This window comes from Rana temporaria, chromosome 1, assembly GCF_905171775.1.
Source record: "Rana temporaria chromosome 1, aRanTem1.1, whole genome shotgun sequence".
NCBI classification, from domain to species: Eukaryota; Metazoa; Chordata; class Amphibia; order Anura; family Ranidae; genus Rana; species Rana temporaria.
Genome location: NC_053489.1, coordinates 300,177,107 through 300,249,195, shown reverse-complemented (window position 1 = coordinate 300,249,195; position 72,089 = coordinate 300,177,107).

The following is a 72,089-nucleotide window of genomic DNA, read 5'->3' as shown; positions in this document are numbered from 1 at the left end:
CTATTGAGAACAAGAATATAAAACTGATTTTACCCACATAAACAAAAGTATTTTAGCAAATCAAAGTTAGCTTTATAATTAAATGTTTACTAACATAAAAATGCTAAACTGTAGCATTCATGTACAGTGATCTTCATATTAGCATATACAGATGCACCAGACTCATTAAACATTGCATTATTCTCTTGTTGAGCTGTATTCGGTCTTTACCTTATACCTGTATATACTTACAAACATATACACTATAGCACCATAGTTAAAAATAGTTAGGACTTATTTTATATGATTTGTTTAATCATTGCTATGTATTGTAACATTACACAAGCTCACTTTTCCTGTATGGACTAATATTGTCAAAATCTCTAAACTGTTATATTGCTTTAAATAAACTCGGTCTTTCACACACAGAATAGCAAAGTGGTAAGGGTTATTGTAGAGAACTGAAGCTGAAAAACAAAATGTTTACAATAGATTCTGTATTGTTTGAGTTCCTTGCTGGGACCTGGCATCTCTGTAACAATGTAGAGATTATAAATAAAGGATTCCATGGTGGAGCTTTGAAGCTTTTGCCTTCCAACATACAGAAAATCTATTTTTAACAATTTCTAGATCTCAGTTATTTTTATTAAGAGACACAAATGCTGTAACACAATAATTGACAGAATAGTTATCAATACAAAATGTATAGAACGTGCTTGTTTACATAAAATGTTGTATTTACTATAGTGCACAAGTATAAATAACTATATCTAATTTAGAAAAATATGAATGATGAGTTATATTATAAATAAAAATGGTAATCCCACTTTGGGCTCGGTTCACACTGCAGCAATGCGGGAACCCTGTGAATCCAGTGTGGGTTCCCACATCGCATACAACTTGCAGGCAGTTCACACTGCCCTATGCGAACTTCTGGGAGTGTCAATTGAAAGTTAACGACACCCCATTTCACTTTGCATATCAACTGTTAATTTGGGTAGGAATCAGATTGCACGAGTGTGAACACCCATGCAGTGGGGGGAAGTTGGCTTCAGACTGTTTTTCAGAGTTGGAAGATTTGATGGATAACCACTCTGAGTGGTCACCAATCAATTTCCGGGTTTGGTTAATGCCACCACCACAATAGTAGTGCATTAAAAGGATGAAAACAGACCAGTGGTTGCAATAATGACAATAGGTTTAAAGGGGTTGTAAACCTTCATGTTTTTTCACCTTAATGCATCCTATGATGAAAACACCTTGCACTGTCCGGCCCCCCAGCCCCCCAGCCCCCCCTATTTTACTTACCTGACCCTCGAATTTCAGTGGGCACGATCCCGCGTCACTCTCTCCACTGCTTCCCGGGTTCTTCATTGGATAGATTGATAGCAGCGCAGTCATTGGCTTGCGGGCGGGCACCAGGAGGCAGGGCAGAGTCATAAACTCGGCGGCTATGGACGCCGAGTGTATGACACGGGAGCACGCCCGCAAGGTAACCCCCTCAGGAGAGAGCTTCTCAGAGGGGGTTATCTATTGCAAGGAAGAGCCGCAAAAGCCACCGTGGGACCCCAGAACAGGAGGATCAGGGCCACTCTGTGCAAAACAAACTGCACAGTGGAGGTAAGTATGACATGTTTGTTATTTAAAAAAAAAAAAAAAAGTGAACCTTATGCCGCGTACACACGATCGGATTTTCCGTCGGAAAAACCTTGGATGGTTTTTCCAAAAGAATTCCGCTCAAGCTTGACTTGCATACACACGGTCACACAAAAGTTTTTCGAACTTTCGACCGTCAAGAGCGCAATGACGTACAACACTACGACGAGCCGAGAAAATTAAGTTCAATGCTTCCAAGCATGCGTCAAATTGTTTCCAAGCATGTTTCGGAATTTTGCGTGTCGGAATTGCTACAGACGGTCGGAAAATTTCAGAACCAGCACTCAATCTTTTGTTTCGGCGGAAATTCCAACAGCAAAAGTCAGATGAAGCAAACACACGGTCGGAATTTCCATTCAAAAGCTCACATCGGACTTTTGCTGTCGGAATTTCCAATGGTGTATACGGGGCATAAGTGTCACTTTAATTTGTTTTGTTTTGCCACCTTGAAAATGTACTATAGAACTAAAATCCCTTTTATCTTTACGCAGACAGGCAATGTGTAAATACTAGGGATGAGCTTCGAGTTCGAGTCGAACTCATGTTCGACTCGAACATTGCCTGTTTGCCTGTTTGGCTAACAACGAACAAGTTGGGGTGTTCGCGGCAAATTCAAAAAGCCGCGGAACACCCTGTTAAAGTCTATGGGAGAAATCTAAAGTGCTAATTTTAAAAGCTAATATGCAAGTTATTGTCCTAAAAAGTGTTTAGGGACCTGGGTATCAATGCAAAAAAAGTTTTAAAAACTGTTTTTTCAGGAGCAGTGAATTTAATAATGCTAAAAGTGAAACAATAAAAGTGAAATATTCCTTTAAATTTCGTACCTAGGGTATGACATCCTCCCCATGTTGAGGGCATGTGGCCTGGTACGGTGTAGGAGAGGGGGGGCGCACTCTGTCCCCCCCCCTCTTTTCTGCGGCCGGCCAGGTTAACGTGCTCGGATACGGGGTCTGGTGTGGATTTTTGGGGGAACTCCACGCCATTTTTTTTTTAAATTTGGGGTGGAGTTCCCCTTAAAATCCACACCAGACCTGAAGGGTCTGGAATGGATATTTGGGGGGAACCCCGCGTAATTTTTTGTTTTAATTGACGGCGGGGTTCCCCTTAATATCCATACCAGACCTGAAGGGCCTGGTAATTGAATTTGGGGGGACCCCCACGCTTTTTTTTTTTATGAATGAATCCTCTCTGAATTGCCAGAGCCGACAATTCATTATAGCCGCAAGTCCGGTTTTAAATGTCTTTTTTTCTTTCAGAAATGACACTTTGTGCAGGGACAGTTCTAAGTACGGGAAAAATTCGATATTTCACATGCTAACTTTACACCCCCCCAGGTACGAAATTTAAAGTAATATTTCACTTTTATTGTTTCACTTTTAGCATTATTAATATTCACTGCTCCCGAAAAAACAGCCTTTTTAAAACTTTTTTTGCATTGATACATGTCCCCTGGGACAGGACCCAGGTCCCCAAACACTTTTTAGGACAATTACTTGCATATTAGCCTTTAAAATTAGCACTTTAGATTTCAAATGTTCAAGTCCCATAGACTTTAATAGGGTTCTAAAGTTCACATGAACGTTTGGTGTGTTCGCAAGTTCTGCATGAAGAGTCAAATTCTTTTTTTCTTTTTTTAAAGATTCTGCCGAATTTTTTTTTTTTTCTTCTTCTTCTTCTTCTTCTTCTTAGAACATTCAACAGACACCATAAGCCTTCAATGACAGATTCAACCTTAATTTGGAATTTCAGACGAATGCATTTTTTTTACGAAAAACAAAATAAATAAAAACTAATTTCGGGAGTAACTAAATAAATTTATTTTTCGGACGAAAACAAAATTACGAAACAAAATATTTCAGTGTGCACATGTCTAGTGATTAGCTCTCATCACTTTCACATTCAGAGCTGTCAAACACCAGAGATGCTCAGTGCAGCTATGGATTGGGGCTCTCTGCCGACTAACGACTCATAATGTATTCATAAGGAGACATCAGCCTCCTTGTAAAAGTAGAAAATATTAGACATGTGTATTCGTTATCGTCCAAATGCATTTTCGCCCAAATTTCTGGGATTTTTGTGTTTGTTTTAACAAAACGATAACGAACGCGCCGAGTCCGAAATCTGAAAGATCCAAAATAAAAAATGCTTTATTTTAAAATATGTTATATTTTCGTATCGTTGCAACAACAGTTTGATATAGATAGATAGAAGATTTACCACATCCGCCTTTATTTGCGACACCAGATCTGTTTGAAGAAGTAAAAAATTATTGGCCGGTAAAATATTGACAGATTCTAAAGATACTACAGGGCCATTGAACATGCGTGACAGCGCATCTGGTTTACTGTTCTTCAACCCAGGGTGATAGGTAATATCAAGGCCTTAGTTGTCTAGCTGTCCTCAAGTATTCTAGATTCTTGTGGTCAGTGAAGATGAGGATCGGGTGAGAAGCTTCCTCCAACAAATAACGCCATTCTTCAAGCGCAGCCTTGATGGCCAACAGCTCTCGGTTCCCAACATCATAGTTCCTCTCGGGAGGATTCTGTTTTTTGAAGAAAAGGGCCACAGGATGAAATAACGGTTTAGGACCTTGGCATTAAGACAATATAGCTTCTACTGCATTTTCAGAAGCATCTACCTCCAATACATTGGCCAAAGACAGATCGGAATGCTTCAAGATGGGAGCGGAAGTGAATAAGGCTTTTAGCTGTTAAAAGGCTATTTGGCCTTCTGGGGTCCATTGGAAGGGAACATGCTGCTTAGTTAACTGCGTAATGGGAGTAATAATGCCGGAAAAGTTCTTGATAAATTTCCTATAATGATTAGCAAACCCCACAAACCTCTGAACAGCATTTCTGTCTGTAGGGGCAGGCCATTTCAGGACAACTGTGACATTCTGTGGGTCCATGGAGATACCATCAGCAGAGATGACAAGTCCCAGAAAATGGTATGGTTTGTCTTTTAAAGTCATACTTTTCAGCCTTTGCATAAAGAAGGTGAACAGAGCAGGCCCAATACTTTTTTTTACATGAGTTTGATGTAGTTCTATAGATTCAGAGAATATAAGGATGTCATCTAAATAAACAATGATGAATAAATCAAGATAGTCCCGAAAAATATCATTTAACAGGTGCTGGAATGTAGCTGGATCGTTACAGAGTCCAAACAGCATGACCAAATGCAATCTCTGTCAGGAATCAGAGGAAGGGGAACCGATTCTTGACAGTGATCATATCAAGGTCTCAATAGTCCACACAAGGTTTAAAGGAATGGTCTGTCTTCCCAACAAAAGAAAATACCGGATCCTGCTGGTGAAGAGCAAGGACTGATGAAATGTTTTTCTAGGCTTTCATTGATATATGTACGCAGGGCTTCCAGTTCAGGCTAAGAGAGAAGATAGATTTGACCGAATGGGATCTCGGCCACTAGTAAAAGTTTGATGGGACAATCAAAAGTCCTATAGAGAGGAATAGTGTCTGCACCCTTCTTGTTAAACACATCCAAGTATTCATGATAGGCAACAGGAATCAACTTCAAAGTTTCGTGGTCAGGGTGGATACTGAGGAGAGGAGCAGTGTTAACAGTCTTTTCTGGAAAACAATGCATCTTGCAGTAGTTGGATGAAAAAGAGATATCTCCTGTAAGCCAGTTAATGTGGGGGTTGTGTGCCTTCAACCAAGGTATGCCAAGCATAACAGGGAACATGGGAGAAGGTATGACATTCAGACCTAGGAGTTTGTGGCAACCTGATGAAATCTGGCAGAGAATAGGTGCAGTCTCTTGCGTAACTGGGCCTGATTTAATGCCGGAGCCTTCAGCCAGGTAGGCATGAAATCCCTGCCTTTTGGCACACACAGGGAGCTGGTGTTGGGTGACAAATTCAGAGTCACCAAAACAGCTACAGGCCACGAGTCTATAATTTCAGGTACTAAAACAGTCTTTTTGGAAAATTTGTAGCATGATAGAGAGAGAGACATGTGACTGATCTCTCCCAGGGAGGTGCATCATATGGGACTGAAGAGAAAAGGATCTGCAGGATTTTGCCGGACAAGTCTGTATGAAGTGACCAGCCTTTCCACAGATTGGAACATTGTCGTCAAAGACACTTAGCAAGGGAAAGAGGTGGTATTTGAAAACTCTTATGGGGTGGTTTATGCTGTTCCTTCTTTCTGTGGGGTGCAACAGATGAAGAAGCAAGAGAGTCAGTCCTTGAAGACACAGAGAGGGTTCTATTCGACTTTTCAGATTGTCTACCCTGTAACCGTCAATTGATCTAAATGGTTAGGCTAATCATATCTTCAAAGTATGCTGGTACTCCCACTCTGACAAGTTTATTTTTTAAAGTTTCAGAAAGTCCTAGAAGAAACTGGTGATGAAGTGCAGAGTTATTCCATTGAGTGTCTGAACTCTATACACAAATGTCAGTTACATAATCCTCAACAGGCCTTAGGCCTTGTTGCAGTTTACCAAGCATGGATTCAGCAGTCTGATGGTAGAAGGGGTCAGCGTATAGCTGAGAAGAACGAATCGGTAGCTGCCAGAACAGGATCATGTTGTTCCCGGAAGTGATGAGGTCAGGAAAGGGGTTCGTTCAACAGCAGCGTGATAATAAACCCCACCTTGATGTCCTCTGATGCAAAGGTTCAGGGTAACAGGCAAAAGTATAGTTCACAGGAATTCCAGAAAGTACGGAACTTCTTATGATCTCCAGAAAATTGTTCGGGTAAGGGCACCCTGGGTTCTGGAGGGGGAGTAGCCTCACGGAACATGCTGGACTCGGTTTGAGCAGATGAATTTATCACTGTGGGAGAAGCATGGACAGATACGACATTCATCTTGTCCGTTTGCCAATCTTCCATGCGGCTGATGTTTTCTTGTAAACTCTGCACAATGTAAGATAAAGCAGAGGTTGATCTGCAAATATCCTCTAATGGAGAGGCATCCTTTTCAGACTCCATCCGTAGCTGACTGGTACTGTCATGTACCTGGTACGAGACTGAAATTATGAGGTTGGCCTCTCTTGTATCTCAGGCCCCACTGAGAGTGGAACAGATAGTGGCTAGGGTCAGGAGGAACACGAGTGCCTGTAAGTGTTGATTGCAGAGCTTGTGGCAGGAGTTGTAGACTCAGTGATTCAGGCAAAACATCAGGTCAGGAACTCGAATGATGTTGGATAGATAAGCCGAGGTTAAAGGAGAACTTCAACAGGCTTGCAGGTTCTGTATACGTGGCTTGCCAGGAATTCCTGTAGTCTGGAGACAGAAGTACACCGGACTCAATGGAGCTGAGATGAAGGGCAGCCAGCACAGGCACTCGGAGAAAGTGTTGAGCCAGGCAGACAACAGGAGTGCGGTCACTAGGATAGCCAGTTTCAGCATCAGGCGGACAGCAAAGTACCAAGACATTAGACAGCAGCAAGGTCAGGAGGAAGCCAGGATCAATAACCAGTAATCAGGAATGTAAACAGAGTCCAAAGTCAGGTCAAAGGAAAGCCAAGTCAGCAACAGGTATCAAGCAGGATTCAAGGGTATCAGAAAACAGCTGAAGACCAGTTAGCATTTATCAGGAGTCAGGGCACTCTCTAAATAGGCCGTCTGGCGCCAATTGAGGCTAGGGACAAACTGACGTGCTCCCACGTGTGCGTGCAGTCTGATGTGCACGCGCATTGGTGCATATAGAAATGCACAGATGTGTGTGCCGGACATTTTACTACAGTTCCCTTACACTTTCGGTTTCAGTGCCTCAAGTAAAAGGAGCATGAGGCAGCGGCTCCAGAGAGGACTGCTTACAAAGCCGGCTATGTCCACACAAGATCACTGCGGATCGCCGCCTCTCCCACCTCACATGCATCCCGAGTGCGGATGGATCGCTTGCTCATACACAGTGGTCCCGCTCCAGGTAGTCCCCCCGTCATGCTGGCAGCAGAGACACAGCCGCCTAAGATGGCCGACGGCGCAGTCTCACCCAACACAGGCTTCCCAGTCTGCCTGTCAGCTCAGCTCCAGTGTTATCAGATGAGGAATACAGAAGGATAGCTCAGGCTGCAGCAGCCCTCCTTTCACAGCAGCGGTGGATAGAGCAGTGATAGTGAGCATTGATCAGCTCCGCAAGGAGCTGAGGGATTATGCAGATAGAATATATGAGGCTGAGCATCTCAAAGTTGAAAGATGAAATCCAAAGCTCTCAAACTGCAGCACACCAAGCCTCTCAAACCCAGCAGTACTTCCTAGATAAATTGGATGACTTAGAAAATCGTTGCTGCAGAAACAACATGCAAATTATCGGCATCCCTGAAACCTACAACTCTGGCTTTATGATGGATCTGTGCACCTCATGTATCCTGGAAGCTCTGGGGTTTACATCACCCAGCACAGTAGAAACAGCCCACCACATGGGGGCCCCCTCAAACAGGACTGGTGCAAGGATTTTTGACACCATAGACAAAACCTTATTTTTCCGCTCCCCCATTGGCCCCTCCCCTGACTACACCCCCTTTTCCTTTGCAGTAGAGAGTAGAGCTGATGCTTATTGTATCGCTCCTGTCACAGGTGGAGTACATTTGGTATCACTCTGTGTCAGTGTTTGGCTATGGGGAGCCCAATAGCAGAGGTACACGCCTTGGATAAGGATACTCAGGAGGCGAATCCAGCACAGTTTCCAAAAATGTGGTACAAAAGGGAAAGTCCAATCATCAAAGTCAAACATATGTTGCCTTATAAAAATGTTATGTCTAATCGCCATTAGCAACTAGGAATAATTGTACATAGATATAATATACGATAATGATAAAATGTATAGTGTGTAAGGGAAGCATTCCAGGAACGGTTTGAACTAGACTCAGAGTCTAGTGTGTAAAAATCTATTCAACACCCTCCGTTTGATATGCATGAAGGCAAATGGATAATGTCGCAAGAGACGGCCCATCCACCTCACCTTTGTGATATACAAACAACCCAGGAAGAGAGATAACAGCAGGAGGCTAGATGACACCTAGACACCGTAAATGACTCTTCCTGTACATGAATGGCCATTGAAGGGATGTTAATGAAACATGAGTTAATTAACTTGTCTTCAAATCTATTTCATTCCTCAATTTAAGGTGGAAGGAAGCTGTGACCATATTAGGAAAGGATAGTAATGTCCAATCAGAGTGGGCCTCAGGGACCTAAAGTTAAGGTGGAAGGAAGCTGTGACCATATTAGGAAAGGAGAGTATTGTCCAATCAGAATGGGCCCCAGGAATATAAATTAAGACCTGGCAGTCTAGTTAGTTAGAAAGAAGAAATTAGAACAGATCCTGGGCCCAAGGGAAAACCGTTCTGAAGGTAATATCAAGGAATCTTCTCCTCACGCACTTATCATAGCTTAATCATAATTTGTTTTCTTAATACTTTTAGTGTGATGTGCTTATCTTGTATTTGAAACTAACTTTTATTTCCCTTACTTTAAAACGGTATATGTATGCCGTATGTTAGATAGCTAATATCTTTTCTCTAAATAAATGTGTTATGTTGAAACTTTCACTCTGAAAAATTGAACTCTCTTATTTTTAACCACATATCATATATGTGAGTTATTAATTCTTAAATATAAAGTTATTATGGTAACACATAGCAGAAGGTCAGGGCACACAGCAAAGTATCAGAGTCAATAAACGTAGCAAAAGTAAGGTAGCAATATCACACGACAAGAAACAAGTACACACTATGGGTAGCTATAAAACTCAAATGGGCCTCAAATTAACGATGAACCCCACACCCCATCATTGCCTGTTATCTAAATTATTCAGACAGAGTGGCAATATTAAAATTCACACTTTCCATTCACACCTGAGCATAGAGTTTTCAGGCAGAAAGTCGCGCAATTTTACCGCAATTTTGCAGCTTTTTTGCAGCATTTTTTACCGCGATTGTGGCGCGTTCTTGCCGTGATTTTGTACAGGTCAAAAGGTCAACAATATAAAAAGCAGAAAAAGGCCCAAATCTGCCTAAAAATAGTCCCAGAACTTGTTTGAGCTTCAGGCATTTTGGAGCTCCTGGCTTCAGGCGTTTTGGGGTGCAGATGTGAACCATCTCCATAGAGAATAATAGTTTTTTTCCCCTCCAGCGTTTTGTAGCTTCAGGCTTCAAGCTACAAAACGCCCAGGTGTGAATGGGGTCTTAAGGGTGTGAAATTCACTCTGGCATACCACGCTACTCTGAGGCTCAATGACCAGTCAGGGGAGACAAAATCATTCTCACGCTCTGAGGAAGCAACTTCCTATGTTGAAACCTATCTACACATCATGCAGGAAAATTCTACTTGAGGCCAGCCCTCCCCCTGCCACCCTCAAGGATCAACGTAGCCCTTGTAAAGATTATTTTACTGATTTGCAATTTCCACCTTACCGGAGAAGTGGATAGGTTTTTTCATGCAGCGGAAGTGAGGGACCCCCTCACTTCCTAATTCACACGATTTCCTGTATAATGCCAGCTGCGACCCTTGGTCAACTAAATTCTACTCCCCTCTCCAGTTTTGCTGCCATACGAATGGTGGACTACGTGTGAAAGAAAGTAAAGTCCAGGCTTCTACCACTGTAAGTTGAATTGATTTTCCTTTATCTCATGTTTCTCAAGTCTCAGAGAGGTGTAATATTCCTCTTCACCCACCTTTTTCCCTTACTCCTCGCTCACCACCTGCCCTAGATGGCCTTTGCCTCACCCTATTTTCCGCTTTCCCCTGCCCCCCCACTAGGTGCCTCAATAACACTTTAAACATGTCCCATAAAAACTAGTCGTCTACGTTAAACACCAGATCACGCACATCCTCTCTAGCTACCTTCCAAATCATCACACACCATGATGATCACCTTTTGGAATGTCAAAGGTCTATGCTCCCCACAAAATAGATGGCAATCTATCTATAATCCTCTGCCACCTTAAACGATTTAAAATGCACATTGCCCTCCTCCAGGAGACACACCTCCATATGGAGGACTTTTACTATATGTGCAAACTTTGGGTGGGCCAAGTGTTTGGCTCTGCGTCGGTAAAAAGAAAGGCAGGCGTACCGATTCTCATTGGAAAAATCTCTTATGTCTCTGTGAATTAAGACGACGCTGGCCACCTTCTTACCTTGTCCATGCGTATATCCAACAGGGACTGTTACGTACCTGCTGGACGAGCTTGACATGCAGTGGGAAGGCTTTCTCGCACAACCCCGGCTCAAGGGCCACCGGTGTTGCAAAAGTGGCCGCAAGATGTGTGCCTGGTTTGTCCTTGGCTTTGTAAGTTAAGCTGGTGCAGCAGGAAACAGGAAGCAGGCTGGTAGGTGCAGGGCTGAGGAGACACTGAATACGTAGTCAGACAAGCCGGGTTTGGTAACATGCGATCAGATGAAGGTATAGACGACAGGCAGAGAATGGTCAGGATACGGGCAAAGTTTGGAAACAGGATATCAAGCAGTGTAGAGATAAGCATGATTACAAGGCAGGCCGGGGTCAGGATAACAGAGATCAATCATAGTCAAACAAGCCGGGTCAAACACAGGAAATGTGTTATAAGGGAAAAACTTGCGCGCTACTATGTTCTAATTTTTAAGTAAATATAAACCATCAACCTCCAGTGAATATAGTGAAAATAAACGCAGAAAAAAAATGATATATAGTACATGTATAGTGACTGTGAATTATCTGCAACCAAGCAGGCAGGGGTCAGGATAACTGAGATATATTGTAGTCAAACAAGCCGGGTCAAACACAGGAACCACATAAGATCACAGGAACAGGTACAGGAAGACGCGGGAACGGGTATGAGCTGTACATCAGACAGCAAAGACACAGTGCTGCTGAGGTGTTTAAATAATGCAGCCTGTTGCCAATCACTAAAATCACCCTTAGGTGGCAGATCCATGACAGGGACATAGTCATCACCAATGTGTATGCCCTCAAATCCCCCAATAAAACTTTCTTTCAAACAGTATCCTCTCACCTGTCCCCCTACTTACATCTCCCTCTCATGGTATGGGGAGATTTTGACTCAGTCATGCATGCTATGGAAGACAAGTCACTGGGTCAAGTCAAAAACCCCACTCATTCCACCTCCCTGGGCTCCCCCATAGCAACCTTTGCAGAAGCCCTCCAACTAACTGAGCAAGAGATATCCAAAGCTATTTCCACTCTAGTCAATGGCAAAGCACCAGGCCCAGAAGGATATACCCCAGAATTTTACAAAATGTCTGTGAGCATAGCTGTCCCACTCTTAGTCAAGGTTTATCAGAAAATTCTATCAGGAGGTGAATACTTACTTTCCAGATATCAGGCGCATATCAAGCTAATTGCGAAAAAAGGCAAAGACCCCACGGAACCAAGCTCTTATAGGCCTATATGCCTCCTTAATCAAGACTCCAAAATACTTTCAAAAGTCATAGCCAGCAGACTAGCTAAAATAATTCCCTCTTTCATTAACCCTTCACAGGCAGGATTCACACAAGGTCATTCAGCCTCATCCAACATTTGTAAGGTCCTCACAGCCCTTGAACTTGCTAAAGCCAACCCCAACAGCGATAATGCCATTATCTCACTCAACGTAGAGAAGGCTTTCAATAACATCAATTTTGCCTGGATGTCCCTAGGCCTTTGTTGTTTTGGCTTCTCTGGTTTCTTTTTTAAATTTGGTCTCAACTATGTATTCGACCTCTACAGAAAATATTGTTGTAGCGGGACACATATCAGGCAGCATCAAGCTCTGTAAGGGGCCCAGACAAGACTGTCCCCTTTTGCCACTTCTATGCAATCTAGCCTTAGAACCATTATCCCAATACTTGCTCTTTCAATCCAATCTAAATGGCATTTTCATAGGACACCAAGAACTCCATCTATCTTTATTTGCGGACGATATCCTTATCATCACCTCCAACCCTAAAGATGACATGCCCCACATCCAAGACATTTTTACCTCCTTTCCTTTCAAACTTGCTCAAGCCTACACATTAACTTTTCCAAAAGTGAGATTCATATTCAATATTTATTTGGTATGCTTTTATTTCCAGGTTTCCACACAAACCAAGCTGTTAAGCAAATGTGAGGATGACACGGCAAGGGGGCTAACAGTCATCATGTTTGATCAAACAGCCAGTTTTTATTTTTATTTATTTTTTAACTTGAAGTGTGTTAAAGTTTTACAATATTACATCAAAATGCAAAGGCAATGCAGTAAGAGAGAGTACAATTAGGGTTGCACCTATAACATTTTTTAAGACCGAGTACAAGTACCGATACTTTTTTCAAGTACTCACTGATAATGATTACCAATACTTTTTTTTAATGTCATGTGACAGTTTTCAAAGCACAATACAGACTAATGATATCTTTGCAGCACTGATAGGTGGCACTGATGGATGGGCACTGATATGCAGCACTGATGCCTGGCACTGATAGAAGCACTGATATGCAGCACTGATAGGTGGAACTGACTGATGGGCACTGATTTGCAGCACTGACTGATGGGCACTGATATGCTGGCTCTAATAGGTGGCATCAATAGGCATTAGAAAAGGTAGTAGTAATCTTGCGCTATCTGTACTGGACACCGGGGGGCACTGCTGCAATCACCTATTAGTCTGCCTTAAACAGAAAAAATACAAATATGGATGGGTGATGGTGAAGCGCTGTGACAACTAATAACAAAGGGGAATCTCGATACCCGTGTGGGTAAGTAGCCCTAATGTAAAGTAAATGAATAAATAAAAACTAAGTGACTACTACAAGGGGAAGGAGGTGAATACAACAACATATAATGTGAACACTAAGTGACACAATGTACCAGGCTGTATATACCAAATACACAGTAATAAAGGTTAATACACAAATGTGAACAAAACAGTAGCTCACACAAGCTAAAATATCAATGCTGTGCGTAGCAACACACAGAAACAATGCATAGCAAAAACACACGTGAAAAAGTCTATTAAAGTGGTGACATCAAAACCCAGAGAAAAGTCCAGTGTTTAAAATAGGCAGACTTCAGTGCGCACACCTCTTGTGGTACTAAATGCTCACCTCAGAGCCATAGCACGGATGGCTCATAGTACAAAAAGATGTCTCCCTAGAGGTGCAACCACACTGGTTAAGGCTGAGATGGAAAGGGCTCCTCATCAAGTGTTTATACAAAGATGGAAGCAAAAATAAATGGATAATAGCATAATCCTGTGGGAAAACTTGGAATTGATATATCACATATACACACACTCACATTGAGGCTGTGGATAGTGGACCTATCTCCACGAACACCGCGTTTGTATCCAGAACTGGTATGCTGGAGGGTCACTGGTAGACAATATACAAGGAGAAAATGCGCAAGATCTGAATACAACGATTCCTTAATATTATAAAAATATGCAATGATGAAAGTGATGGTGGTTATAAATAAATAAATATATATGAAAAATATAAATATATATAAATAAATAAATAATGTGCACAAGATTTGCACAATACAGAAAGAGTCCAATGCTCCAGGGGGGGAAAAAAGTCCAGGGATGGACGGATAAAAGTTTTTGCAGGGGTCACAACTATAACCTCAGGGCTGCCATCATTGAAGAACAGAAACCATGTTCCGAGACTGTAACAAAAAGCAAGGGGAGACGCGCCTCTAAGTGTAGATGTTTAAAGTAATTTAATATATAAAAGAGTACAGGCAACTCACATTTTTGTGAGTTGCCTTTTGTGCGGTGAAGGACAGCTTTCCTCAGCACAGTGCCCAGCAGAAGAAGGACCACAAGTGACAGAACTGACGACCACCTCTAAAGAAATATGTACAAATGCCTATTTTTAACTTCAAAAATGTGAGTTGCCTGTACTCTTTTATATATTAAATTACTTTAAACATCTACACTTAGAGGCGCCTCTCCCCTTGCTTTTTGTCACTGGTAGACAGGGCAACTCTCACTTTCACTTTCTCTGTGTCTTCCACCTCCTGTCCGTGGTATCAGCTAGTGCTCAGGGGGTATAAGATGGAAGAAAAGAGAGGAGGGCCCATGGTGCAGTATCTCATAAAATTTATTAAGGTGCAGGTAATAACAAGTAAAAAACTCACATTTAAAAATTCAGACAGCAGCAAAACACCTACCATGTCCGCTTTTAAGATGTGCCAATATTGGACTATAATATCCACCATAAGAAAATTGAGAAAATTATTAACCGCCATTGGCACATCTTAAAAGCGGACACCAAACTGAAAGAGGTTCTACCAGAGAGGCCAAAGTTCATATATAAAAGAGCCCCGACTCTTCGAGACAAACTGGTCAAAAGTGTCGTAGATCCACCGAAGAAACAATTTACCTTTTTTTCAGGCAAAGGGTTTTATCCGTGTAAAAGATGTTACGCCTGTACCCGCACTAAAAAACCTAACCAGAAGGTAGTGTCCTTTAAATCTAACAGTAACGGGACAGAATATGAAATCAATGAGTTCATTGATTGCAACACTGAGGGCGCTGTTTATGCACTCGAGTGTAGCTGCGGCCTACAATATATTGGCCGGACCAAAAGGCTGCTCAGGGTACGGATTAAAGGACATGTGGTCAATATCCAGAAAGGATTTGACAAGCATAGTGTATCTCGACATTTCGACACAGTCCATAACAGGGACCCCTCACATTTGAGATTCTGGGGCATTGCACCTTATGTCAGGCCATGGAGAGGTGGACATAAGGTGAGGTCTCTAAGCCAGCTAGAATGTACATTTATTTTCTGTATGGATACTTTTGCAACGAAAGGTCTAAACATAGACTTTGACCTGAATTGTTTCCTCAGTGATTTTCGTGAGTACAGTTGGCTGTGTGCGAGCCAACTGTCAGTGTCTTTACTGACCTACCCTTTCCCTTCCCCTTCCCCCCCCCCCCCCCCCGAATCAGAGGGTCCCCCCTCCTTTTTTCTAGCACCAACTTCAAGCATTCAATTTAGGCTATTACCCTGTTACCATATGGTTGTCTTACATATATGTATATGTCATATATTTGTCTGTATATATACATCTATTCGTCAGACATGTCCGCTCTGGAGCTCTCCCATTTATTTTATACCTATTTTATACTATACCAATTGTTTGTTTGAACATTGTCGTTTTTATATTTTTTATGTGCTTTTAATAATGCTTGCCCGACTACCTGCCTTCGGGTGTCCTGGCTTCTAAATCCGTTTTTCTTTTTGTGTCCTATCCATCCTTCATGCTCTATTATATGCAGTCTCCTAAGTTTCAGCGTTGTGGGAGATGTGTTAGTTTCAATTTGGCAGCCACCCAATTGTTTTACACACAGTCTTCTGTATCACTTACCCATGCTTTTGCACCTGTCTACTAATAGTATGTTTTTATTAGCTATGCATGTCCCTCATTTTATCGTTTTTTTTTTGTCTGCAATAAGGTGCAATGCATCTTTTTTTCAGTTTGTGTGCTGATGTTCCCTATGTGTACACTGCTGCCTGGTTTGTTTTTTGTAAAGACCCAGGTATCATGGCGTCCTGTGTAACGCCAGTAACATATAGGTATATTGCATGGGGCTACAACAAAATGGCCGACGGACGTCCAGCCTAATAGATATGTTTGCAGCCTATTTAAGCCTACTGCTTACACCCTGCATTATCCCCTGAAGAAGTCATGTGATGTGATGAATACGCGTCGGGAATAGGAGTTACAGAGCCGACACAGACCGACGGCGATGAGACAAGCTCGCTGCTCGTAGGTGTTTTGCTGCTGTCTGAATTTTTAAATGTGAGTTTTTTTACTTGTTATTACCTGCACCTTAATACATTTTATGAGATACTGCACCATGGGCCCTCCTCTCTTTTCTTCCATCTTATACCCCCTGAGCACTAGCTGATACCATGGACAGGAGGTGGAAGACACAGAGAAAGTGAAAGTGAGAGTTGCCTTGTCTACCAGTGACCCTCCAGCATACCAGTTCCGGATACGAACGCGGTGTTCGTGGATGTCCACTATCCACAGCCTCAATGTCAGTGCGTGTATATGTGATATATCAATTCCAAGTTTTCCCACAGGATTATGCTATAAAAAAGGTTTAATCCCAACAAACTGACATGAGCATTGCCACCATCCCGAGTATATAGAAAAATGAATACCTCAAAGAAATGGGATTTTAAGGGCAATGAAAATAATATACAAAAAAGTATAAGTAAATATAGAAAAATATAATATTTAATTTACTTTACAAAAGTTATGCAAATTTTTTTACAATTGTAACAATCGCTGTAACAAATTAGTTTGCATAATGTGTGGACCATGCAGATCCTGAATAAAAACATATACAAAAAATTACAGTACATAAATGCAGAAGATGAATGATGTATTGAACCTAGAAAACCCAATAGGGGTCAAGGGAAAATGCAGAAGACTGTTTTATTTTGATGCGTTTCGACTAGTGAGTTTACACTCGATGTCTTCATCAGGAAAAAGAAAACAGTGTTCCTGCAATTAAGAACAAACAGACAAATAATATATGTACTTGGTACAGATGATCAAAGCACGATACAAGGTCATACATTGAATAATCTGAAAAATTGTTTTTACAAAAATGCAAAAAACACACACAAAAAAAAAAAATAACCACCAAGAGAAGAACTTACAGGTGCATGCGTCTGTCATCTAAAAGAAAAGAGATCCATCCCCCTCCTCCAAAAGGACCCAGCTTGGTCTCCCTCCACACATGGGTGGACCTGATTATCCATTTATTTTTGCTTCCATGTTTGTATGAACAGTTGATGAGGAGCCCTTTCCATCTCAGCCTTAACCAGTGTGGTTGCACCTCTACCATATATATATATAAATATATATATATATATATATATATATATATATATATATATATATATATATATATATATATATATATATATATATGTAAATATATATATTTGAATAAATACTAACATTACATACAGTATATCAAACACAAATAGAGCACACTATCTTTGTGAAAGTGGTTCTTTAATTTAACCTATGTGTTACATTCTAACATAAAAAATGAATTAGAGGAACGAAAAAAATAACACTACAATCATCATTTATTTGAGCAAAATTAAGATAATAGGATGACACTTTGTTGTCAATCACATGTTATACTGAGATTGTGACATCTTCCTGGCAAGTTTGTAATGTACTGAATAGAAGGTCACTTAAGTCACAAAAAATAAGATGTTATTCCTGTCTGAGTTCAATATTGCTACATTTTAAGCTGCAGGACAGACCTTTTAAGCATGACCTCAAAGTAATTCAATATATGTTGGTATTCATGGCATCTTGTTCAAGATGTATTGGCATTAGCAGAGGTATAATCAATCATTAGCAATCTCAAATTAAGGAACAGTAAGCATGCTGTTTTCATAATGCCATTAACAGTTAGAGTTGATAGTAATTTTGTTCAGTACATTTGATGAAATATCCTTAAACATATGCTTTTCATCTGTAGATGTATCATTCCATAGAATTAAGCTTTTCTGATGGACATACTGTAGTTATTAAAAACTGGACTAAAGGGGAAAATTTGCATTTTTTAGGTAGGGTATTGTGTAGAACAAAATAAGTATGGGTAAAAATCAGTTTATCAAAAACCTTCCACAACAGTAAATTAAAAAGTAAAGCAATAATATAAGGTCTATTTATAAAGTGTATACTGTATGTCTCAGCCTCCACACAAAAGTCTCTAATAATACCCATAATATAATATGTGTGAAATTGCTTCTATTTATTGCCTTTCCCAGGGCCAATGTAACATTCCTTAACATCCAATCTTAAGAAAAAATAGCTTTAAGAACATTCAATCAGAATTAAAGAACATTCAATTAATAGAGAAAATAGTCTAACTTTATTGGCTAAGAGCATTCGACCCAAAGAAAAAATAACAAGGGACGCCTCTGCACTGTAAGCTAAGTGTATGGAGATTCCTGTGCTTACCACTGACAAGGCCACATAGCTGAGTTTTTGTCACAGGAATGACTAGGGTATGCAAATAGTAGCTGCTGCTCAGCCTATTTAAGCTGGCTGAGAGTAGCCTGCTCACATGTAGCTGCACACAGAGCAGTTATCTGTGGTAGGGATGGATGTCCGACCCTGGAAACACTCAACTGCCCCCAGGCTCGGACATCTGCTCTAATCGCAGGTAACCATTCTGTGTGACTACATGTGCCCATTGTCAGTCTGCTATTAGTTTAAAGGCTGAGCAGAATCTACCAATGTCTTGGTCATTCCAGCCACAAGAATCTACTAATTCTTGCCACTGCAATCCAGTGCCTGCATGTAACCGGCCATGTGAAAGAGGTCTAAATGAATTAGCTACTGCAGAGGGTGAACTACTAAACAGAATTGATATAATGTTGTGGAGGCAGAACTCCATTGTTTACCTTAGGTGATCTGTTGTTCATCTGTGAAGGGCTTCAGTCTGGTAAATCTGTCAAACAATGGAGTTCTGTTTCTGCAACATTGTATCAGTTCTGTATAGCAGTTCACCCTCTGCATTAGCTCATTAATTATACCGTAGATAATGAACAAAGGGATGTCCATACACTAATACTTACCTCTATCTCTTTTAAATGAAAATGTACATTCAAACAACATAATATAACCTATTCACAGTTATTCTTGCTCCATTTGAATATAACAAACGTATGTCATTATGGGCCTTTTTATTAAATTAAAAGATCAAAGTGTGTTTATTTACATATCCATTTTTTTTGGTGAATGAGTAGGAGTATTATGTACCCCTTATTATTTTACATAGGTAAGGGTGGCATTTGGGTGCCTTCTTATTACTAAATTGGGATTTCAGATTATGTTAAAGCGGAGGTTCACCCAAATAACATTTTTATCAGAGCAACTTCTTTAGACTTGTAACATGTACAGTCCGCATTTTTTTTTTAGTCTGTACATACCGTATAATGTATATTTCCAATCTGGCTTTCGGGTACTTCTCCCTGCGGGAGTTCTATTCTGAGGAGGCATGTCATCTAGATTATATATATATATACTCGCCAGCACACCAGGAATCATAACGTCCAAAGATTTAATGCATATCTATTATGTCAAAAAGAGCAACTTTTCGAGGCCACGCAGGACCTCTTCGTCAGGCACCTTTGCCTGACGAAGAGGTCCTGCGTGGCCTCGAAAAGTTGCTCTTTTTGACATAATAGATATGCATTAAATCTTTGGACGTTATGATTCCTGGTGTGCTGGCGAGTATATATATATATGATTTACTTTCCGGTTCCCAGCCGGTGATCGTTTCAGCACCCTTTTACTACTTGGCCATTTTGCCGGAAGGTGTGCAATCGGAATATTTTTGAGATGTCATCTAGATTGTCGCCCAGATGATTGACGTCTTTCAGGAAAAAGTTCTCCCTGGCAGTTAAGGCCCCGCCCCCCGTATTGCGTAGGCGCGTTCGAGTCACAACGTTTCCGAAAGAAGCTGAACATGCAGAGCTGCTAGTCGGCTCTAAATGGCGCTTTGCGGACTGTCCATGTAAAAGGTCTAAATAAGTTGCTCTGATAAAAATGTTATTTGGGTGAACCTCTGCTTTAAGCCCCCCTCCCCCCCAAGTCTGCAGACTCCCCCACAAACACTGGGCCAGGGTTGTAAGGAAGAGACTGTTATCCTCATCAACATGGTATACACATACATTTTACACAAACATACACTGTGTAAACATGTATATATAAATACACACAATTATTTATTTATCACCCCTTGGGTGACACAGTTGGATGTACCTTTAACTTCTTTTGCCAGTGGTAAAGCCTAGAGATGAGAGCTGAGATGAAGCAGCCTGACTAGCTGTGCCCTGTTCAATTATGCTGTCCTCATGCCTGTATAGAAAACGTGTGGCAGCCCAGAAGCAGCATGTTAGGCAGCAACAAGCAGCAGGGAAACATGGTTGGCATCTGAAATGGGACACAGAGTACTATGCAATAGATGCAGGGCCTGTACCCCAGGTGTCTGATCTGAATTCCATACCATCAACACTCTGGGAGACATTTGGACCCTCTTATCCCCCTTATTTATGCCCATGCAAGATACTAACTGACAAAACTGCAACACATTGAAACAATGTAAACTCTTTATCAGGTCTCCACTGCTGAAATATGTCATCTATATATTCTAAATAGAAAAAAAGGTCATATTGCTTGAACAAAATGTAATGGCACAGCAATAAACCACCATATTTCATTCCTGCGATATGTTAGGTTCATGTAATCTTACATTGTTTACAATTATTAACAAAACAACAGATATCAGGTCAATCAAAGTCTTAAAGGATAAATACTTTTCTTCAATATCGAGCTTTTATCTTACAATGTATCCCCTGTGCAAAACCTCATATTATATAGCAATGTGAAAGGGAATTATTTTTCGTCTCTTTGAAACATTAAAGACACACTTCAATATTTGTCTCACATTTTTTCTTTCACGTAACATAGCTGAACATTTGAAATGAGTGACAGTTCTGACATATGTGAAATTAAAAAGGAAAGGATTTAGCAAGAGCTGTTGTGAAAACCATTGTAACATTGGCATTTCTAGCATTCTGAAGCATCCCATCATGGCTTAAGCTTAGAAAAAAAAATCAACTCTCCATTTATATTTCAAATTAAAGGGGTAGTATCAATTAATGGAGTTGCTAGTTTAGTTAGGTAAATTAAGTTATTTTTACTCCTCTAATCAGTGAAGCAGTGTGTGCTTTCCCTGGTCTGCTCTGAGTTTTACTGGCTGTGGTTTTGACCGCTTCTCCTTGCCTTCTGGATAGTTCTGGAAAGTAGTGGGTTGTATATGAAGCAAATCAGCAGCTTAACATGTATGTTGTTTCAGCCAATCCCTGGGGGAGGGCTCCCAGATAGTGGCTGAAAGTAAAGTCTGAAGCCTGGAGCTTCCCTGTTCTTGTCCATTAAAAGTAAACAGCCTGAAAGGGGCTGTAAAGGCAGAAGTTTTTTTTATCTTTTTTTTTTTCTACAATAATTTTTATTGAGAGAAAAGTTTTTACCAGAGTACAAAGGTAGAAAACACTCACATAATTTCCCATGGAACAGTAGGGAAGATATAGACAACGTTGACAACATCAAACCAGGGCAGATTAAGCCAAGTAAGCATGGTTAGGCAGTCAAGTATCATAACATTGAAGCATGAAGAATAAGGCGTCCGCCATTACAGCCTTCCATACTCATACATTACATTAAGGAGTGTATTGGGGAAAGTGGAGTAGTGTGGATGTAGGTCAGGGAGGGGAGGGGTTTTGTGGGGAGGGGTTGGGTGGGGAGGGGGGGGGGCAGGAGGGGGGGGGAGGAAGGGAAGGAAGGGGGGGTAAGGAGGGGATGGAAAGGAGAGGGTAATGGAAGGGGGAAGGAGAGGGAGGATGGGATGGACACCTGTGGGACTTTTAACAGTATAATCTCATGTGGGTATTTGATTAGGCAATATCAAAAAAAAGAGGAACATAACAGAGGAAGACATTTCAAAAATGTTTAAGTTCACTGCACACGGAACCAGTCTGTCCAGGGTTTCCATTGGGAGTCAAATTTCGCTCTTCTACCCTCCCTGTTTGCCAAGAGAGACTCAAAAACGTAGTTGTTTCTGGTCATTTCTAGGACCTCAGTTACACTAGGCACTGTATGTGATTTCCAGTTTCTAGTCACCAACAGCCTAGCAGCTAGCAGGATGTGGGTGACTACCACCCGAAAGTCTAGGGGGAATCCCTCCATTCCCAGATTCAATAGCGCCAGTTCAGGGCTGGGGGGGGTTAGTATACCCGTCATACGTGAAATACACCTAAAGACACCCCTCCAATAACTTGTTAGATTCTTACACTGCCAAAATACATGGAAAATATTGCCCACTTCTCCACAGTTTCTCCAGCACAGCGGGGAGGCCGAGGGATAAAATTGAGCTATGCGATATGGGGTTAGGTACCAGCGGAGGGCTATTTTTTGGGATAGCTCCCAGTGGTTAATACACCTGGATGCTTTGTAAATAAGATTGAATGAGTATTTCCATTGACTCGGAGAAAATGTTTCACCCAAATCTGTTTCCCACTTGCAAAGTGGGGGGGACTTATTGAATAGTAGTTTATCCTGGAACAGATTATAAAAAAGGGAGATTCCTTTAGAGGGAGGGGTCGTTTTAGTGTAAAATTGCCATACAGCATCCTGAATCAGTACCCTACGGGATTGCAGAGAGTTAAGAAAATGGGAGGCCTGCGTATGTTTAAAGCTGTCATTTTGCTGCAGGTCGTGTGCCGCGGCAAGCGTTTCAAATGATTTGAGCGTATTGTGGCAATATAAGTCATCCACCCAAGTGATGCCTTTAACGGCCCAGTTGGAGAATGTGGTGTACGGTACCGCATCTGATAGGGTGTCAATAGGGATTGGCACAGAAATGGTGCTGGGGGATGTATGTGCCAAGGCACACAGTTCTCTCCAGGCTAATATGGAGGCCTGGAAAGTTAACGGGAGTTGCCGTAATGGGAGAGGTCTCCAGGTGTCAAGTATCAATGTACTGAGGAGATCCTTGGTTGGGCTAAGGGCTTTTTCTATGTCACACCAAAGGATGTCGGGGGTAGGGGATATCCAACGTCTAATCTGGGTAAGGATAGCTGCTCGGTGGTAGTCCTTAATGTCAATCAAGCCCATGCCCCCTACCGACCTGTGTCTAATCAGCAGGGCCCTTGCGCACCTAGGCCGCTTGGAACCCCATATGTAGCGGTTAAGAATGCCGTTCAAGGATCTAAGGTGGTTGCATTTCAGTGGGATAGGGAGTGTACGAAAGATGTATAAGATTTGGGGAAGAAGCAACATTTTAAAGGAGGCCAAGCGTCCCGACCACGTCAGTTCGACTTTGGCTAGGCGAGCTGCCTCCTTGGCAATTTTGTCTATCAGAGGGATGTAGTTAGTATCAGCCAGTTTCGCTGAGTCTGCTGTGATTTGGATCCCCAGGTATTGTATACTGGACGCAGCCCAGGAGTATGGGAAGGAGGCCTGTAGGCGGGATTGGAGGTGGGGAGAGAGATTGAGGCCCAGTATGAAAGATTTGGTGTAGTTAATTTTATAGTAGGATATATGGCTAAATTCTGTGAGAACACTGTGTGCTTGGGACAGAGAAGAGGTGGGTGAGGTTAAAAAGAGAATAATGTCGTCCGCAAACAGACTGATATTGTGGGACCTGCCAGCTAATACAAACCCCGGGATATCAGCGTGGGCTCTAATTTTTTCTGCTAGGGGTTCTACAAGTAGGTTGAATATGGAGGGGGACAGGGGACACCCTTGCCTAGTACCGTTGGAGATTTTGAAAGTGGAGGAAAGCATACCTGTGGTATACACCTGCGCGCAAGGAGAGGAGTACAGTGCCAGAATTGCTGTCAAGATAGGGCCGGAGAACCCAAATTTCTCCAGTACCTGGGACATATATCCCCAGTGAACCCTGTCGAACGCCTTCTCTGCATCCAAGGAGAGGAGCAGAGAAGGCGTCCGAGAGGTCCCCGCATGGTGAACCAGGTCTATCACTCTTCTGGTCGCATCTGATGATTGTCTGCCTGAGGTGAACCCTGTCTGGTCTGGTTTCACCAGAGATGGTAGGAGTGGGAGCAGTCTGGACGCTATTATTTTGGCATATAATTTCACATCCGTGTTTAATAGGGAGATAGGTCGAAAGTTCGCAGGTGTAGTAGGTGTTTTCCCCGGCTTTGGGATAGTTACAATAAAAGCTTTGAGCATTTCGCTCGGGAACGAAGCAGAGAGCATTGCTTCAGAAAATATCTTACCCAGTGCGGGAGCTAGGAGAGAGCCGAAGGTCTTATAGTAGGAATTGGGGAGTCCATCCGGCCCCGGGGATTTCCCTATGGGGGCGTTTTTGATTGCTCGTTTGATTTCGGGTTCCGTGATCGGAGCATTGAGAGAGTCCAGCTGGGTGCGGGACAAAGTGGGCAGTGCTAGGTCAGCCAGAAAGGAGCGAATTGCCTCCTCTACCGGTTGGGGCGTGGAGGGATCCTCTTGGAGATTATACAGGGTGGAGTAATACTCCGCGAAAGAGTTTGCTATGTCTTGAGGGTTGTATAATTTGCTGCCATCTATCTGTTTAACTAGGAAGGGGATGTTGGCTTTAATTCTGCGACTTTTTAGGCGTTGTGCCAGGAGTTTGCCTGCCCGGTTGCCGGACGCGTAGTGGGATAATTTGAGGGATTGGACGTGCTTGTCATAGCGTTCAAGTAGCAGTCTCCTGAGGTCAACGCGCAAATTGTATAGCTGAGTAGCTATCGAGACATCAGGAGTCTGCTTGTTTAGTGGTTCAAGTGAGGCAATTTTGGTAAGGATGGAGTCTAGTTGTTGTGCTCTCTGCTTCCTTGCCCGGGCGCTAAGTTGTATCATTATACCCCTAATGTAGGCCTTATGGGCACACCAAATGGAGAAAGGGTTAGAAACAGATCTCTCATTAACAGTGAAAAATTCTTTCAGATGAGAGGATAAGTGAGCTACTTGAGAAGGTTGCTGAAGCAAATAGGAATCTGCCCTCCAGATAAAGGGGGAGGATACTGGGGCCCCTCCGTCCACCACCACCGACACCGGAGCATGGTCTGACCACGTAATGTCGTGGATGGCGGACGAGGACACCCTCTGTAGTACAAACTTATCTACTAAAATCAAGTCTATGCGAGAGTAGGAATTATGCCTGGAGGAGTGGAAGGAGTAGTCTCTCTCACTTGCGTGTTGGCACCTCCAGACATCAAACACGTTCTCAGCGTGTAGTAGAGCGCGTAAGGCAGGTTGGTGGCGTTTAGATCGGGAGTTGGAGTCCATCTCGAAGTCAACCGTCAGATTGTAGTCTCCGCACATTATCAGAGCACCCTTCCTGATCTTGTTGATTTTGCAAAAGAGTTTCCTGAGGAAGCGGAGTTGATGAGTGTTGGGTGCGTACAAGTTGACTAGTGTGTACAGTTTATTGTTAAGGGTTCCAACTAGTACCAGGAATCTGCCATCAGGGTCTGTCAGGGAGTCCTGCAGGGAAAAGTTCACAGAGTCCCTGATGGCAATGGCAACCCCTTTCTGTTTTTTAGGGGCGGATGCCAAAAAGACGTGTGGGAATTTGGCATGGTGGAAGGGAGGTGCACCAGCCGCCTTCAGGTGAGTTTCCTGGAGGCAGAGGACATCTGAGTGGAGTTTCAGGGCCTCCTTCCATACTGAAGCCCTTTTGACAGGGTGGTTCAGACCACGTACATTAAAGGAGGTTATTGTCAGGGCCATACTTGAGCATAGAAAATAAGTGATAACAGTACCTCTTGGTGGTGTGTCTGGGGATCCAAATCAGCTGATTCCAGGCGGCGAAAGTGCACGGTGAGCAGGATGTCTTCGATGAGAAGAGGGCGGTGTCCATCTCAGGGGAAGGGAAAGAAGGAAGATAGGTTTTGAGAACCAAAAACAGGGAGGTTATAACACAAACATAAAGTATTGCGAATAAAAAGGGAGATCCCAGCCGGGATCTGGATGCAGAGTAGCTGCACATATTGTAAGGAGGGGAAGTTCGTGGAAGGATGGAACTCCAGAAAAGTCAGGGAATCAGATGAAAAACAACATCAGTACAAAATTCCCGAGGCACGGGGCTTTCATGATTTCTTTTTGTTGTTGCGCTTACGTGTCACCAGCGACCACTCGTCTTGGGTCTGGGCTCTGGGCGCAGAGGAGGAAGCTGCTTCGCCAGGGGGGTGATCGGGCAGGATGTCCCATTTGCGAAGCAGGGCAAGCCCCTCTTCCAAGGTCATGATCACGCTAGAGACACCTGCTTTGGTTATAATAAGTTTGGTCGGCTGGCCCCATTTGTAAATGATGTCGTGGTTGCGAAGTGCTTTTGTGACAGGTAGAAGGGACCTGCGTCTTTGCATAGTGTGCTGCGAGAGATCCGCATATACCTGCAGGTTAGGGAAGCGGTCAGATGCCTGAGAGTTCTTGCGGAACGCTAGCATGAATTGGTCTTTGACATGGTAGAAATGTACCCGCATCAGTACATCTCTGGGTATATTTTCAGGGAGGTGAGCAGGCTTGGGCAAGCGGTGTATCCGGTCCACCACTAACTCTGAGGCAGGCGTGGAGGGGAGGAACGTCCCCATAAGCTCACGGGCATATTGTTGAAGTTGAGCGGGTGGGACAGTTTCTGGGACACCCCGCAATTTAATATTGTTCCTGCGAGATCTGTCTTCGAGGTCTGCGACCTTCGCTCTGAGCCATGCCACCTCATCCCCTTGATCATTGTGAGAGTCAACTAGGGAGTTATATGAGGCCGCATAATCCCCCATTTTTTTCTCTACGTGGTCTACTCTGCCGCCCAGCTCCCCCATTTCTGTTTTAAAGCTCCTCATGCAGTCCATCATGTCAGCATGGAGGGAGCTGCGCAGGGAGACCAACATATCTCTTAGGGTAGTGTCTGATACAGGCAGGTTGGAAGTGGGGAAGGTATTGATGGGAGCAGAGAGCTCACGTGTGTCCTCCATTGAGCCCTGCGATACACTGACCTGGGATCCAGCCGACAGTCGTGGTTTAGATTTCACTGGGCTGCAGGAGAGGGGAGTCGAGGCCTCCGGAGAGCGGCGTTGTGACCCATCCCTCGGTCCCGGGCTTGGCGTGGATAGAGAAGATCCTCCGGCGGAGGCCGGAGAGACGCGGCCGGCGCCATCTTGAGACACGCTGCTGGGCCTGGGGGAGAAGAAATCTTCCAATTTCGCCGGTTGGACGGCGTTTTTTCGTTTCTTTGTCATCCCTGGGTGACGTGTGGGTTGACGGGTGGTCGATCGGGTGATTTTGATCAGCCCACGGTGCCTCGGTGTGCTAGTTTCCCCGACGCTGAAGCGGAGCTCCTGAGTTAGGCGTCCATTCAGCTGCGCGGTAACCACGCCCCCTAGTTTTTTTTATCTTAATGCATTTTATATAATAAAATAAAAAGCCTTCTGTGTGCAGCAGCCCCCCTCAGCCGCCCCCTAACATTTACCTGAGGTACCTCTCTGCCCAGAAATGTTCACGAGTGTCTCAGCTGTCCAGATTCTCCTTCCTGATTGACTGAGAAACAGCAGCAGTGCCATTGGCCCCCACTGGTGTAAATCAAAGTCAGCTAGCCAATCAGGGGAGAGAGGGGTGGGGCTAGGTTGGGGCTATGTGTCTGAATGGACAAATTGATTGACTGTAAGGACTGTGGGCCAGATTCACAAAAGAGATACGACGGCGTATCTCCTGATCTCCGGATTTACGTTACACCGCCGCAAGTTTACAGGTAAGAGCTTTGTGAATCAGGCACTTACGCTCTAAACCTGCGGCGGTGTAACGTAAATGGGATACGTTACGCTGCCGTGGAGCAGCGTAAATGTATCTGAATCTGGCCCTGTATTCTTTTCTTTAAAGGCCTCATTTATTTTTCTGAACACAGTAGAATAATGGGCTTTATCAACAAGCTGTCATTTTGTTTCATTTGTCCAATGCACATTCTCCCAAAAGGATTTTGGCTTCCTCAGGTACGTTTTGGCAAACTCTGGAAGTTGATCAAGGTTCTTTACTACCATTCAAACAATGCTTTGTTGCAATCTTTAATCCATTTTTCTCTTTTTCCCATGTCCAGGGAGATTAACTACAGTGCCATGAGCTGTAAACTTCTTGACAATGTTGCACACAGTGTACACAGGAGACTGTACTCTAGAGATGGACTTGTAACCTTGAGATTGTCTATGCTTTTCCCAAATTTTTGTTCTCAAAGCCTCAGATAATTCTTTGCTGCTCTTTCTCTTCTCCATGGTCCATGTGGCACACAGAGACACAACAGAAAGGTTGAGGCAATTTTTCATTATTTTAACTAGTTGCCGGTGTGATTTCTAAATTATAAGCACCTGATAATTGATACAGATGAGTTTAATTGCAAATTACAGGAACATCACAAACTTGGAATACAATTATTCTTCACAATTTTGAGAAGGTGGCAATAATTTTGTCCAGTCCGTTTTTGGAGTTTTGCATGGAATGTGTCAGATTTGGCTTTTTTCTTCTCAACTTTTTGTTTCTGTTTGAATAGTTTATTATGTTTTCATAAAGCATAACAAAGGTCATACAAATAATACCATTCATATTAGTACAAAACAATGAAAATAATAAAATGCAAAAAAGCAGTTATAAATATGCTTTTCTCATGAAGTATATAGAACCAAATGTAAGGAGTATTCCTTAATGTAACATTTCAGTTATCATAACAATTTAGTGATGTTATTCTAGCTGTCATCAATAACAATCATATATAATCAAGATAGGAGAATATAAAAGGTAATATTTAGTTATAGTGAAAATGGAAGAAGATAGAGTTTACTCAATATAGTGGGTAAAAATAACCTAAAATAGTTAGGAGAAATTAATTAACTTTTCCAGGGCCAAGTTCCTGCTAATTGGATTGGCGTTATCTGGAGAGTAAGTTATATTCCTAACTATCTCAGATGACCCTTGTTTTGATTGCTTGTAAGAAAAATACAGTAAAACTAAACCTGTTTGAGGTAAGGGAATGATAGAGTGGAGAATAAGGAATATTTCCAGAGAGGAAAAGGGCAAACTCCCTCATAGAGACAACAATGTTTTATCAAAACCCAGAGGTAGGAAATGCTCAAACCACAGTCTACACAAGGCTTCATATTTGAATATATTGTCAAGAAAAATTGCTTTGGTTTTTGCATGAATCATGGATTGAGTTATCCCGTTTTTGACTGATAAAATACATAGTGGGGGTAATCCACAAAAGGGATGTGCCGGCGTATCTACTGATACGCCGTCGTATCCCTGTTTCTATCTATGCGACTGATTCACAGAATCAGTTACGCATAGATATTCCTAAGATCCGGCAGGTGTAATAGTTTTACACTGTCGGATCTTAGGATGCAGTACCTCGGCCGCGCTGGGGGCATTTCTCGTCGAAATGCCGTGTCGGGTATGCAAATTAGCACTTACGGAGATCCACAAAGCTTTTACGCTTTGTTTTTTCTCCATAAGTATTAGTTTGCAATGGTAAAATTAGGGCTGCTTTTACAAGGCCTAAACTGTTTACACCCTGTAAAAGCAGACCCTTCTACCCCGCGTCGCTGTCTTTTTTTTTTTCCGCCGAAACTCGTATTTTTTTTTTTTTACGCCCGTCGCGATTCTCAAAACCCGGCGCAACGTAAAACCGCACTAAGCACGTCGGGAAAATGACGTCGGGAGCATGCGCAGTACGTTCGGCACGGGAGCGTGCCTAATTTAAATGGGACTCGCCCCATTGAATTAGGAACGCCTTGCGCCGGACGGATTTAAGTTACACCGCTCAAAATTTCTAGGTAAGTGCTTTGTGGATTGGGCACTTAGATAGAGATTTTGCGGCGGTGTAACTTAAATGCCAAAAGTTAAGTTACGGACGCTCTTTGTGGATTACCCCCATAGAGTCAGATTTCCATGCTGTCGCAATAGTCTTCCTTGCGGCTGTGGTTACGAAGAGCATTAGTTTAAACTGACAATGTGATAGGGTGTGAAGTATACTGTTCAGGAGTGCCATAGCTGGATCAGGCTGTAGAATTGTGTTGAACATCCCCTTTTTAATGCATGCCAATATTATGCTTGCTTCGTTAGCAGCAGCTTGGCATTGCATGTCATTGCTGAGCCTATCATCTACTAGGACCCCCTTTTCCATCCTAGATTCCCTCAGAGGTTCTCCCCCAGTGTATAGATTTCATTCATATTTTTGCTACCCAAATGCATTATTTTACATTTCTCTACATTAAACCTCATTTGCCATGTAGTTGCCCACTCCATTAATTTGTTCAGATCTGTTTGCAAGGTTTCCACATCCTGCAGAGAAGTTATTGCCCTGCTTAGCTTAATTGTCTGCAAATACAGAGATTGAATTGACAATAGTAGAAAAAATACTGCGCTCATCCAACAAAATTTATATTAATCAGCAAGCAACTCTAGGTGTTATATTACACTAAAAACAGAAATGGATGCAAAAAAAAGCTGCGTTATAAAAAGTATATGGAGATCCCTCTCCTATATGGAAAATTTTAATATTCAAAAACAAATAGTGAAAACATTAGAAAATAAGGCTATAAAATAGCCCCGGTGGTGGGTGTAAGTAATAATGAGTCCAGATATTGACAATCCAGATGGGTGAAAACCCAATGAATAGTAGATACCTGTATGTGCATTTTGTTTTGTTCCAAATTCGATTTCGGACAAATTTTTCATTATTCGGAATTCGTATGCATCCGAATTACAAAAGTAACAAATTTAAACAAATCCGAAAAAACGTGAACAAAATTAGAATTCGAATCGAATTCGAAAAAATAGAATTAGATTTTCTAAAAACTACAATAAAATATAAAACAATAAAGCAATAGAATAAAAAAGAATAGAATAGAAGTTAAAAAAATATAATAAAATAGAACATGACAGTCTTCCAAAATTCGAATAGTATAAATTCAAATTCTAGAATAGATTGGAAAATAATTCAAATTCATGGAAACTAAAATAGAAAAGAATAGAAAAACAATAGAACAGAATAGAATCGATTATAATATATATTATATTTTATTCTATTCTCTTGTTTTTCCTTTCTATTCTTTTATATTCCATTCTAATCTTTTCTATTCGAATTTTAATTCATTCTATACAAAATTCAAATTTCTTATTTAATTAAATTGAATTTGAATAGAAAAGATTATAATAGATTAGTTTCATATTAGAATTTGATTTTTTTTAACCAAATTCATAAAAAGTCCATCAAATTTGAAAAATGTAATTAAATTTGAAAAAATCTACTGCATTCGAAAAAATTCTACCGCATTTGAAAAAATCTACCAATTTAGAAAAAAAAAAATATATATATATATATATAATTTTTTATTCTGTTCTATTGTTTTTCTATGCTATTCTTTTCTATTATATTATAATCTTTTCTATTCGAATTTGAATTCATTCTATACGAAATTCGAATTTCTTATTGAATGAAATCGAATTTGAATAGAAAAGATTACAAAAGCATAGAAAATAAAATAATAGGAAAGAATGGCATAGAAATATTATACAGTATATATATATATATATATATATATATATATATATATATATATATATATATATATATATATATATATATATATATATATATATATATATAACAATAGAACAGAATAGAATCAATTATAATGTATATTATTTTTTATTCTGTTCTCTCTGTTTAAATAGTTTGAATTCTTTTTATACATTTGGATTTATTTGTGAACATCTAATAATGGTTTGCATAACTACAATCCACCATTGTCGTGAGACCGATGTCGTGTTTAAATCAGTTTTAGTCCTCCCCCTGCAGGTACCTATGAACACGAGTGAATGGGCAGTTCATTTTTGAGCTGCCAATTCCCACTAGATGAGGTTTTTCTTGCAGTGGTTTAATTAATAATTGTTCCGTTTTTCCTTTTTTCCCAAGAGGATTGAAATATTGCCCTTTAATGTATGGGGGTGATCTGCCATGGGAGGCGATGACTGTTTTAAAATGTAATGTGTGCCACTTCCTGGTCTCAGGATGATCTGTGAACCTCTATGGAGCACACTCCGTGAGTTAGTGGAACGCATGCTGTCAAAGGCGGATGTTTACTTCACCATGTCCTCACGTGATTGGTCGCACGTCTACGTGATGGGAGGAACCATGTGGGCGGCGCATTGCGTGCATCTGTGCGATGCGCTCCAGCACTCTCCACCCACCTATCCGGGGAGGAGACTAGAGGGGAGTCATCTGAAGTCCTCAGATTAGGGACGGGACTTGCAGTGACCCAATAGGGCACGTTTTACAATCCCAATGAGGGTGGATCCCTAAACGCCTACTTCCAGCCCCTGGAGCGCATGCTTCTGAGGGAGGGCGGAAGCAGGAAATGATTTGGAGCGCACGCCAATCCGGTGCGGGAGAAGAGGGTCACACATGGGTGTACTGATGGTCTCTATTTAAGCACAGGGGAGATGGGGGTCCAGCTGTATGCCCCTGTAGAAGTCTTTTTGAGACAAAACCGGTCGGGTACACTGGTCCTTACCATTTCCTGGGGAAAAAACAAGCTGCGCTAAGAATAAAGAAATGTTTGTCAAGCACCAACATAAGTACCTGTGCTACACAAATCTGTGATTATGCAAATAAATAACATAGACATTATATGCACCAAGAAGGTAATAAGGCACAGACAGAGCATAGATGGTGATATTATAGAATCTGTGAGTATTAAACTGAAAGTCCATGAGTTATGTGCCAAAACAATCATAGACAGTCCAACATATAATAAACTTCAGTGTCCAGGAATAAAGATAACCAGGAAGTATGATTTCCAAGCTCCAAGTAGTGAAGAGGTATATAGCAACCCAGAAAGTGATGACAGGATAAACACCTCCACCTCGAAAAAAGCTGACCCTTACCAGCTGATGTTGACCTCTTGCTACAGGAGATCAGATAAAGCGTGTGTGCTGATGAAGTATGAACCGCTTATGGCATCAAATTGCAGCCTCAATGGATGGATGTTGCGGGATGTGCCAAAAAAGGGAGAGGAATGCACATAGCATAAAATCCACCATAATTTATTGAAGAAAATAAAAATATGCACTTACAACATGTAAAACGCAAGATCGCATTAAAAGAATCGAGCCGGCTGGCTCCTCAAGAGGAAGCTCTAAGAGGAAGTCCGAACGGACGAAACGTCAGAGCGCTGCTACCCAGCATCCAAACCGGAAGTGACGTTGTGCGCTCCACTCGTGGAAGGGAACCAGGAAGCAAGCCACAGGAAAGATATCCAAGCGGTCTTCAGGGGTCCCGAGAAACAGTGAGAGTGACACAAACACCCATACCTGTTATACATTTTGCCTGACTATTTCACTGATCTGGTACGCATGTTTTTTAAAGGGGATACGCATGTATGTTTTGGGTTACATTAAACATCATCAAAACTATATTGCGCTATGTGGATGTTTTCTTCCCTTACATAAACTGCTATTACTTGGAGAGTGAAAATCTATGCGGTGATCGAGGAAAGGGGTATGCTGTTCCAATCCACCATCTGACAGCGATACATTATATCATATGCGGTTTTAAAGTAGCCATCTGGTGAGTTCTTTCCCCAAAGGGGACCCCATATCCCCCCACGTGGTGAAATCCTGATTGGTGATTGGAGCACATATTATTGTTTTCTTTGATCGAGTCATCACACACAGCACACACATCAAACCAGGGGTTTGCAGCGCTGCTGCAGGACTTTATACTAGCTCTGTACGAGCGGTTTTATTTTTCTGCTTTTATATATGGCTCCTCAATTCGCCTGCCCGTGTCTTCCGGGTTCAGCTGAGCGCGGTGACGTCAGAACGTCGCTTACCCAACGTTTCGTCCCAAATGGACGTGGTCACGGGATACGGGCGGCATTCTGACGACCGCTATATATACCAAATCATAGCCTCAATGTGAATCACTGGGATGCCGCAACAGCGCCATTTTGGAAATGGGAAAGCCGCAGGGAAACAACATGAGAGCCAATACACTAGCTCTGATAGAAACGCCTTGCAAATTAGTGCAGCCAATAATCACAGGTGCCCACAAACGAGCAACTCAAATAGGGACTTGTAAAGGGACGAGATAATGTGTCTTTGTGGAGTTTTTTTGGTGCATAGTTTCTCTAACATTGTCAAGGGTCTTGTCCAATGGTGAATATTGTCTCTCTTGGTTAAAAAATGTTTGATTTGGATGTAGTTCCAGTGTGGTAAGATACAGGGTTTGATGGTCTTGAGTAGGTCATCTCTAGATAGGAACTTGTCATTTTTAAAGAAGTGTTTAGATAGGACATTACCGTGAGGCCACTTATGCGTCGGGAATGATTTTTCCAGACCGGGAGGAAAGTCTGGGTTGCTCAAAAGTGGTGTTAGAGGGCCTAGCCAAGGGGAAGGATTTATGCTCTTGAAGGTATAGCGGAAAAATTTCTAGAGTGGGACCTATAATGGGATGTGTTTTGATAGAGTTTGAGTGATACTTGGGATTAATCCAAGGTAGATATTTTAAATCGTGAGGGGATTGTGTTTGTTCTAGGTTCACCCAATCTTTCACCATATGATGCAGGTTCCAGTCTACAATTCTTGTTAATAGGGCAGCCTGATGGTATTTTCTAAGATCAGGTAGAGCTATGCCTCCCCCATTCCTGGGCAGATTCAATCTGGAAAATCTAATTCTTGGAGGCCTACCTCTCCAGATAAAGGAGGAACAAGCTTTGCGAAAGGTAGTGAAAAATGATAGGGGAATTTTGATAGGCATTGTTTGCATGAAGTAGAGGAACCGCGGTAAAATAGTCATTTTGATTAATGAAGCTCGTCCGAACCAAGAAATATTAAGTGAATTCCATCTCTTCAGATCCTCCTGTGTTTCCTTCATTGCCGGGATGAAATTGAGATGGAAGAGGTCTTTCAGATCAGAAGAGATTTCAATTCCCAGATATTTGATGCTTCGTTTTGCCCAGTTAAATGAAAAGTTTTTTTTACATAGGTCTATTACACTGGAAGGCATTGAGATGTTGAGGGCATTAGATTTGGAATGATTTATTTTTAAATTAGATAATAAATGAAAATGTTCCAGGTCTTTAAGAAGGTTAGGTATGGTTATGTGGGGTTCTGAAAGGAAGAGGAGCAGGTCGTCTGCAAAGGCTGCCAATTTGTATGTATTATTCTGGATCTTAATTCCTTTGATATCGTCGTTTGATCTAATTTTATTTAACAGGGGTTCAAGTGTTAAAACAAATAATAGGGGGGAAAGAGGCTATCCCTGTCTGGTTCCGTTGCGCAGATTGAAGGCGCCCGACAGGTGGCCATTGACCCGGACCCTGGCGGTGGGATTAGAGTACAAGACTTTAATGTATGCTCTCATTTGAGGTAGAAAGCCAATGTGTGTTAACACTGCGTCCATGAAGTCCCAGGCCACTCTGTCGAACGCCTTCTCGGCGTCTAGGGATAAGAAAAAGCCCTGTTTCTGTTTTTTTTACGTTAGCCAGTGATTTATGTTGAGGGCCTTTATTGTGTTATCACGTCCCTCCCTACCCGGGATAAATCCCACTTGGTCTAAGGCTACGAGAGAGGTTAGCAGGGGGAGGATCCTATTTGCCAGTAATTTGGCATATATCTTTACATCGACATTTATTAGTGATATTGGTCTGTAATTGCTAACCTGTGTCACGTATTTTCCTTCTTTAGGTATTACCGTGATGTGGGCCTCTAGAAATTGTTTGGGGGGGTTTTGTTCCGAATGCAGGGATTGGAATGTTTTCAAAAACCTTGGTTTCAGTATATCAGTAAAAGTCTTGTAGTATTGTAGGAGTAGGCCATCTGGGCCCGGGGCTTTGCCTATTTTCATCTCTTTTAGGGCTCTATCAAATTCTGGGCTGGAGATGGGATTTTCAAGTTCCTTGTCAATATTCTCTGAAATATTGGGTGGACTATATTTTCCAAGAAATTCTTGGATGAGCTTGTTTCTTTTGTCTGATCCCTGTGGGCATTTTGGATTAGATGGAATATTACAATACAATTCCCTATTTGAGGATTCCAACGACTTCTCCAGCTCATCATGTAAGGCTTGGGAGAGAGATTTAGATACTACCCTGTCCACCGAAGATTGGGAGAAAATCTATCTTTATGCCCAAAAAGGATCACTCAATGTGGCCACACAAGAAAGTTGTTTCAAAATCATAACCAGATGGTATAGAACCCCTTCTACCCTACACAAAATCTCACCTCAGGTATCTGATAGATGCTGGAGATGTAAACGCGAAGAAGGCTCGATGCTACATATTTGGTGGTCATGCCCTCTAATTCAATCTTTCTGGATATCGGTACACAAAACTATTAATCAGGTCACCTCAGAGAATCTGAGCTTCACGCCGCTTCAATATCTACTGCACTTTAACTCTATCCCTAAGAAACAATACTTGAAATCCCTCCCCATGATCATGATCAATGCGGCGCGACAGTGCATCCCCTGTCACTGGCGTTCCCCCCATGTACCAACGAAAGCTGAATGGTTTAGGAGAATTAATAACATAGAAAGAGTTGAGGAAATCATCAGCATTTCCCAAGAGAGAATTGTCAAATTTTCAGCGATTTGGTCCAACTGGACATCATTTAAGGTATCCCAAAATTATCAGCGGGTTATTACATAAAAGTGGTCTAAATACAGGAAAACACATTAGTTTTCAGTATATATATACTCTTTCCTTTATCTACTTATGTCACTAAGGTTAAAATGTCTGGGATTTTTTTTTTTCTCCCCTCTTTCCTACCCCCTTTCCATGCACCGGTAAGAATATGCAACTACATGCGTATACATATTCTTTGTTTTAGTTAGGAAAAAAAAAAAAAAAACATCTTAAGTTCTGCTATTTATGCTTGATTACCAAAGATACTGCTTGTAATGACTGTATGGATGTATTCTATCTATGCCAAAATTATTTTATTATCTAATTGCCTACTTATTGTATTATGTACTATGTATGGTACACTGTTATCCACCCAATAAAGAATTTGTGAAATAAAAAAAAAACGAGCAACTCGGATATTATATATAGGTAAAAATGTAATTAGCGTTTCCAGTAAAAAATAAAGTTAAAATATGAAGTTAAAACAATGTAATATGCTCCATACATATGCACCTGAGCAACCCTACATGTGTTTGCGGGACAAGGAGAGTAAGACCACAAACACAAAACCTCCGTGGAGGGGTCATAGGGGCTAAAAGGCTAGGGCCCGGATTCACGTAGAATCGCGTATCTTTGTGCGGGCATAACGTATCCTATTTACGTTATGCCTCCGCAACTTTTACAGGCAAGTGCCGTATTCTCAAACGAAAGTTGCGGCGGCGTAGCATAAATAGGCCGGCGTAAGCCCGCCTAATTCAAATGTGGTAGATGTGGGCGTGTGTTATGTAAATTTTATGTGACCCCACGTAAATTACGCTTTTTACGAACGGCGCATGCGCCGTCCGTGAAAGTATCCCAGTGCGCATGCTCCAAATTAACCTGCAAGAAGCCAATGCTTTTGACGTGAATGTAAATGACGCCCAGCCCTATTCGCGAACGACTTACACAAACAACGTAAAATTTTCACAATTCGACGCGGGAACGACGTCCATACTTAACATTGGTACGCCGGGAAAAGCCTAACGTAAACGACGTATCTGTATTGCGTCGGCCGGGCGTACGCTCGTGAATTTGCGTATCTAGCTGATTTACATACACGTACACGCCCCTAGCGGCCAGCGTAAATATGTAGTTAGGATACGACGGCGTAAGAGACTTACGCTAGTCGGATCTAATATAAATCTATGCGTAACTGATTCTAAGAATCAGGCGCATAGATACGACGGCTCGGACTCAGAGTTACGACGGCGTAACTCGTACGAGAATCCGGGCCTAGAAGTTCCTTTACAGACTCAAAATATGTCTTATTAAGTAGTGTCACCGCAAAGTGACAAATATACCAAAACTACAATAGAGTAGCTGCAGAATTGGTATAAAGTAGATTTAGGGGAAATTAACATATAACCGGCCACCTGGGATTCACATTGAGTAAACATGCATCACATGGGTTCATATGGCCACATCAAACTTATCGTGGGAAATAATCGTGGGAAAAGGGGTATAACTTTTGACTTTATGTATCCATGCCATTTCCAATCTCAATATACTGCTAACCAAATCACTACCCCTCCATTGAGGGTCATATTTATCAATCCCCAGAAAGACAGTGTTGGTCGGATCTCTTTTATGTTTTAACAAATAATGCCTGGACACAGAGGGGTAGATCCACGTACATCGGCACATATATAGACCGGCGTAGCGCATCTCATTTCCGCTATGCCGGCTCAACTTAGAGAGGCAAGTACCGTATCCTCAGAGTATTTGCGCCCGACGATGCGCAACGTAAATTCCGAGGCATAAGCGGGTGTAATTGAAAGTAGGAAGGAAGTGGGCGTGTTCCATTGAAATGTGCCGTGACCCCATGCAAATGAAGGGCCAAACGGATGGTGCATGCGCAATGACGCTGACTATGTTCGGCACCACTCTGTGCATGCTCAGAACTCGGCCGGAGTAATCAGTGATATATGAACTAGGCCCGGCGTAATTAGTGAGATATGCCCAGGGCATAAATACCCCCAGACATGCACCCGTCCAGTGCAAAAGTACATCCTCTTGTTTCCCCCCCTGAAGCAAGGTACTTTTGTTCCGTTGTTTGTAGCTTTTTGTTTTAGAGCCATGTCAGCAGCTCGGAAGAAGAGAAAGCTTAATTTCTCCCCACAGGAGAGGGCGATCATTGTCAGGGCCATGGCCCAGTATGATAGGTATCTCCATGGGGAAGAGAGTGCCAATACCACCCAGGCCAGGAGGAGGGAGATCCTGGCGCTGATTGCTGATGATGTGAATGCTTTGGGGAGTGAGACCAGGAGCCCCAATGAGATTTTAAAAGAGATCAACGATCTGCGGCACGTGGTCAAAGGTAAGTTGGCCAGGATGACCACTCATGCCAGGGGCACTAGAGGGGTACCAGCAACTACGGAGATGCTCACTGCTGAGGAGCGGGTGGTTGCCCAGTGCCTCCACAGGCATCAAGTGGAGGGAGTTCCTGGCTTTGACTCCATTGAGGAGGTCTTGAGGACAGGTAAGTGTGTTTTATTTTCTATCTGGTGTGTAGCATGTGTGGGGGTGGAAGGGAACATGTGACAAGTGTGTGGGTCCTCCAACATGTAAATGTTTTGTGTCATCCACAGATGTGCAGGAGGGTGCTGGGCCATCTGGCCAGTCCACACCATCCCCCGGACATCAGGCTGAGCCAGACCACCTGGCAAGCCGGGAGTCCTCTGTGGAAGGGAGTGGCCACACCTCTCCTCATGAGGTGGTTGAGGAGGAGGAGGTCACCAGTGGCAATGAGGTGAGGCTCCATTTGGAGTTGTCTTCCCCTGTTGCTGGCACCAGTCAACCCAACATCAGTGATAGCCCCTCCCACTCCTCCCCCACCAGGGCTTCCCCCCCAAGGGTCTCCCCTTCTCCTAGGCCCCAAGCCACATCAGGACCCAGGAAGGTGACCAGGAAGACAATGGGGTGGCAGACGTTCTGCCAGAAAACCTCCGGAGGGACCAGGCCCACCAGACCCACCATCTGGGCGAGGTTGTGAGTATGGGCCACATGGCCCAAAGCATGACCTCCATAAAGGAATCTGTGCAGGATGTTGGATGCAATTCCTCAGCTGTGGTCACCTGCATGGCTGATCTGCAGACCACCACAGCAGGCGTGGGTGAGGAGGTCCACGCCCTGACAGAGGCTGTCAGGGCCAACATGGCAGCCATCCAGGCGGGGGTGAGGCTGCAGGAGGACCCCAATGTGGTCCTCACCCGCATCGCCCTGGCATTGGAGGGCAGGCCACCAGGTGTGCAGAGACCAGGGGATGCTTCTCCTCCTGATTCCCCCCCCATGAGTCTCCCATGAGGAGCCGGGGCCGCCGCAGGCATAGGGGAACGGCAGCGCTGTTAAGTTTTTTATTTTTTTATGTTCGACTCAGTTTATGAGTGTTTTATGTTTATTTTTGTATTATACTCAGGTTATGAGTTTTTATATTTTTTTGTAGCCCAAGCACACGGTTAGTAGTGCAGGCTACAGTGTGACTGATGTATGAATGTGGGGGTGACATTTCTGCCGGAAAAGGGGTGTCACCTTCGGTTGTTGGGGAGAAGTGATCCCCAGGTCTGTGTGAATGGTGTATGAATGCACAGCAACATAATTGGAGCCTTGTCATGGCGTTGCTGCTCCCAAGTCCTGATTGGTGGACTTGGGCTAATCCAATTTGATGAGGATGTGGGGTGTGTGCTAGGGACCACAGTGGTGTGCATGTGTGCATTCTGCTTGTGCCATGATGAATGTGTGGGTTTAATGTACAAAGATGCCTACTGTTAGGCATCTCCTGACTGCTGTTCCCTCAGAAGATGAGGTAGCCTCAGTTAGGGGGGGAATGTCTGGTTCGGGGGTCAGGTCCTCACGTAGGTCAATCTCCAGGCCCTTTCTCACAGTGAAGTTGTGCAGCATGCAACATGCCCCGATGATCTGGCACACAAAGTTTGGGGAATACAACAGGGTACCCCTAGACTTATCCAGGCATTGGAAACGGGACTTCAGGAGGCCAAAGGTGCGTTCCACCACTCCACGGGTACGTGCGTGTGCATCATTGTATCTTTGCTCTCCTGGGGTTTTAGGATTCCGGAATGGAGTCATGAGTGCATATGCAGAGTCACCTGGAATGGAAAAGACAGGAGGATGTTAGCCGTGCATGTGCCCCTCGTGATGTCTGCATTATGGGGGCGGACAGTCATGCCTGACTCCCATGTCACTCACCAACCAGCCAGCTGTCCCCATACACGTTCTGTTCAAATTCTGTTTGACGGTATATGTAGCTGTCGTGGCTGGACCCTGGGTGTTTGGCACGGACGTGCCATATGGGGCATTGGGCATCGGCTATCACCTGTACGTTGATGGAATGCCAGTGCTTCCGATTGCGGTATTTGTGCTCTGTGTCATGGGGGGGCCGTAGTGCCACATGGGTGCAATCAATGGTCCCCACGGTGTGTGGGAATCCTGCAATTCTGACCAAATCCCGCATTGCCTTCACCCGCAGATGCTCCTGGGTGGGTCTGATGATTTGGTTGGCCATGCGTCTGAGGATTGCGGGGACAACCTGGTGCACACATCTGCTAATGGAGGATTGTGCCATCCCAGCCACAACTCCACTTGTACGCTGAAACGAGCCACTGGCAAGGAAATGGAGTGTTGCCAGTTCCTTGACCAGTGGCTCCACTGCATGTGAGCGGTGTGTCTGGCTGGTGATGTCATCTTTCAGGGTTGTGGTTAATTCCAGGATGGCAGTAGGGCTGAATCTGAAGATGCGATACACCTCAGAATCCACCATGCCAAAGACGTTTATGCACGGTCGGAATATCTGCTGCTGTGCCCTCCTCCTTCTACGCGCATCTAAAGCCAGTAGTATAGCTATGACGATGGATGCCCCTGGCATGTTGGCATACAGATTGTTGTCCTGCAAGTGTGGATGCTCAGCTCGTCCCTAACGGTGCTGCTGAAGCTGACCTGCACACGTCTGGTGCAAAGTTAAAGCTGCTTTTATGAGGGGTAACGTTAGACCTGACGTATGTCTTATGCGCGGCACGCGTAGCCCGCGCCGGGCGCACGTACGTTCGTGGATCGCCGTATCTCCCTCATTTGCGTATTTGAATAGCAAAACAATGGTGCGTCCAGCGTATATTTGCGCCCACGATGCGCCGGCGCAGAAAAATTACGTCGGTCGGAAAAAAAACTATTTTTTAGGCGTATCTCGTTTTGTGGATACGGCGCATAGATACGACGGTGCATATTTACACTTACGCCACGCATCTCGAGATACGCCGGCGTAAGTGCTTTGTGGCTCTGCCCCAGAATGTTTAGTGTATCCATTTCTTATATTGTTGATGTGCTCGTTGAGAGGTACTTGTAGAGGACGTTTAGTCCTGCCCACATACTGGAGGCCACAAGGGCACTCCAGCATGTAGACGACACCCACTGTTGAGCAAGTGATGAAGGGCTCGATGGTATAGCTCCTGGATGTGACTCTAGAGACAAAACTGGTGGTGCGTCTTGCCCTACATCCATTTAAGGAGCAGACCTGACATCTCCTACATTGATAATACCCCGTTAGTCCTGAAAGAAACATTGAATTAACTCCAGGAGGATTTAAAATATTGGAGGCCAGCTTGTCTTTTAAGGATGAGGCACCTCTAAATACTACCTGAGGTCTCTCTGGCAGTATATCAGCCAGAACTTTGTCGTTTCTCAAAATATGCCAGTGCTTGCGTACTATATTTTTGAAGCTAGCATGCTGGCATGAATAATTGGTGATAAAGGGGTTCTTAAATGAATCATTTTTTTCACCATCAATAGTTTCCCTAAGCAGATCTGCTCTGTTAGTGTTATTAACTATATCCAAAGTGGTACCAAGGGACTGCATTGAGTAGCCTTTTTCTGCAAATCGCTGTGTGAGAACATGAGCTTGTTCGAGAAATGTAGTCTGATTGGTGCAATTGCGTTTCAAACGCAAATATTGACTCTTGGGTACCGACTTGAGCCACGAGACGTGATGGCAGTTATCGATTGGAATAAAAGAATTCCGATCAGTGTTTTTAAAGAAGGTGGATGTGGTAAATCCATCAACTCCAATGGAAATGGATAGATCTAAGAAATGGATATTAGATTGACTCGCCTTATAGTTTAAATGGATACCTCTGTTGTTGTCATTGAGGAAATCTATGAAAACCACAAACTCGTCATGGCTGCCACTCCATAAGAGGAGGATGTTGTCGATGTACCGGGCCCACAGGACCACCTGGGGTCTGGTTGAAACACAGACGACATCCTCCTCCCACTTGGCCATAAACAGGTTCACCAGACTGGGGGCATATTTAGCCCCCATAGCGACACCCCTGTCTTGCCTGTAGAACCGGCCATCGAACCAGAAAAATGTGTGTGTTGCTGCAAACTGAAGCAGCTCCATGATGTAATCCATCTGTTTAACAGGAAGGCCGGAATTTTTTCTCAAATAATTAGAAACCACCTCCAAGCCTAGTTGGTGAGTTATGACTGTATATAAAGAAGTGACATCTGCCGTCACCAACCAGAGATCAGCAGCAGGTTTCAAAAGGAGATAATAAGTTGATAACATGACAGGTATCTTTGATGTATGATGGTATCTGGCGTACAAGGGGTTGCAGAAAGTGATCGATATACTTGCCCACGCGGGAGGTGATGGAATCAATACCACTCACTATGGGCCTTCCCGGGGGGCAAGTCAAGCTTTTATGTACCTTGGGTAGGTAATATATAATCGGAATCCTAGGTGCCTTAGGGATTAGGAATGCTCTCTCTTTTTTGTTTAAAATCTGTAAATCAAAGCCTTTAGAGACCAACCATTCCAAAGTCTTCTTATATTTGGCACCTGGGTCCAAAATTAACAGTGAATATGTAGCTGAATCCGAGAGGATCCGGTACAATTCCTTCATGTAGTCTTCTTTATTAAGAACAACTACTCCGCCCCCTTTATCAGCGGGGCGGATGATTACATTTTTATTGGAGCACAAAGACTCAATCCCTTTCTCAATCTCTTTTTTGTTTTTGATCCATTTGAACTGTAGGTCATCCAGATCCTTGAGTGCCAAATCCCTAAAAACCCTCAGTGAAGCTGGAAGATGATCCGGAGGGTTAAAAGTTGAAGCGTTACGTAAACCGGAATGGGTGTAGTTCGATGACACCGTCCTGGATGGATTGAAAGGGTTGGACACCATATAGCGTTGTACATTAAGTTTGCGTACATACTTATGGATGTCCATATAAGTATTGAACTTATTATGGTTTTTGGGTGGAGCGTACTTAAGACCTCTATCTAGTACTGCCAACTCGGAGTCTGTCAGGGGGTGCGCGCTCAGGTTAAAGATGCCAGAGCCCACAACATCCTTGGTCTTTTTGGACTGAGCGCGCCTCCCCCTCTAGTTCCTCTCTTAGTTCTACCACCCTTTTCACTCCTTGGCCTGCCCTGGGAAAACCCCATTGTGGTTGACCATATTGTTCTTTTGGGTTGCCCCCACTAGAGATGCCTTGGTTAAAGCCATAATATCCTCCCCTGGAACTGTCCACACCATGTGCTGCTGGTGGCAAATGATAAACCTCCTCATCACAACCAAACATATTCCTTAGAGGAAAGTAATTATTTTGAGTTGAGACATTATATTCCGAATCAAATTTGTCTTCATAATGAACCACATAATTGTCCCTATAGGCCTGTGATTGGCCGTAGGCCTGACCTCTGGGTATGAAAAAACCCTGATTATCTTGAGACTGATTGATGGCTTCCATAATATGTCCTTGGCCCTGGGAGGTGGGTGGACCTTGTTGCCATCCACATCCTCGTGGTCTGATGGAGTCATAATGGGCCTGTTGGTTTGGGCCTTTTCCTTGAGGGCGGAGTGACGGGGCATTTTGCTGATTACCACCACCCCGTATTCCCTTGATTGGATATGTATGGGCGTTTGGAGTTTTTATGAGGAATGGACTGTGCTCCTCTAGCTGGGGAATGTCCCCGTGTTCCAACAGGTCCCACGGGATGGGTAGCTGTACCAGTCGGACCAGCTATGGTGTGACTCATGGTCTGGGGAGTAGTGTCCATGACAGGATTGGTGGCTCCCATTTGTTCCGCCAACAATTTTTTCTGCCAGTCAAAAACAAGATTAGAGTTATAATCTCCAATATCTCTGTTGAATTTTTGATTTTTTTGATTTTGTGTTCCTTATCCTCCTTCTCCAATACCTTAAGGAGATTTTTTGATCTATCCCCATATTCCTCACTTGACATGAAGGGTAGGAGCTTCTCCTTAATAAGTTTGATTTCATCGTCCAATCGCTTGAGTTTGAGAGCTTTACGTTCACCCAAAAATTTGAGGAAATACAAACCTGACGCATTGAAATACTTGTACCATCCCTCCAGGTCTGTTTCACCCTTTTGAGGGCAAACCTCCCATCTGAGGCTACGTGGTGCCATAGAGTGTTTGACATATGTTTCCAGGAAGGTTATGTCCCACTGGGTGGGAAGCTCAGATACTGTCAGATTATTTAGTCTCATAAAGAGACCACCGAGGTCACCATCTCCCGCTTTGAATGTTTCGAAAACACCATCTATATTAACCACTCGTGTAGCTCTAAATTCAAAAATGTCCATAATGGTATATAAGGAACTGAGTTTACGTGATAATAATAAACCAAATATATCAAAAATGGTGAATGGTATTAGGCTGCATTCACACTTCGCGAATTGCGGCGACAAATAGCGGCGTTTTGTACCGCGATTTGCGGCGACAAAACGCTGCGATTGTGAATGCAGCCTTCACCCCCTCTATGGAGATGGTTCACATCTCCTATGCCGAACGCCAAAAGCCACCTGAAAAAAAGGTCCGGGACTTTTTTTCAGGCGGCAGGCGTACGGCGTTCGGCGTGGAGATGTGAACCATCTCCATAGAGGTGCATGTGTTTTCGTCCCTCTGGTGTCTTGGGGCTGCTGCGGCGTCACACTACAGGCGACAAAACGCCTAGGTGTGAATGGGGGCTTAACCATAAATAGTGAATAGCAACAATAATGGGTATAAGAACTAGCAAATGAAAAAATAAATACTGTGCTTTTTCTGTGAATCAAAAAGCAAGCAACTAACCGTGTTATACTACACAAAGACAAGAATGGGGAAAAAACAAGCTGCGTTAAGAATAAAGTAATGTTTGTCAAGTACTAACAAATATAAGTACCTGTGCTACACAAATCTGTGATTATGCAAATAAATAACATAGAAATTATATGCACCAAGAAGGCAAATAAGGCACAGACAGAGCATAGATGGTGATATTATAGAATCTGTGAGTATTAAACTGAAAGTCCATGAGTTATGTGCCAAAACAATCATAGACAGTCCAACATATAATAAACTTCAGTGTCCAGGAATAAAGATAACCAGGAAGTATGATTTCCAAGCTCCAAATAGTGAAGAGGTATATAGCAACCCAGAAAGTGATGACAGGATAAACACCTCCACCTCGAAAAAAGCTGACCCTTACCAGCTGATGTTGACCTCTTGTTACAGGAGATCAAATAAAGCGTGTGTGCTGATGAAGTATGAACCGCTTATGGCATCAAATTGCAGCCTCAATGGATGGATGTTGTGGGATGTGCCAAAAAAGGGAGAGGAACGCACATAGCATAAAATCCACGATAATTTATTGAAGAAAAAAAAATATGCACTTACAACATGTAGAACGCAAGATCGCATTAAAAGAATCGAGCCGGCCGGCTCCTCAATTCACCTGCTCATGTCTTCCGGGTTCAGCTGAGCGCGGTGATGTCAGAACGTCGCTTACCCAACGTTTCGTCGCAAATGGACGTGGTCACAGAATACGGGTGGCGTTCTGACGGCCGCTATATATACCAAATCATAGCCTCAATGTGAATCACTGGGATGCCGCAACGGCGCCATTTTGGAAAAGGGAAAGCCGCAGGGAAACAACATGAGAGCCAATACACTAGCTCTGATAGAAACGCCTTGCAAATTAGTGCAGCCAATAATCACAGGTGCCCACAAACGAGCAACTCGGATATTATATATAGGTAAAAATTAAATTAGCGTTTCCAATAAAAAATAAAGTTAAAATATGAAGTTAAAACAATGTAATATGCTCCATACATATGCACCTGAGCAACCCTAAATTTGTCAGACCATTGGGGTTGTTTACCTAGCAAAATGCCTTTGTGGCAGTTTTTACATAGGTAAAACTAAAAGACCCTTCTTCAAACGCATTAAAGACCATATTGGTCCAATCCATAAACGACTCATGACTATTGCCATTGGTCGTCATGTGGACAGCTTTGATCAAATTTACAGCTCTTGAGCACGTACCCATGCATGCAAGAGGTGGTCGGCATTGACCGTACACTTCTGCAACTTGAAACAAAATGGATTCACCAATTAAATGCTATCCGCTACCCGGGCCTTAATGAATATATTAGTTTCAAATCTTTTCTTTAAGCAACTAAACAATGTTACTATTTATTTCATATATTTATATTAATTACTGCTTTAGAATTTAATTGTCCTAACATTATACATTTTTTGAACAATATATCTATGTGGATCTCGTCCATTTAAGGTTCCCCATTGGGGTCTATTCTCTTTTTATTCCCCGGTTTTCCATCTGGGGCATTCTGGTTATGTTTATTCATGTCCCTTACCCTTGGGAATTCCACAGATTCCTATCCCTTTACATTTCCCCGTCCTTACTCCCCCTTCCCTTCCCTTCCCTTCCTCTCTTTCCTCTCCTAACCCTTCTTCTTCCCTCCTCTCCCCCCCCTTTTTTTGGGGGGTGTTTTGTTTGCTTTATTTTGTTACTATAATACTAGGTTTATGCTTTGTTATTTAATTATATATGTGTTGAAATTCTGTAATGAAATATTGCTACTAAAATCAAAATAGTTTTTTTGATCTAGCCTTTGTATGTTTTATATATATATATATATATATAATTTTATTATTTTGTTTTGATTATATTATTTTGTTTTGATTAATGGATTATGTGCTGCCTTGCTGCCCCAATTTTCTTTCAGGATGCCATCTTTTGTTCCATCACTCCTTGCACACATTTGAGGTAATTATTGCCCCTATGTGTTGCTTTGAGGACTTTTTCAGCCAGATTGCTTGGAACACTGACAGGATTGTCATTCTCTCTCCTGTCTATCTTTAATTCTGAGCTGCGACTACTAGGGGCTTATTGCACTGCCGTATGGACACCCAAGGGCTTTACATGTTGAATGCCCGATCTGTGTCTCTGTGCATTTAAGCCTCCCTTTTTCCAACTTTGATCTGCCCTTTTATCCTCTCTCCCCACCCCTGCTTGGTCTTTGGCCTTTCCATCAGAGCTCTCAATATCTCTGAGCCACGATCGACATCTAATCAGCTGTCTTTCATTCACATCTTTATGACGCTGCACTGCCGCTAGGGACCATGGGGATTGTAGGCTATTCTGGCATTTCTCTTCTTGGCGCATGCGCACAAGCACCTTCTTGTGTCCGCGCTCGCCCGGTTACATCAGATGCCCGGGATATGGGGGGTTTAAATTGCCGGCATGTTTTCAGTCCCATCGCATTGGAACACGTGGCAACCTTATCTTCTGTGTCCTCTATACAGGTATAGGATACAATTTTCTTTTCTTCCTGTTGGTTAACTTTTACCTATGCTAAACTTCTGCTGTTTGTTCATACTTCTTTGATGTGCTATGCCGGGCTTCCTATGCCTAATATATGTCTATCTTTATAATGATTTTCTTTTTTAAGTACTATTGATTAATCCTGTTTTGCGGTAGGATTTGGATGTCCAGCATTGATAATTTTTTTCTACGTGATCTTATCTCTTTTTTTCTTTCTCTCCTTTTAAATCATGCTTTTCTTTTTCCTTTTTCTAAAAAAACATTTTTGGGCTTGTTTTTTAATGTCTGCCGACTTGATATACTACAGTATACACTTGTCGATAATTTGTGGGTTTAATCTACCCGCAAGTTAATTGGCTGCCCCCGCAAGCTTCCTTAATAATCCAAACAGTAAGTTCTGTTGTTTAAATAATTAAAATTTGTATGGTTTGATGATCTTTTGGAACATAGCATTCATTAGGCTCTTTGTTCCTCACAGCTGGGTCACTTTTTTTCCCCCTACGGTTGAGCACTGCCTTTACACAGCTCTGGAATTTTGTATTAGGATTCCACACTCCATGTGTGTAATCACATGTTGATTCCCTCCAGCCTTGGCTGAATAAAGGTGGGTCCCCTTTGGGGCTACTAGTCAGCACATGTCCGTACTTATATGGAAAACTGTATAATATGCTATTATATCTGTACTATTTGTTTTTATGCTGTTTTTTTTAGGATTGAGCTGGCTGTTCTTCACTAAGTTGTGGTCACAGTGTAACCCTTGATGAAGCCAATTTGGCGAAATATATAGGGAAGTGACATCATACCTGACTACCAGTATATTTGAATTTGGGAATTCGAGCAACCCAGATAGCTCAGTATTTTGTAATAATATAATATATATGTTTTTAAACAAATTGTCTATCATGTGGTTTGTATAAAAATGTCATGATATTCTAATAAATAATTAATATTCAATGTGATGTTGATATCCTAATACTTGAGCGCCGTTATAATCCCACCATCCTCTTTTTCTATATACAAAATGCTAATACAATTTTCACTTTCACCTAAAGCTACAACATACTTTCCAGTTCTTCTTCTTCATTCTGGTCTGTAGTGTGGGAACACTCTCAACGGTCTGTCAAATGCACCCATCAAATAATCTCTTATAGAATCCCCACAGGGCCCCTTGAGCTTAAAGCAGGAACACTATATGTGGGAGACAAAAACTGGTTGGTTGTATGAAGAGCAGATTACGACTACAAAATGGGCAGAAGTGAGGCTGAAGTCATCGTTTTGTAAATCTGTACAGTAGGCTTACTGATTTAAAATTAAATATTACAATTTTTGTGACTGTTTTTTCTTGGTTATATTTATTCTATTGTATACATTTTTTTTTATAATTGGCATTAGAACATTAGCAGTTGACATATGGTTATGTTGAAAAAAAAATCATGCGTGATCATTAACTTGTTGGTATAGCTTACAGGCTAAACAGACAGAATTGAATTACATGTCGACCAAATATGACACTGTGCTGTGAGTTACATTAGAAATAAACATTAGGTAGATAATACTTACAAACATTGTTTATAAGTATTAAAAATATTAAGATGTTATTTTTATTGATCAATATTTAAATCAAATTAAAATGTATTCAAAATCTGTGCCCTCAGTTACATGATCTACCCATTTTGTTAAAAAATGCTTTAACTACAGTAAATTCCACAAAAATCAAATTGATTCGGTGGGAATTAACAGAAGGTTGGTGGCATTAAACTCAAGATTGCACCACCAGGAGTGAAACTGGTTATCATTAATAAGACTCATAACAGAACTGTCAAGCAAAATTCTATTTCAGTCGTTTGAGATGCCCACCAGTGTCAGACAATCTGGCAGCTAGTAGAATTAATTTCAGCAGAAAGCATTCCTGTTGTGCTTTGTATAAAATTGAATTTTGCTAATATTGCAACATTTTGGGGGTTTATTGATAGTGCTGTTTTTATACCTCACAATGCATGCAAATCCTACCCAGATGGTCCAATAAAACGACCACAATTGAAAATTCTTCTTACAGTTTTCAAAGAAACCAGAATTCAGTCCAGAAAATGTTTGCTTTTCCTTGGTGGAGAACATTTGAAATGTAATGTTAGCCATAATGTAATAGTGTCATCCTATTGTGTCTTTGATGGTGTTATAATTCCTTTGTATCAGGAACTTCCACACTTGTCCCTGTTGTGGAACTGCCAGATGGTCCATGCTTAAAATGATAACAAAAGCTAAAAACATTTAAATTGAAATACTTACCCACTCTGAGCATTGATTTTGCACAGAGCGGCCCTGATCCTCCTCTTCTTGGGTCCCCTGCCAGTGCTCCTGACTCCCCCTGCCCTGATGAGTGCCCCCATAGCAGGCTGCTTGCAATGGGGACACTCGTGCATGCTCGTTCCTAAGCCCTGCTCCCTCCTCACTGGCTGTGATTGTGATTGGAGCCAATGGATCCTGCAAGGTCTCGCCCAGGCATATATTTCAAATCATACAAAACAATTCTCCTGTGCTTGGGTGCTAGGTCTAAAAGTGTCTGGTGCAGGCAAACCTTTATGTGTGGAATGTCCCTGGTATTGATGCCCTCCTCAGAACAATGGGTGTCCTTGGAGCTGAAACATATAAAAAAAGGAAAGGAGGGCACACCGACCTTGTGCATTACCAAAGATCATTTTAATAAATGTAAAACAGCAATGATTATACTCACATACAAACATGGTATGCAATTTTAACAACGCAACAGCAATAGCGAGCAGTGTATCTATGGTCTGCAACTGGAACCGAAGATCTTGGAGGACCAGACAGTATTGCAGGGTGGCTTAAGCCACCCTCTTCCTCAGAGCCAAAGCGATGAATGACTGGCCTCTTCCAACTGTCTCTATATATACACACAAATGCGCCTATGCACATGCCCATATGATGGCAGACCCTGTTATCTATACTGGCCCCACCTTCCCTGTGAAGCAAGGGAAGGTGAATACCACTAGCAAGTATCTCAGGCCCACCTTTTTCATAGTGAAGTTTTAAAAATCATATAAGTGAAGCTTTGTATTTACTGGATATTTGACAGTCTTATTTAACCACTTCAAAACAGGGCTTTAAAACCCACCTCCATACCGGGCCTATTCTGGCACTTCTCTCCTACGTGTACAAATCATCATTCTTTTGCTAGAAAATTACTCAGAACCCCAAACATTATATATGTTTTTTTTAGCAGACACCCTAGGGATAAAAATGGCGGTCATTGCAACTTTTTATCCTGTACGGTATTTACGCAATCATTTTTCAAATGCCTTTTTTTGTAAAAAAAAAATGGTTTCATGAATTAAAAAATAACAAAACAGTAAAGTTAGCCCATTTTTTTTTTAAAATATGAAAGATGATGTTACGCCGAGTAAATAGATACCCAACGTGTAATGCTTTAAAATTGCACACACTCATGGAATGGCGCCAAACTTTGTTACTTAAAAATCTCCATAGGCGACGCTTTAAAACTTTTACAGGTTACCAGTTTAGAGTTACAGAGGAGGTCTAGTTCTAGAATTGTTGCACACACTCTAACGCACACGGCGACACCTCACATGTGTGGTTTGAACGACGTTTACATATGTGGGCGGGACTTACGTGTGCATTCGCTTCTGAGCGCGAGCTACTGGGGACAGGGGTGTTTTAATTTTTTGGATTTATTTATTTATTTTTTATTTTACTTATTTATTTATTTTTTACATTTTATTTTTCCGATCGCTTTTATTCCTATTACAAGAAATGTAAACATCCCTTGTAATAGGAATAGTGTGTGACAGGTCCTCTTTAAGGAGAGATGCAGGGTCAATAAGACCCCACATCTCTCCTTCAGGCTGGAAAGAATGAGATTGTGATTTTTTTTTTACAGATCTCATTCTTACTAGCCGCAATTGCGGTTTGTTTACTTACGGGTAACCCGGGCGTGACGTCGTCACATCGCGTCCGGGCCTTTATGCTGCACATTCGGCGGATGGCGATCATCTCTCCTGGCCCCCAATGGGACGGGAGAGCCCAGAGAAGCACCGGATGGCGGCAGGAGGGGGGGATGCTGTACACACCATCAAACTGAAATCCCCACGGACAGACAGCGCGGTGACGTGGCGGTGACGTTGATGCCGCCACGTCACCAAACCAGGAAGTAAAATACTTCCACGCATGCGTCAAATCCATTCGACGCATGCGGGACATTTCTGTCCGCTGGTTAGGTGTACTAAACAGCGGACATGTCGGACGGACGGGTTTCCAGCAGACAAGTTTTAAAGCATGCTTTAAAACTTTTGTCTGCTGGAAACCTGTCTGCTAGGCTGTACACATGGTCGGATCTGTCCACTGAAACTAGTCTGCGGACCAGTTTCAGCAGACATGTTCGGTCGTGTGTACACGGCCTGATGGATGGCACGCTCCGTGTCTATCAGGTGGCAGCAAGGGCCCAGCGAGGTGTTCATCACACTGGATGTGCGAAGCGCACACCGCATTAGAACCAGGAAGTGCGAGTGGATTTGCGTTCCACCTGCTACTTCCGGTTGTCACCACATCTCTTGCGGTCAGTGTAGATTTTTGTTTATTAAAAATCTTACAGGCATAATAAAAACATATTTACTAGACATGTGCATTTGTTATCATTCGAAATTCAGGATTTTCGTGTTTGTTTTAACAAAACAATAACGAACGCCCAGAATCCAAAACCTGAAAGATTCAAAATAAAAAATGCTTTATTTTCGTATCCATTATATTTTCATATTGTTGTGACAAAAGTTCGATATAGATGGATAGAAGATTCGACATGACGGTGACAATAGAGATCAAACATGAGGTCGGATGTGCCTAACCTAACTCTATCAGTGAAAGATTATTTGACATAATGGAGACATGAAGATTCGATGAAGCAGCTAAAAAAATACGATCGCCACAAGCCGACATTTAGGATCAAATTCATACAACATTAGAATTCTACTATAGCTTGTGGAGCTTGCGGAGCATTCGACCGGAAATGTACGATCGCGGCGTCGTACAGTTTAGCTGCTTTGTCAAATATTCTTAGAACATCCGATGCACACCATAAGCCTTAAATTGACAGATTCGGCCTTAATTCATTTGGATTATCATATTTTTCGGATTAAACCAAAATTCCTAAACAAAATATTTCAGTGTGCACATGTCTAATATTTACATATATACAAAATAAATACAAATATATATAAATCCCTTTATGCGTACTCGGCTTTCGGGGGTTATACCGGGATGATGCCTGCAGCTGCAGGCATCATCCTGGTACCGTTGTTTAGAGCCGGCGATCGGCTATCCAAACATAACAATCTCACCGCCTCTCTGACCGGGCCTCCCGTCCCACCGGGAGACACGATCCTCCATCCGGCGCCTTCTGTGTCCAGTCGGAGACTGACACTAAGCCGTAAACAGCTTTGATTCAGTCTCTGCATTGAAAACACGGAAGCGACGTCATGACGTCACTTCCGGGTTTCTCGGCTGCCAATGGCGAAGTACACAGTATTCAGAATCGGCGAAGGAGGGATCGGGGGTCTTTTAGACCCCCGATCCCTCCATAAAGAGTACCTGTCACCACCTATTACTGTCACAAGGGATGTTTACATTCCTTGTGACAGCAATAAAAGTGATCAAAATGTAAAAAAAAAAAAACACAATTTAATATTATAAAAATAAATAAAATAAATAAGAAAAAAAAATTAAAGCGCCCCCCCTCCCCGCGGGCTCGCGCAACAAAGAAAACACAGACGAAGTCGCGCCCGCATATGAAAATGGTGTTCAAATCACACATGTGAAGTATCGCCGCGATTGTCAGAGCAAGAGCAATAATTCTAGCACTAGACCTCCTCTGTAACTCTAACCTGGTAACCGTAAAAAAAGTTTAAAGTGTCGCCTATGGAGATTTTTAGGTACCGTAGTTTGTCGCAAGTCCACGAGTGCGTGCAATTATAAAGCATGACATGCTTGGTATCTATTTACTCCGCGTAACATTATCTTTCACATTATGCAAAAAAATTGGGCTAACTTTACTTTTTCATTTTTTTTTATTCATGAAAGTAAATTTTTCCCAAAATGTTGTATTTAAAACACCGCCACACAAATACCGTGTGACATAAAATATTGCAACAATCGCCATTTTATTCTCTAGATTCTCTGCTAAATAAATATACAGTATATAATGTTTGGGGGTTTTAAGTAATTTTCGAGCCAAAAATACGGATTTTGACTTGTATACACCAAATGTCATAAATAGGCTTAGGCATGAAAGGGATAAACAAAAATAGCTTACATCAGTTTAGAAATAGAAAATTGCTTGTTTTTGCCAGAAAAGACATATAAAGACTAAATATACCAACCAAGACACATTTTCATATTATTATCACAATACCACTAAACAAAGCCCTAACCTCACTCTCAGGCTAAGAAACGATTACACATTTATTCCATACATGCAGCCTTTTTTCAAAAATCTGAAATAAAAATCTAGGGGAACTGAAAGGACATAATGAAAAGCCTCACACCCAGAGACTGACAGACAGCAGCTATGGAGACCTGACATTTCTCCACGCCTTTGGCCAGGCCCCGCCCGCCACCTGTCTTTCTTAAGACCCCAAATCTTCCCGACCTCACTCAGAATATTGTGCACCACCACCTTGACAGGAAGGACTTTTTTTTCAAATGGAAATCTGACACCGTGCATTCCACGTGAAGAAACAGACTACTAAGCTAACTAGAAAAAGTGTCTCAAAATCAAAATCCTCATGTGTCTCAAAGGCCCCATATGACCATTCCACATAACTCAAGCCTCAAAAGAAAGGGGATACCGAGAGCCCCACCCACCCCCTTATAGACTTTTACATTGAAGATGCACTGAAGCAAAAAATGGTCCATTGTCTCCTCCACCGCACCACACTCCACTCTTGGACAACCATGGTTCTACGCAGAGAGATGCTTCAAGTTGCCCTTCACAGTATGCCTAGAGTCTGCCATGGAATGAGCGCCAGGCCAGCTCCCAAAACTGTAAAGGTATTCTCTCTAGATTGAGCAAACACAGACCCTCCCTCATAACAGTGCCTGGGAAATACCTTAAGGCCAGTGGATCGCTAAAGGCAGATTAAACAACCCTCCTTCCCAGGGCCTTCCTAGAAAGAGACTTAATTTCCTCTGCCGTCACTCGGAACTCCACACAACGGCCCGATCTTTAACCTCCTACTGAAGGGATCGATTGTGAACGCGTATAGCAGAGGTTATAAAGGACACCCTTGATGCACACCCGAGCCAACCTCAAAAGATTGTCCAATTCAACCATTCAGTTTCATGCCACCCTACGCTGTGTCCCTGTCCAGACAGGTGACTGGGTGAGTTAAGGGATCTTGGATTGTGCTGGTACCGGGCAATGGAAGCTTATACGATAGACATACTATGGCACTGTAAAGGACATGAGTCTGTTAGGCCCCGTACACACGACCAAACATGTATGCTGAAACTGGTCCGCAGACCAGTTTCAGCATACATGTTCGGTCGTGTGTAGGCGCGAGCGGGCCGAATTCCAGCAAACATTTGCCCCCCGGGCCTTTTCCCAGCAGACAAATATTCCTGGACGTGTTTTAAAACCGTCCGCTGGAATCCTGCCCGCTCGGACATGTACGGTCATCAGTACAGACCTACCGTACATGTCCGAGCGCCCGCAGTCCCTCGCATTCGTCGAATGACTTCGACGCATGCGTGGAAGCCTTTAAATGGCAGGCCCGCCCACGTCGCCGCGTCAACGCCGCGTCATCATCGCGGCGACGGCGCGGACACGCCCCGCGTATTGTTTACGCGCGGACTTCTGTACAATGGTTAGTACAACCATCGTACAGAAGCCCTCTGGCAGGCATGTACGGTGAAAACGGTCCGACGGACCGGTTTCATCGTACATGTTTGCCCGTGTGTACCGGGCCTAACAGAGCTCATAAAAGAGGTCATCCGAAAGCAGGGTGGAAAGTCTCACCTGGCAGTCAATCGGGCAAGGTTTTGGAGTAGACGGAACCTGGGACATAAATTTGCCACAAAGCCTGCCAAACTCTTAAAGTTCTGCATGCCCACCGATGGGGAGCAAGTAGCAGCACCAAGACAGAATCCACAACCAGGGCTGGTGTCACTGAAAACCAGACAATGTGAAGATCCTCCAATAAAGCAGTTCAGCCTCTACACAAAGCAAAACAAATAATTATACTAGACAGGAATTACAAAATAAAACTGTATAAGCAAAATTATACTGGTGATGTGTCTCTAACATTTTATCTGCCATCCATGCTTTAATCTAGGTTTGTTTTGGTATGTATAGCCTATCTGCCATATAATGGAGTAATAAATCTTCTTCATGTTTCACCACATATATATTTCTTATTGGCACAACATTCCTAATTCCAACATTCCAAACTCTTTCAGTTTCAGTTTTTATCTTTCCGATTATTATTGCTCCCATGTCAGCCTTGGGAGGATCATAGCTGCTATACCTCTGCAATCCTGGCTTGGTAGGTGGTTTTACATTTCTGGGTGAGGCTCAGCAGGTCCCCCATCGAGCAGCCTGTGCTTTCAAATAGTTTATCACAATGTTGTTCTTTATGTTCTATACCAATGTGTATTTTTTACATGTGTTTTTAGGCTTAATATGTACAGGACATTTTAAATCCTCTCCTGAATGATTTAACTTGACAGATAATAACCAACGTTTAAAAACGTCAGTTACATGCCGCGTTTAGCCACGTTTGCATTTAGAAGCGTTTTTTGTTTACTAGCAGCAGTGTACATGAAGTCTAACTGCAGATATGTCTTCCTTCTTAACCTTCTGAAGAAGTGGTCTTAGCCTTGAAACATGTTGAGATACAATGGTTGTACGCACGTCCCTTCATGTTGTTAATATGTTCAGTTCGTTGAATTATTTATATGAGTCTATGTCAACTATTTATGATAGAAATGGCATTTCTGCCCATGAGAATAATGTTTTTATGTATATGGAATGTATTTCAGATGGTGCTCTTTTAGTGCAATCATGCAGCTGGTTGTAGTCAATCCCTGTTTAATAGTTTAGTAGAACATTTGGTCTACCTCTTTCCCACTTCCAGTCCCCATCCAATTTTTTGCACTAAACTAATTTCAAAAATATGTCTTGAAATTTATTTGGGCCAACACAAATGCTATAATCACTAAACACAAATAGTACATGCATAAACAGTTGGGAAGTCTCAGAGTCTCCAACTTTCTCAAATGTTACAAAGCAACCCAAATAACAACACTAACGTCCCTATTCCTATAAGGAGCTGCCCATCTTGTGGGTGAAAATAAAGTCACACCACTGCTCAATGATTGATGATGGTGCACTCATTTGGCTCACAACATAATCAAGATCCTAATCAGCGAGTCCTTAAATGGGTCATGCCTTAACCATTTGGTATCCCACTAAATATTCTGGAAAACTAATTTCCTCACATTCATCTTTGCTACTACTTCTAGGAAATCCACTTTTCCAACCTGGTATAGAATCCCTTGCATTTAATTGGTGAATAACTAATAAAATTAATTTGATCCACAAATATAACCTGCTTGATACCAATAACATTCACAGAGCATTACCTGATGGTACATGGTGTCGACCAAATTATCACACCTTCGCCTCTCACACTCTCGACATTGCTTCAGAGGCTCTAATAGTAGTCAGACTTGACCTATGCTAAACAGATTCTGGACCAAAGTGTTCAACTTACTGTACCACACCATATTCACTTGCTCCCTCTTGAGAGGCCATTGGTTCACACTACTTCATTTAAAACCTCCCTTCCTTATCAAATTCCAGTTCCAATCGTCTAGCTTTGTACTACTATCAGAAAAAAAAGCAACAAAAAGAAAGTTAATAAGGGTATTGTATGATTCTTTATCATTGAAAAACTTGCAAGCATACTTACCAATACACACACAAATCTGTGGAATCCCTGGATCCATAATGATCATATGTGGAAGGCTGACCGCAGGTCAACCTGAATTTGTAGGAGGAGTCGGGAGGTATTTAAATCCGCCCTCCATCCTCCTTCTGGGCGACAGTTTTCTCGTGTCAGCTTTGCTACACACGTTATCGTCATTTCCGGTGCGACCTGCCAAAATTTGAGGATGCACACAGTGTGTCAACATGTGCTATCTGCCATCACAGGATATCTAGGTCTGTGCTTTGTGGGTGTAACCCCTTCCTGCCTACTCAAGTAGGTGAGAGGAAGGGTTTGCACCCCCAAAACACATCCATTGTTCCCCCATGATGGCAGATAGCACATGTTGACATTTGGCATGTGATCAGGATACAAATCCCCATTTTGCCACTTAAAATGTGTGTATCTTCAAATTTTGTCTTGTTCCTGGGTGACATCACCCCATCACATGTGTTTGTAATAAGGTTGAACTTTGTAAGTTCCATTGTTTGTAGATATTTGCTTGTAAAAGCCTGGTTTTAGGCCACAAAAAAGAAAAGATGTATTTTTTTACCAGAAAATTAAAAAAAACGCACAAGTTGTGCACAGAATAAAAAAGCAACAAAATATTTTTTTTAAGCTGAAAAATAAAAAAACACACAAGTTGTGCACAGAATAAAACCCCAACCAAAATAACCATTTGTGTGGCTTTTTCTTTCTATGCTCCAAACCAGTTTGCACATTTAAAAAGCGAGTGACTACTGTGACAATTGTAGTTATTTACTAAAACAGAGAAACACATTTGGAACTACAAGTGCACTACTAGGAGAACCATGAAGACAGATAAAATAAACCCAAGGAAAAATGACAAAACTGGAATTTCAAAGATCAAATATTTTTTTTAATTAAAAATAAATATTCTCTGGCATAGCAATGGCCCCCTTACCCGTGAAGTAATCCACATAGCTGTCACATGCATCTCGAGCAGTTTGGGGGGCCAAGCCAGTACGGCCAGTGTCCAGGCCAATAAGGTTACTCGATGATTGTCTGGCCTCAGGCCCAATGTTGGTAATGTCTGAGTGCCTGCGCAAAAAATTATGCAGAATGCAACAGGCAAAAATAACTGTGTTCAATTTATATTCCGCCAGATGCATGGCTGTCTGGAACAGGCGGAACCGGCTGGCCATTATCCCAAAGGCATTCTCGACAACCCTCTGGGCTCTGGCCAGCCGGAAATTAAAAACCCTCCTCTCTGGGGTGAGGGTCCTCTGGGGGAATGGCCTCATCAGGTGTGGTCCCAGCCCGAAAGCTTCATCCGCAACAAACACAAAAGGGAGTCCCTCCTCATTGTCTTCATCCCGTGGCAGTGCCAGGCCACCAGTATGGAGACATTGGGCAAACTCCGTCTGCGCGAACACTCCACCGTCGGACATCCGGCCGTTCTTCCCCACGTCCACATAAAGAAAATCATACTGTGCCGACACCACCGCCATCAACACAATACTATACTATTAAAACCTTTATAATTATAATAGTATGACCCCCGAATGGGGTGGCAGCACTATGCGGACATGTTTCCCGTCTATTACCCCTCCGCAGTTCGGGAAGTCCCACCGCTGGGCAAATTGGGAAGCCACAGTCTGCCATTCCTGTGGTGTGGAAGGAAACTGTGGAGTCAAACAAAAAACTAAATTAGTACTTTGGCACATAAACATTGCAATCACAATACAAAAGACATCATTGTCCAACATCAGTATAACATTAATTATTGGAGTGAGTATTTCAGGCCAAAAATAATGGGCCCACTTTATCAGACTCCTCAGCCCTCTGATGGGCCATTAAACATTTTAAGAGGGGGGTGTTCTAGCTGAGTTTGGGCCCAGAAGAAAAATCCCTCTAGCACTCGGCCTAAATTGAATGAGAAAAAAAAATTGGGACACATTTTAAGTTGGGGGGCAGAACTACAATGGAGCAGACAAAAAACAAGTTTAAAACAGACTAGGCTAGGTGTGTTTGGGCCTAGGATAGCATGCTGGACAGGTTAGTGAAGGGAAATTTGCATGTAGGCCAAAAAAGGAGCATTGAAAGCTTACAACATTCCTGTGGACAAAGAGAACATTCACAGCATATTACAATCATGGTAATTAGGGAATGATGCAAAAAATACAAGACATTAGCATACATTAAAGACATAGATTGTGATGTGAAAGGAAGAAAAAATTCCTTAATATAGTCCTTCTGCATCACTTGTATGATGGCAGAACACGTCTCCGGTATGATGATCCCAGGCGCCTGGGGGGGAGATGCCTGTCAAGAACTTGAGGTCCTGCAGGCTCCTCCCAGTCTCCGGAAACCTCAACGTGGCAATGAGCCTCTGCTCGGCCGTGATGGCTTGGCGCATCACAGTGTCCTGCCTCGTGATATAGGGGGACAGAATATCCAAAAGGCGGTGGAAAACGGGGTCCGTCATACAGAGAAAGTTCCTGAAATCTCCCTAAAGTTCCTGAAATTTCCCTAAGCAGAGGCATATGAGAGAATTGGTCACGCTGGCGCAACCAATTCTTGGCCCATGAACTCCTCCTCACCCTGTTCACGGCCAGAGATCTAGAAAGATTATGAACTGCAGAAGACAGCCCATACGCAGCTTGAACTCGAGAATGAGAACGCGCTTCCAACATGGCTTCAAACCGGTCGGCTGGTCAGAATGCACTTAAAACAGAAAGCAACCAAGTACAGCAAGGCCTGTAAAGAACGACCTGAAAAACAGAAAACAAGCGGACAGGAACGCACTGCAAAACAGATACGACCTGACTGCAAGCACTGAAAGACAGATATGAACCCACAAGCACAAACTGAACCCGAGAAAACGATCTGCAAAGCCCGGAGACTGAAAAGCAAATTGGCTCTAACCAAACTTTTACTAACACGCGGAAACACGGAATCAGCAAAAGCAGCTCCAAGGGTGGCGCCATTGGATTTTGACCTTCCCCTTTATAGTGCCGTCGTACATGGTTTACGTGACCACGTTCTGACACGATCGTTTTTTTAACTGATGGTGTGTAGGCACGACTGACCATCAGTCAGCTTCATCGGTTAACCAATGAAAACGGTCCATCAGACCGTTCTCATCGGATGGACTGATTGTGTGTACGCAGCCTTATGCCTTTTATGTTCTCATGTTCTTTTTGTTTCCCATGCAATTTAGGTTCTCATGTTTTCGTATCTCATGCTATTCATGTTTCTCATGTTTTTCGTTTCTCATACTATTCATGTTTTTCATGTTTTTGTTTCTCATGCTATTCATGTTCTCATGTTTTTCGTTTTTTATTGCTATTCATGTTCTCGGGTGTTTACGTTTCCCATGCAACCTTATGTTTCTCATGCAGGTTTTAGTAGTAATGGTTTTCTAGGTGGTAGTATTAGTATGTTCATTAGGATTCATGGAGTTTCACTGCTGGGGGGTCACCCATCATGTGTTTTGGGTGCTTACGGATTGAGATGAGCGTTTCTAATCGGCTTGTATGGTGGCAAGTCTCCTCATCCGTTTCACGTTCATTTCATGCATCTTGACATTTCATTTCTCATACAATGACTTGACACGTCTTCAGGTTCATCAGGCCAGAGTTTATGTTTTTAATTTTCCTGCTACGCCTCAGGATGCTCTGCCTTTTTACTTTCCTGCACAACGTTACTGCATTTGTTAATCATGGACACCTGCGTAAGTAGCTGTAAGGGAAGGTAGAGATTTTCCTTTTTCCTAAGGTTGGGGGTTCGTTGGTTATTTTTTTGTTTATAACAGTGTTCTTGTTCGCAGAGGTCATGTCATGGGCAGCAGATGTTGAAGATGTGGCCGCCATCTGTCCTTCTCCAGTTAGGGGTTCTGTACATGGTAGCATGCCATCCTTGAAACCTCCCGATTTGGCCTTTTTTTTTTTTTACAGATGAAGCTTGATCTACAAGTCATTTTCAATTCAGCCTAGGAAGCTCATGACTCGGCCAGGGATATCTTCCAGGCTTTTGCATCTCGGTATCCTGGGTTCTTTTGTCACAAACATTCAGTATCTACTTGCGTTCATTGTCTTTTTTTGCCACTTTCAGCTCAAGCAGGACTACAAGGTGGTGCCCAGTCACAGTCTTATACCGTCTCATGGTGACTTATGCGGATGTACCCAGGGATAGGCCACTTTTCCTTTCCCTAGTACTCCCTTCTTTGCTAGCACAAGGCTTGACACATAGCCATTACCTGCTACCTAACTAGGGTGGCACTTTCTTGTTCACTCCAGCCGTGCTTTCAGTACAGGTGCAGTTTCTGCTGCTTTTCGTCAAGGGGTCTGTATTCACATTGTTGAAGAGTTAGATTGGTGGGAGGCAGCTTTCATTTCCGGACATATCCCGGATCCACATGTTTGTCACAGGCATTCTTGCATTGGCGGCCCGAGGGTACATTCGGTCACTTTCATTTCAATCTCTTTGCTAGCTCATCCTACTGTATTATTTTTGCCCCCTCTTAGGCATACTGACCACGTGACCCCGGCACACCTCAGGTCACTGTCCCTGTTTTACCCTCAGATCTTTCCCTAGCACGATTACCTGAGACTCTGAGTACAAGTGGAAGGCTGACCTCAGGTCAGCCTGAATTTGTAGGAGGAGTCGGGAGGTATTTAAACCCACCCTCCATCCTCCTTCTGGGCGACTGTTTTCTCGCGTCCCACCCACCCGTCCCCTTTTTTTTGCTATTTCTTCTCTTTTACTTCTACTTGGTTATGCCCCCTTTTAGGCATATGGACCACGTGACCCCGGCACACCTCAGGTCACTGTCCCTGTTTTACCCTCAGATCTTTCCCTAGCACGATTACCTGAGACTCTGAGTACAAATAACTTTAATCTGATTTATATATATGTAGCGCCTTGCTCCTGTTAAACAGGCACTGCTGTAAATTTAGAGGGGGTCTGAGTCGTTATTTGGCTCATACAACTGTAATTATGGGCAATTTAGCCTCTGTTCCAGCCATGGCTGTGCTGGTAGTTCCCACCATTGTTTGCCTGGGGGTGTCGTTACCACTCCAGGCCAAGGGTGACAGCAGCAAAGTCAGGGTGTATTGGGTGTCCCCCTTAGCAGCAAATCACTTGGGAGTGGTCATCCCGCTGTGCATGCCTGGGAGGGGTACTTAAGGGACAGACGCCATTGAAGGGGGTTTGTCGTCCCACGCGCCTCGTGGCCCACCTGGCCTGGGGTTCGTGCTCCTGAATCCTGACTCCGGGACCACGTTGGTCCGGGGTTGCGGTTTTGCTGGTAGGCCCAGTAGTCAGACTGGGTCTGTATTTGCAAGGTGATCCTGTGCTGTCTGACCTGCGGGAGGAAGCCACTTGATGAAGGGAGCCAAGGGAGGACCTATCCTGGAAAGGACCATGCAAGAGGCTGGTATCTTGGAAGAAGGCTTGAAAACTTCATCGAAGGATGCACCATACTCTGAGAGGCTTGATGGTGTTCGCCTGTCAGATTTAAGCTCTACAAAGTTAATCTGGAGAGATCCAGGTGCTGAGTCCTGTGATAGAGGATTCTGGACCAAAAGTGTCTCCTTATAAAAGAAGGTCTGTGGCAGAGACTGTACTTTATTCCGTGTGTCATTCCGGCTTCTAGGCCAGTGAGAGGGACCTGTCTGGGTGAGCAATACCCACTCTGGCTAGAGTGGTGACGAAAACTGTTTGCTGGAAGCAGGAGTGTTTCCTATTTGTGACTATACACCTGAACATATTTACCTACCCTTCCACCCCTCCAACTTATTTTCTACTAAGTTCTACAAATAAATTCTAGAAAAAGTAGCGTATCGTGTGGACATTGGAATTCTTCAAACTTTCTTTAACCACCCTGGAAGATAGAGGTAACGTGCCACCCAAAAATACTCAGCAGCTCCTTTGGGGGTAGTGCTACATATACTTATATTCCTTATAACATCTTCATTTGGAAGCCCTTTATTCCCATTTATTATCCCGACCCTCTAACCCTACCCTACCCATTCTTTTCCTCCATTTCTTGCACAAACTCTTTATTTTTTCTCTCTTATTTTGGTTTCTAGTTAGTATTTTTTGAGTTGATGATATACACGTGTACCCTTTGGACAAGATTGAAACTTACAAGACTTATACTGAAAATTCAATATATATTTTTTTGTAATTAAAAGTCAATCTTTTCAGAAGGAACAGAAATGGCAGTGTCTGTTTATTTCTCAGTTACTGTATTGTAATATTAGGAGAATATAATTGAAACCCTGCAACAGAAATTATACCTTTTAAGTGGTAGTATGCTAGATATAACAAATTATGTTAAACTAAAAAACTGATACAAACTAAAAAAGCTATACCACTATAATACTGCTATATATATATATATATATATATATATATATATATATATATATATATATATATATATATATATATATATATATATATATATATATATATATATATATATATATATTTTAAACCTGCTGTACTGATATATATATATATAATTGTCCTCTCTAAATTTGTCATGTTATTCAGATTTTAGGCCAGCATGATCTATCAGTTGATATGCTTTGTAGACTTGCACCAGATGGACAAGCAAAGATTGCTGTGGGCCATATGTTCATAAACTGGTCCAGGTAGACCTCTATGTTTTTACATAGGAACATTTTAAACAATCAGAAATTATATTCATATGTCTATGACAAATACCATATTATCATTTTTATTATGTATTTTTCGTAAAGAGGACATATCAAACCATACATTTTTAAAAGCTGATAACAAGTGAAGAGTAAAACATATTTCACACACTTTTAAACTCCTGTTAAAATGATTATTACTAGGAACAAAAATATATTTTTTGTTACATAGAAACTAGGCTCCATTACAAAGCAACTTAAATAATTGTGTTTATTAATTGTATGTATATAAATACTAATTACTGTAAATATTTTATAGTGATTTTCTATATATTCTAGTTTTTGTGTATATACACTTATGCCGCGTACACACGGTCGTTTTTTGGCATGAAAAAAAAATTATATCTGTAAACATCTAAAAAAAAATCATTATATACTGTATATGTTTTTACCAGATTGTTGTGGAACAATTATTTCTGATCTACTTGATTAGTGGAGGTTTAGTTAATATGTGTCTCCACACTGTTTCAAATGTGTTCATACATACCACAGCATGCGTAGGTGTGAAAATAAATGCATTTCTTTATGATCCAGGCTAAATTCAAGGTGGTTTACTTAGATAGAGCTAATAAATATGAATGACTTTGGGGTCCTTGGGTTGCACATTATCTCCCCTCTAATTTGGATGAGTCCCTCCTTCTCTTGTGATGTCCTACTGCTGTTATGCCCTGTGCACACGATCGGAATTTCTGATGGGATAAAATCCAATGGAATTTTCCATCGGAATTCCGTTCAAGCTGTCTTGCATACACACTGCCAGACCAAATTCCGACCGTCCAAAACGCGGTGACGTAAAACACTACGACGAGCCGAGAAAAATGAAGTTCAATGCTTCCAAGCATGCGTCGACTTGATTCTGAGCATGCATGTTTTTCTCTCCGTCGGAGTTCCACACAGATGATCGGAATAAAACATGTTCTATTTCTAAACTCTGACGGAAAAAAGTCAGATGGGGCCCACACATGGTCAGAATATCCGATATAAAATGTTGTCTGACTTTTTTCATCGGAAATTCCGATCGTGTATACAAGGCATAAGTTGGCTTGGAACCTCCTCCCCTTTCCTGAGACTTCCCATTGCCCCTCCTTCTTTCCTCTTTTCTTCTTCCCCTTGCCTTCCATGACTCATTCTCCTGCTCTCATCTACTTACTACTTTACTCCTGTAACATAGAGGCTGTCGGAATTCCGTTCAAGCTGTCTTGCATACACACTGCCAGACCAAATTCCGACCGTCCAAAACGCGGTGACGTAAAACACTACGACGAGCCGAGAAAAATGAAGTTCAATGCTTCCAAGCATGCGTCGACTTGATTCTGAGCATGCATGTTTTTCTCTCCGTTGGAGTTCCACACAGATGATCGGAATAAAACATGTTCTATTTCTAAACTCTGACGGAAAAAAGTCAGATGGGGCCCACACACGGTCAGAATATCCGATATAAAATGTTGTCTGACTTTTTTCATCGGAAATTCCGATCGTGTATACAAGGCATAAGTTGGCTTGGAACCTCCTCTCCTTTCCTGAGACTTCCCATTGCCCCTCCTTCTTTCCTCTTTTCTTCTTCCCCTTGCCTTCCATGACTCATTCTCCTGCTCTCATCTACTTACTACTTTACTCCTGTAACATAGAGGCTGTCGGCTGATGCTGAACAACCTCCTATTGTTCTCTAGTACATGGATGAGTCACCAAGGTGCCATATTGCTCTATCTCTGTTTCCTGCTCTGAGGTCCTGATGATTGGTTTTTAGTTCCTGTACTTATCCTAGCCTTATGGGGCCCACCTGTGTTGTACTGGTAACTAGCTTTCTTTTTGACACTAGTGCGCCTTTAAAGTGGAGGTCCACACAAAAAGTGAACCTCCGCTTTTCGGAACCCTCCCCCCCTCCGGTGTCACTTTTGGCGCCTTTCAGGGGGGGGGGGTTGTAGATACCTGTATAATACAGGTATTTGCACCCACTTCTGGGAATCGACTCCCGTGGGAGTCGCGCCCCTTCTCGCCCCCCCCCGCTGTCTTCTGGGAAACACACAGATCCCAGAACACAGTGGGGACCAGTGAGAATGCACCGCGTGACTCGCGCACGCATAGTAGAGAACCGGGCAGTGAAGCTGCAATGCTTCACTTAATGATTCCCTCACCGAGGATGTTGGCGGGGGCAGCCAAGAGATGAGTGATTAATCGGCTTCGGCTGCCAACATCGCGGGCACCCTGGACAGGTAAGTGCCTATTTATTTAAAGTCAGCAGCTGTAGCATTTGTAGCTGCTGGCTTTTAATTTTTTTTTTTTTAGGTGGACCTCCGCTTTACATTTATGGTGCAGTATCACGTCTCATGTGCACCTGCGTGGGACTTTAGTCAAGCTGTCTCCCTAGTCTGATTTGCAAGATAGAAGAGTCAGCCAATTGATAGTTGTATTTTCTTAGCTAATTAAGAAAACTTTGAGAGAAAATTAAGAACAGTCCTGGCTGACTCTTGTCACTGTAAAAACATTTAGTGATGTAGCTGCAAGCCACTATTCTAATCATTTCCCCCTTTTGCCTATAGTAGCAAGAGTACAACTAAATGAGGCACTGAAAGTAGTTTGTTGTTGTTGCAACCATATCTAACTCCACCTTTCCTTCTGCTCCTTTAAAAATAATTTCAAGTGTGTCAGAAAAATTACTGGCAAAAAAGCTAGTCAGTTTGATTAGTAGGTCATGCCAATCTATTTTTTATTATATTTTGCATACACAAACAATTTTATGTCGGGTGACATTGCACATACCGGTAATTAAAATTACTTTTTCATATTTGTGCATGGTATGTAATTATTTTACTGTAGTAGATGATTCTGAAGGAGTTACCTGACAATCCTTGTAAACAGAAACTGTTGTATACAAATACAGTATAAGAGCCAATGGACACATTTTTGGGTTTCTCCATGTCTTTTTTAAAATGTACAAATGTATTGATGTTGCAAGATGCACAATTGTATGACATTACCTAACAACAGTTGCAAACAAAAGTTATTTTGTTGTAAACATGTCACGATGAGTGTCTGCCTATTTTAAAATTTCATACATTCATGTAATAATTTTGCATTATGTACCGTGTTACATTATCTAAACTTATTGAAAATTCAACAGTACAAGAAATACTAAATAACTATCTAGACTTGTAGGGAATGTTGAACATTGGCAGGAGTGGCCACACATTTTGAACATTGGCAAGGTGTTCTGCCTCCACTGTAGATCCTGCAAAACTTTCTGCTGTGTTGAATGATTGAACAACATGAAGAAAAAAAAACATTGAGACGCATGGACCAGTGGGCCAGGGTGATTATTATTGTCTTTATATGGATAAGGATCATTATTGTCATCTTAAGATTTTAAGCAAGTCATTTCACTAAACGCATTGTTCTCTTTCATGCTATTAAATCATTGACTTGTCATAAGATTAGTGCACAAGCGGCCAACGATTACAGTAGATTTTTTAAACATATAATTTAAATTTCTAATTTACACATGGACATGGCAGAAATGATTTATCGAGAATCTTAATTAGCATGTCATCCATTGTTCTAGTTATGTGTTACATTAGGGACTTTAAAGTGATTGTAAACCTTTGTGTTTTCTTTTTTAAAATAGCAAACATGTCATACTTACTTCCACTGTGCAGTACTTTTTGCACAGAGTGGCCCTGTTCGTCCTTTTCTGGGGTCCCTCGGTGGTTCTCACGGCTCCTCCTCACATCAGATAACCCCCCAGGAGAAGAGATCTCCCGGGGGTTTACCTTGCAGGCGCACTCCTGAGTCCAGCATTTGCATCCATAGACACTAATGCCAGGCTCAGCCCCGCCCCCAGCGCCCGCATTATTGAATTTGATTGACAGCAAACGGAGACAATGGCTGCGCTGCTATCAATCTATCTAATCAAGAGTCGGGACCCCGTGCAGAGAGGGTGAGCACGTCTCCGCCGAGGAAAATGCGGGCTCAGGTAAATAAAACAGGGGGCTGGGGGGCCGGTCACTGGTAGAAGTTTTTTCACCTTAATGTATAGGACGCATTAAGGTGAAAAAACACAAAGGTTTACAACCTCTTTAAGGACTCATGCACAGTGCATGCATTTGAATTCCTTTTCATAGAATATTTGACAAGCAGTGAGAAGGGGTTTTATCACCTTCTCACCACCTGACATACACTTTACTATAACAATTTATACTGTCAATTATTTTTATACCTGCTAGCAGAAAAGCATTGGTTTTAAGTGTGTAAATAGTTGTGCTTACTGCTAGATTATGTTATTGATATCTTCACCATAAAGAAGCAACAACATAATTTACATCAATTAAGCGCATGACTAAATATTAAATGAAACTGGCCACAACAACAACAAACACCTTACATTTACAATTTTTCATCAAAACATACTATTGTTTACACATTTTGTATAGACCTATGAAGGTCTAAAATTAATATAGAGTGTGCAGTTGAATAGTCAAAAAATTGATTTCCCTGCTTTGTCTAAAAAAATAAAAAAATATATTTTCAAACCACACCAAACCTAATTTTAATAGCTGTACAATCGACTGTAGCCAAAAACAAAACAACAAACAAAGAGACTGTACATTCCCAACTAAGTTAACTACATGTTTATTACATAACACTATACAAATTGTGCTAGCAAAAAGAGGAATCCCCTGCAATCCCCATAACCTTCCAGAAAAGCCCCCACCTAGACTTACCCAAAAATCTCACCCTGCATGCTGGGACAAGATAACACCACCCTTTGTCAGGGACTCTAAAGCCTGAGACACACAATCTGATTTTCCGAAGGGAATTGTGTGATGACAAGCTGTTTGCGGAAAATCCGACCGTTTGTATGCTCCATCGAACAATTGTCAGATTTTCTGTGGACAATTGTCTGTTGTCAGAGTTTCCGAGTGCGTATACACAAGTCCGTTGGACAAAAGTCCATAATACAAACACACATGCTTGGAATCAATGCTCACCAGACACGACATTAGCAGAAGGTGCACAAAGCGTGGTGCGAAAGAGCTGAAAAACCACTTGTGTTTGTTGGCTGACAATTGTGTGCCGTTTGTATGCAAGACAAATTCCTGGCCAATGCCCTTCGAGCAAAAGTCCTACGCTTTGTCTGCGGAAAATCAGATCGTGTGTACCAGGCTTAACACAACATTTGAACTTTTGGTCTGCAACTTTACCTGTTCACCTAGATGGATCAGAGAGACTAGCTGTGTCTGATTGTACTGAATTGCATCAGCTGATTAGCACACATCATGTGCACTCTAGTGGAGGACATTACCTGCAGGAGAGCTGTATGTATCGGGACATGGCTGAGTGGCTCACATATCCATCAATGTGCAGGGGATCGTGATTGGAGGTCTGTGAGTACACCTGACACCACCACACTGGAGCTTTGATGTGTAAAGCTACACTTCTGACAGGTTGATATTACCTGCATGCAGCGGGAATCTCCCTGTCCTGATATGTGTCTCTACTGTGTGTGTGACAGTTCCTTCAGTGTTGTGTACAGCAATCCAATTTATACACAGAAGCAGGCTCGTCGCTACAGGACAGGCAAAACAAACAATTGCTTGGGGCCCCAAGCTGGTCTGGGGCCCCCAACTTCCCTTCCCAGGCTGTAGCATGGCCGAGCTCCTCTTCCTTCCTCCTGGAGTTCAGTCAGTCCGGCCGGGTACCGCGCATGGTACAGGAGATTCAGTTTCCTGTTCCCGGCCGGACTGACACGAAGTGCACACTGAGTGCTCATTTCCTTTCAGCCCAGCCAGGAACACAGGAAACTGAATCTCCTGTACCGCATGGTGCCCAGCCGATCTGATTGGGAACTGGGGACCCATAATGATAGAACACCTGACTGACAGAAGGAAGAGGAGCTTGGCCACGCTACAGCAACAGCCTACAGGGAAGAAGGGGAGGTGAGAATAGAAAAACATAGGGACTAGGGAGGGGGGAGGAGTAAGAACATGGGTGTAAAAATAAGTATAGTGCTAATGTAGGCTTTGCGTGCGGGGGGTGCTTGGGGGCCCCCATTTTGCTTGGGGCCCCCAAATTCCTTCAAATGGCCCTGAACAGAAGTCCATCCTTATAGTTCACATACCACTGCACCTTTGCTGTCTCTCCTTCCTCAACCCCCATATGGCTTATTTATTCACCTGTGTTACCAGTGCTAATTAGCCAGACATTGGAGGATCTTTATAGCCTATTTGGATATCAGAGCGTCACTGACTAACACTGCTTTGTATTGATTGACTGACCTACGACTCTGCGGGTGTTTCATCAGGTTTAGTAGGTTGTGCATTCCATCAGGGCTGTTGCACCCTAGCTCCATCATAAGACAGTGCCTCATATGCCCATTTTGGCTTTCAGATAGAGCACTGTCCCTCTTGGGAGCGGGTCAATACTGGTCCCTGGCTGGTTGACTTAGAGCCATATTTTGAGTGAGGGGGGTGTTTGTTTTGGAGAGGGTGGGCTCAGCTCCCTGCTGGGACTGCATCCCCTTACCCCTCGCTTGGCTTACGAGGGGTGGTGTTATCCTGTCCCAGCTTGCAGGGTGAGATTTTTGGGTGAGTCTAGGTGGGGGCTTTGCTGGCAGGTAATGGGGATTTTAGGGGATTCCTCTTTTGCTAGTGCAATTTGTATAGTGTTATGTAATAAACATGTACAGTCTCTTTGTTGTTTTGTTTTTTGGCTATAATTTTTCTTTTTTCTTTCAATCGTTTTTATTGAGTTTAACAGTCATACAAGTACAATATGAACATTGTACATCGTGCAACGACGTCATAAAATGACAAGATATAGTGAGGGCAAGAGAATTTTGCAAACAAACTATAGATAGTCATTGCAGTTTGAAC